General features: G+C 42.3%; 3 protein-coding genes across 4 annotated transcripts in view; all 3 read right to left on the bottom strand.

Annotated features, from left to right (window-relative positions):
* Positions 1–19,907: 19,907 nt before the first annotated feature.
* ACADS (acyl-CoA dehydrogenase short chain) lies at positions 19,908–45,968 on the bottom strand. Its single transcript, XM_073673549.1, has 10 exons — positions 45,811–45,968; positions 45,592–45,740; positions 43,575–43,724; positions 42,963–43,074; positions 36,425–36,576; positions 28,096–28,266; positions 27,889–28,026; positions 27,714–27,809; positions 27,580–27,636; positions 19,908–20,747 (listed from the first exon to the last, which is right to left on the bottom strand). Exons 1-10 carry the CDS (start codon positions 45,857–45,859, stop codon positions 20,595–20,597), a joined length of 1,227 nt encoding a protein of 408 aa, XP_073529650.1. The 5' UTR covers positions 45,860–45,968; the 3' UTR covers positions 19,908–20,594.
* Positions 45,969–46,071: 103 nt separating this feature from the next.
* Positions 46,072–59,520, bottom strand: UNC119B (unc-119 lipid binding chaperone B). 2 transcript variants are annotated; one of them, XM_073673553.1, is made up of 5 exons: positions 59,240–59,519; positions 59,058–59,168; positions 56,639–56,747; positions 49,901–50,073; positions 46,072–49,440 (listed from the first exon to the last, which is right to left on the bottom strand). In XM_073673553.1, the coding sequence occupies exons 1-5, from the start codon at positions 59,436–59,438 to the stop codon at positions 49,328–49,330; spliced, it is 705 nt and encodes a 234-aa protein (XP_073529654.1). In that variant the 5' UTR covers positions 59,439–59,519; the 3' UTR covers positions 46,072–49,327. The 2 variants fall into 2 exon arrangements, with proteins under 2 accessions (XP_073529654.1, XP_073529657.1); XM_073673556.1 differs by lacking the exon at positions 59,058–59,168 and having other exon boundaries at positions 59,240–59,520.
* Positions 59,521–70,472: 10,952 nt separating this feature from the next.
* MLEC (malectin) overlaps positions 70,473–72,089 on the bottom strand; it is a 12,698-nt gene continuing 11,081 nt past the window's right edge. Inside the window, exon 5 of the mRNA XM_073673542.1 lies at positions 70,473–72,089. This exon is cut by the window's right edge and continues 1,601 nt beyond it. The gene's annotated coding sequence lies outside the window, so the exon portion shown is untranslated.

Raw genomic sequence — 72,089 nt, 5'->3', positions numbered from 1 at the left:
CGCTTTATTCGACTTTTTGTTTTGCGGTATGATGATAAAGCATCGTTTTTTGCCTCTTTTTTTTTTTTTTTTGGGTGTTCACTAGAGGGGTTAACTATTGGGGCAGTTTTATAGGTCAGGTCGTTCCGGAAAAGGTGATACCAAATGTGTACTTTTTTTGTTGATTTTTTTTCAGATAAATATTTATTTATGGTTACAATATATTTTTATTTATTTATTTTTTATTATTATTTTTTTTTTATTTCTTTTGTTAATATTTTTACAAAAATGTTTTCACTTTTTTTTTTTTTTTTTTTTTTTTTTTCTTCACTTTTTCTTACTTTTCTACTTTGTCCCACGATGGGACTTTCACTTTTTGCAGGCTGCTCGCTTGTATAGTATAGGAATGCAGGAGCACTGACAGTCAAATTTGTTAGATCATGAACTGAGCATGATCTAGAAAGTTTGCTAGCTCTTGTAACCCAGATGTAATCATGATGATATCGGGTCACCATAGCAACGAACGGATGATGTCGCGGGGGCGCCGATCTAAGGGCAGAGGGGGCTTCCTCCCTCGGTCTGCTCTCTAAATGCTGCAATCGATTTTGATCACAGCATTTGGTGGGTTACAGCACCGCTCCTGGCACTGAGTGCCAGGTGTCAGCTTTCAGAATCAGCTGACACCTGGCGGTGATTGCGTGCAAACAGTCTCTGTGTGCGCAAAATCACCTAGACGTATATCTACATGTCCAAGGTCGGTAAGTACCTACTCGACCTAGACATATGGATACGTCGAAGGTACAAGAAGGGGTTAAACTTAGAACTTGAAAATGGTTCAGAGGACATGAATGTCTTCTGGATTGTCAGAGCAAGTTCTTAACACAATTCTATATTCCAGGAGACCATTGACTGTTAACGTGCACAGGAGGATTTAACGAATTTCTAGATGGTGTAAAAAATATCTCTCTTCCCTTTTGTCAAATGTTCTGAATTGTAAAGTGCCACAGAATATGTTGCTGCCGGTTCTCTGCGATCTCTCATGCCATTATTAAGAAAGCCAACAAAGTAACATAAATCTAGCATTTCAGCATTTTACCCTCTGGAAGGAATACCTGTTCCTCTTTGGTCGCGAGCTTATCCAATGCCCTATGGTTCTTGGGCCGAAGTTGCATTATTTTCTCTGGATCATATCTGCAGAGCTGCTACATGGTCATTTCTCATCTCTGTGAATTTTTCCACTACTGTAGTGAAAAAATTGATCCAATATCACATGTCTGTAAGTGACAAAAGTATGTGAACCTTTAGGATTTGCAGATAATTTGAAGGTGAAATTAATAATCAATGGGATGACCTATTTTATTTAAACAACAGAGACATTCCAAAATGTAATCTTCACAACACAGGACAGTACATTTCTGAGCACCTCAGACGAAGAAATGTTGATGCTCATCAGGCTAGAAAGGGTTACAAAAATAGAGATTGAACTCCAACAATCCACAGTAAGACAGTCTGTGTACAAATGGAGGCAATTCAAGACCATTATTACCCTCCACAGTAGGGATCGCCACCAACAGAGATCACTACAAAAGCAAGGTGAGGCCTCAAAGGAACACAAGGTAACCTCTAAGCCACACATGTCAAACTCTGGCCCGTGGACTAAATCTGGCCATCAAGGTGATTATATTTGGCCCTGGATGATGCCGGGGACTATATGGGGCCATTATACTGTATGGAGGACTACATGGGGCCATTATACTGTATGGAGGACTATGTGGGGCCCATTATACTGTATGGAGGACTACATGGGGCCATTATACTGTATGGAGGACTATATGGGGCCCATTATACCGTATGGAGGACTATGTGGCTCTATTAATTAAAATGTACTTTGTTTGTGTGACCCGCCCTATAAGTTTGTTTCCATATGAAAAAGTTTATCATTATATTTGTTGATAAGGAAAAACTTCCTCAATTGTAGACATTTTTTTAATAAATATCAAGGGTGGCCCCCGACTTTGTCAAAGTTAATTATTTTGGCCCTCTGTGTATTTGAGTTTGACATCCCTGCTCTAAGCAAATAAATGCCTCTCTAACATTAGCTAATGTTAAAGTTTATGAGTAGACCATTAGGAAGACACTGAACAACAATGCTGTGCATGGCAGGATTGCCACTGCTCTCCAAAAGAACATTGCTGCCCATCTGCAGTTTGCTAAAGATCACCTGGACAATCCAGGTTATTCGAACAATATTTTTTTGGACATGGTAAAACCAAAATAGAGATTTTTTTGTTACAATAAGCAATGTTATGTTTGAATAAATAAAAACCTCTGTATTGCGTCATAAAAACCTCTGTGAAACACGGTGGTGATAGTATCATAGTTTGGGACTGTTTTGCTGCATCTGGTCCAGGATGGCTTCCCATCAATGATGGAACAATTAATTCTGAATTTTATCAGCAAATTTTAAAGAAAAATGTTAGGGCATCTGTCTGTTGGCTAAAATTCCAAAACGATGTTCACGACGACTTGATTGCTGGAAAGATTTAAATGCAGTTATTCCCCAAGGGATTCACACCAGACACTGAAAGCAAAGGTTCATATACTTTTGCCACTCACAGATATGTGATAGTAAATAATTTACCTCATTAAAAAACAATTACAAACTGTAACTACTGCAGTCTAAGAAGTATTCAACTCCTTCAGGACTAGCATCTTTAGTATTTAGCAGAACTCCCTCCAGCTGTTATGACCTGCTACAAACGTGATTCATAGCCAAGAACCAACTTCTAGCAGCGTTCCTGATTAATCTTAGCCCATCCCTCAAGGTCAGTGGCCTCCAGTTCACTAATATTTTTGAGTTTGTGTGTTGCAACTACCTTATTTAAATCTCACCAAATATAGCAGTAATACAGCTAACATTTCATAAATTCAATGTTTGCATACATCTTATCACTTACAGAGTGCGGTAGAGTTCTTTTATTTGTATATCATAGCAGCTTGCACCCGTTCACATTTGCTTTATTCTGCTCGGAGGTGCTGGTCAGTTTTTTGTAGTTATATTATTGGAGGTGGTGACTGCCTCCGTAATTGACTGAGCACTCCTCCAATCAGGCTAAGGCTGTATTTAATCAGTGCTGGATCCACCTGCCCTTTAAATTTGTATGCTTTTTCCCCAGGACAGGTATGTTTGATGAATATTAGTTAGGGTCCATCAAAGATGGGTGTAACTTGTGTTAGTTGGTGGGCTCTCATAAACTGGCCAATTTGTGCACTGAGTACCTTAATTTTATAAGTATATAATATATTGCAGTCATGCAGTCCACATTTCATATATTCAATGGTTACATCCATCTTAGCGCTTACAGAGGCAGCTTTATTGTTTTGTTTGTACTTTATTCAAATCCCACCAAGGTTTTCTATGAGGTTCTAGTCTGGCGACTTTGACGGGCACTCAAGAATATTCCAGGACTTTTCCTGAAACCAAATTTGGTGTGATCATTGTCACTTTGGAAGGTCCATTGATGCCCAAGCTTATGCTTCCTCACTCAAGGCCTGACATTTTTATCTTAGGATTTCCCAATACTTAATTGAATCCATCTTGCTCTCCACAAGCTGCAGGTTTCCATTGTCAGAGGAAGCAAAGCAGCCACAGAGCATCACCAAGCCAATGCCATGCTTCACTATAGGCAGGGTGTTTTTTTACACATATATTCTTTCTCCTACAGACATACTGCTGATCCAAAGGCCCGAAAAGTTCCATTTTTGTTTTTCAGTTGTTCCACAAAACATAATTCCAAAACTGCTATTGCTTAGTTATATGGTTTTGAGCATATTGGAGATGACTTTCCTGGTGCTCCTAGGTCAGTATAGGTATACGTCTTGTAGTTAGGACATGGATCCCTTCAATGTTTACTGTGCAAATTACTGCACAAATTAAAACCTCACTGCTTGCTGCCACCAAATCTTGCTGCAAGTTTGTTGAAGTCACTTAAGGGTTTTTGACCACCTACCTTCTCAGGAATCTGGTGTAACTGGTGGAAGACGGTGACGGCTTCAGCTTACTGCCACGTCCAGGTATTGCAGCCATTGTTCATTTAACTTTGAATTTGTGAACTCTGCTTCCCACTGTATTTCAAAAAACATGATAACAATGTAATAAAGACAGATAATATAGGTGAGACCATCTTATAGCAATCCAAAGAAGGTACAAGAAATAGCTAGTGGCATTAATGCAATAGATGACATAGCAGCATGACAATCCTATGTAGTGCATGATAACAATGTAATAAAGACATAATATAGGTGAGACCATCTTATAGCAATCCAAAGAAGGTACAAGAAATAGCTAGTGGCATTAATGCAATAGATGACATAGCAGCATGACAATCCTATGTAGTGCATGATAACAATGTAATAAAGACATAATATAGGTGAGACCATCTTATAGCAATCCAAAGAAGGTACAAGAAATAGCTAGTGGCATTAATGCAATAGATGACATAGCAGCATGACAATCCTATTTAGTGCATCTTGATCACCGTGCACTGTGTCTCTCTATGTGGTGTTAGAAATCATGAATAAGAACATATGGGAAAAAATAAAACATAGAAAGCAATCGATTGTCATAAACTCATAGTGAGAGCAAAAATATCAAATAGATATTACTTGAAATGCCCACGCGTGTTTCGCCAAGGCTTCTTCAATGGGGCAATGTGTCTCTTATAAAGGATTCTATTCGGGGGATGAATAATTATGTAAATGCAGTAGTCAATAAAAGCGTCAGCATGTGGTGAATTTAGAAAAACAGTCATATTAGTTGTGTTTGGCTACTTTATTGCAAACACCAGGAAGTTTGAAAATGTTGCTAATAAACCTAATTTGCATAGGGGGGTTGAATACAGGGGCAGACATATCATTGGTACAACCTGCGTGGCTACATTGGAGCTCAAGAGGTAAGGGGGCCCATTTTAATCTTTAAAGGTGGAATTGTTCATTATGAGGAGTTACTGAGATGCACAGGCGGCCCTCTCATGACTGAGTTCTCCAGTGGTTGAATAACTTTTATTGCAATTGTAGTTGTTCTTCTATAAACCCAATAACGTTTTTTTTTTTTTTTTTTTTAAAAAGCCAGAACTTAGTTGTGACAGGGGGTGTCCAACCGATTAGGCTATGTTCATACGTTTTTTGCTCAGTTTTTTTTTTTATGCAAATTTTAAGCTGTGTTCTACAGTACCAGCAAAGGTTTTGAGATTTCAGAAATCTCATGCACACACATTGTTTTTTTTGCCTGACTGATTTGGAAAAATGCTGCGTTTTTGCAATCTGCAGCATGTCACTTCTTTCAGCGTTTTTTCAGCAAAAAACGCATGTATCAGGTTTTGCTGCATTTTTGGTGCAAAAACCTGAGGAAGTTGAATTATGTTTTTTTATGCACTAAACTTTATCAGCATGCATAAAAGACAAATGTACCTGACAAAAATGCAGCAAAAAACCCCGCAGAAAATATGCAGCAAAAACGTAGCAAAATCTGTTTTGTAAGCAGCTTCTTTACTGCCAAGAGAGCAGGTTTTACCTTCAGCAAAAACACAACGTGTGAACACAGACTTAAGGTGGTGTCTGTCAGTATTCTAGACAAAGAAAATGTTTAAGCCGAGGCTTAAAGGGGTATTCCCAGCTCCAAGATCCTATCCCAATATGTATTAGGTGTAATAATAATATTAGCAAATACCTCCAATCAGAAATGTAGGAAGGGGTAAACACTTTTTCACACCACTGTACCACCAATTAGAAATGTAGTATAGTTTCTCTGATTCACTATGTCTCTTTACTCATGTGCAGGCATCGCAGGACCTTAGGTATCCAAAAAAGTGATTGCCCCCTAAACCTAATAACTAGTGATGGGCGAGCACTAAAATGCTCGGGTGCTCGGGTCGAGCACATTGGAATACTCGGGTGCTCGACCCAAGCAACGAGCCCAATGTAAGTCTATGGGAAACTCGAGCATTTTTCAGGTGGCTCCCCCCGGCAGTCTGCAAGGGCCTAAAAATTGCCCAAATAGATGGGAACAGTACTCAAATGACATGGGGAAAACCCCTGAAAGCATTTCGGACTCCCAGGTTACTGCTGTCAACAATGCTGTCAGAGATATTACGCCACTTTTACGGACTCACAATAAAACATACAAAAACAAAATCAAAATGGATTTTCCAGGCAAGTATGTTAAGGAACATCCTTTTCAGGGTAATGACTTGTATATAAGGCAAAATAAATATACAAAAACAAAAACACTCCTCAACACCTTGGGCTATGTTCACAAGTAGCGTTTTTTATGTGTTTTTGTACTTTTGCATTGCTTTCAACCGTGACAAATGCATTCACCGGGAAATGTCACTTTACAACCTTATCTGGCCATGTGGTGTGTGAGACATGATCAGACACATCCTGTTTCATTTATGAAGGAGGGACTCTGAAAGTCACAAAGCCTATTTTTATAGGGCCATCAGGCGGCCTTTACTATTCTTAAAGGGTCAGCAATCGTCCCTCGCTATTCTTAGAGAGTCATCAGCCGACTATGCTTTGTTGTTCCCATTACTAAAGAGTGGGTCTCCTATACTGTTATTGCGTATGCAGTGAGTGGCAGGTCTGCTCAAAATTTGGATGCACACCAAAACCCCTTTGAAAATTTGGACGCACCCCAATACCACTTTGAAAAGACTTACAGGAGGGCCTCCTGAAAACAATTATTAGGAAGTGGGTCTCCCATAGTGATGGCCTATGCAGAGAATGCAAGAGTTGCCAAAAATTTGGAGGGACTCCAATGCCCCTTGGAAGAGACGTAGAGGGCCTCATGAAAAAATGTTCCCATTACATAGTGTTGGCCTATGCAGTGAATGCAAGGGCTGCCAAAAATTGGGAGGCACTCCAATACACCTTGGAAAAGAAGTGGAGGAGGGCCTCATAAAAAATGTTCCCATTAGAAAGGAGCGGGTCTCCTATACTTGTAATGCCCAATCCAGCCCTTGTTCATTTTTATAAAAGTCAGCTTGTCAGCATTTTCAGTTGACAGACGGATGCGCTTATCAGTTATAATTCCACCAGCTCTGATAAAACGCTAGCGGCAGGGCAGGCCAGGACGTCCAAGGCGTAGAGAGCCAGTTCATTCCATGTGTACAGCTTGGATACCCAATAATTATAAGGCACAGAGGGAATCACGGAGGATGTTGGTATGGTCAGCAAGGTACTCCCTCAGCATCTTCCCAAACTTTGCACTCCTTGTGAGAGTACCCCGCGGCTCAGGGCCTGTGCGATGGGAGGGGCTGAGAAAACTCTCCCAGAACTTTGACAATGTCCCCCTGCCTCTGCTGGATTGGAGTTGTCTCTCTCGCCTGTACTCCTTGGTTGTCCAACGAAATGTGACCTCTGCCGCCAGTGTTTTCAGATGGGAATTTTTTTAATAGTTCCGCAACAAGGCCCTTCTGGTACTGCCCCAGGTTTTGAAGACCTGTCCGCCTCAGGAATAAGAGATATAAAGTTCTCCTTGTAGCGTGGGTCTAGAAGTGTCACCAACCAGTAATGACTGTCACCCAAAATTTTGAGAACGCGAGGGTCACGGGAAAGGCAGCGTAACATTAACTCAGCCATACGTGCCAGGCTGCTAACAGGCAACACTTCCGTGTCCTCACCAAGAGGATGACTGACCATGCTCTCCTCCTCCTCCCTGTCCTCAGGCCATCCATGCTGAACAGATGGTATGACAGTTGTGCAGGTAGTACCGTCTATTGCGCATGAAACTAGCTCCTGTTCTTCCTCCTCCTCCTCTTCCTCATTGTCACCCAATCCACGTTGGGATGAGATGAGGCTGAGCTGTGTGTAATCGCCCTGTATGGTTCCTTGCTCCATCTCATCGTGCTCCGCCTGCAATACATCATCTTTAATCGTGAGCAGAGAGCGTTTCAGAAGACAGAGAAGCGGGATGGTGACGCTAATTATGGCGTCATCGTCGCTCACCAACTTGGTGAAGTCCTCAAAGTTTTGGAGGATGGTACATATGTCTGACATCCATGTCCACTCCTGAGGTCTTATGTGTGGAGTCAGAACTGAATACCGACGGCCTTGTTGATGCTGGTAGTCAACAACTGCCCTCTTCTGCTAACAAATCCTTCTCAACATCTGCAGTTCCAACGCATGGAGACATCACACACCAGTCGGTGAGCCGGAAGCTGCAAACGCTGCTGAAATACGGCAAGGGCGGCAGAAGCTGTAGCTGACTTTCTAAAATTGGCACACAGGCTGCGTACTTTGACAAGCAGATCCGGCAGCTCTGGGTTGGTTTTGAGAAACCGCTGAACCATGAGGTTAAGCACATGGGCCAGGCATGGTACATGTGTGAGCTCGCCTCGCCTCAGAGCCGCCACCAGGTTCCGGCCATTGTCACACACGACCATGCCTGGCTGTAGGGTCAGCAGTGTCAAGCACAGATCTGACTGCTCTTTCAGAGCTGTCCACAACTCTTCAGCATTGTGCGATTTGTCACCTAAGCATATTAGCTACAACACAGCCTGTTGCTGCTTGGCCGAGGCAGTGCTGCAGTGCTTCCAGCTTGTGCCTGATGTGGTAATTTCGAAGAAGGAGGAGGCTGAGGTGCAGGAGCTGTAGACTGTGGGAGCAACCCTGATTGACCTAGGGTCCGCAATCCTCGGCATTGGGAGGATGGGTTCCGTCCCAAGGTCCGACTGGGTCCCGGCTTCCACTATTTTAACCCATTGTTCCATCAGCGAGATGTACCATCCCTGCCCACAAGCACTTGTCCATGTGTCCGTGGTTAGGTGGACTTTCCCAGTAACTGCATTGTTGAGGGCACGGCTAATGTTGTGGGATACGTGCTTATGTAATGCAGGGACGGCACACCGGGAGGGACGGCCGCCGCCATCAGGTTGCGGAAACGAGCCTAAAAGGCAACATTTCGAGCGCAAGCAGTCACAAAATGTGGGAATTTAGTAGTGTGGCCTGTGGGGCGTTGGCTGCGTATTTGCGCTTGCATTCCAAGGACTGTGGTATGAACAACTGAATGCTGCGCTGGGACAAGTGCTTGCTGATGGTACTAGTTGAGAGTGTGCAACGACAGGGGATTGGCTTGCATGCACAACAGCGGAAGAAGCAGTGGTGTCACCCGCAGACACTATTCCTGGACCCTGGGGTTTGGCCCACAAAGTCGGGTGCTTTGCTGCCATGTGCCTGATCATGCTGGTGGTGGTCAGGCTGGTAGTTTTGCTACCCCTGCTGATGCTGGCTTGGCAGGTGGTGCAAATGGCATTTTTGGGGTTATCGGCAGAGTCTTTAAAAAATAACCAAACTCGTTAAGACCTAACAGTTGTACTGGCAACTTCCGTCGTGTTGATGTTTCGGGGAACGCTTGCCCGCCTTCTGTCTGCAGCCACCACACTGCTTCTTCGTGCCTGTTGGGGTGCTCTGCCTCCCTCCCCCTGTGTTCTGCTGTCCTCGCTCTGCATGTCCTCCTGCCAGGTTGGGTCAGTTACTATATCATCCACCACCTTGTCTTCCACTTCCGCACCCTGGTCCTCCTCCTGACTTTCTGGCAATTGTGTCTCATCATCGTCCACCTCTTGTGACACTTTCCCACAGACGCCTTCGTATGACCTTGGCTGCTCAAATATTTGGGCATTGCTACATGTGATCTCCTCTTGTCCCACTTCAAGTGGACCAGGCGAGAGGCCCGAATCTATAAATGGAAAAGTGAACAGCTCTTCGGAGAGTCCAAATGTGGGATCAGTTGTCTCTGGGCACTCGGCATGGTGGGAGGAAGGAGGATCAGGGTGAGGAATATGCGGTCCAGACTCACGGCTACTGAGACTTGACCGTGTGGAAGACAGGGTGGTGGTGGTGGTGGCTAAGTGACTGGAAGCATTATCTGCTATCCAACCAGTAACCTTTTCACACTTCTCTGTGTTCAATAGTGGTGTTCTGCGGTCCCCTATTAATTGGGACAGGAAGGTCGAGCGAGAAGATGTGGGTGTTTGTTGTGGCACAATTTCAGCTTGCCCACGGCCTCGGCCTCTGCATGCACCATCACCATCACGTCCAGTTCCCCGTCCCATGTGCTTTGCCCATTTTAAAAGGAGGACAATATCTTCCGCACTCACTACAAATGGATGAATTTGGAGCGAACGTATATGTGATCTGTGTGACGGACAAACCAGTTTTAAATACCTGGCCTGTAGGTAACTATTTTTAACAGCAAACTGGTGTCAATAAGTTCGCTGACACACTGAAACAAAATTTTAGTGGAGGCCAGAAATGGCAGTATTTTCAGAGCAATTATATGTGATCCGTGTGACGAACAAACCACAGTTTTAAATAGCTTGCCTGTAGGTAACTATTTTTAACAGCACCGACCTCGTGTCCATAAGTTCACTGACACAATGCAACAAACTTTCAATGAAGGCCAGAAATGGCAGTATTTTCAGAGCAATTATATGTGATCCATATGACGGACAAACCACAGTTTAAAATAGCTGGATTTTTAGCGCTGTAATATGGAAAGGACGTGGATGTATTCTGCAGTGCCAACAAGCAAGTGGCGCAGAAAAATGGTGTTCTCTGGATTGCTCTTTAAACAAATAATCAGGATTAAGATAAAAAAAAAAAAAAAAAAAATTATTCCTGGCCCCTGATACCTGGGCCTATTTCTACAAATATCTATAAAAATACCAGCAGACAGAACTGGAATGGACCCTCTTGCTATGTGCAATGCAGTCTGCTGTATACCCGGCTTGCCTGCCTAGCACTGATATCTCTGCAGGTTAGTTGAGATGGATATGTGTAGAGAATCTTGTAGAATACCTACACTAACTAATTAACAACTGAATCTCTCCCTAGCTCAGCAGCAGCTCTCCCTACACTGCCTGATTGCGGAGTAGACTGTGACGAGCATGGCGGCACCAGGTCTGAAATAGACCTGATGACGCTGTGCGGCCAGCCAATCACTGAAATGCCATAACCAACATGGCTGCGGCATTACAGTGTGTGGCAGACAATCCCAGAATGTTGACTGGCGCTCTAAAGAGCGCCAAACATGCAGGGAGGGGACCCGAGCTTTTGCCGAGCAACCCCGGAAATACTCAGCGAGCGCGAGCATCTCGAGCAGTGAGATGCTCGGGCGAGCACCGAGCAGTAGCGAGCATGCTCGCTCATCACTATTAATAGCTGGTTGGGCCACCCTTAGCAGCAACAATCAAGCGCTAAGCTGTGATCCCCTGCTGTAATGTCTGTATACTCTTTTGCTTCTTCCCCTGCCCAGAAACTGTGGTATGATCAGACCGTGTTCCATACACGTTCATATATACAGTCATTACACGGGAACATTTATAAGATTATCTCAACACAGGAACATTTTATTTAAACAAACCAAATTGTGGAAGTTATTATTATTCCAAGATCTATTGATTAAAATGAACTTTCATTTGTGGGACAACCCCTTTAAGCCATTCAGAGGTGGACTTGTTGGTGTGTTTTGGATCATTGTCCTGTTGCATAACCCAAGTGCATTTCATCTTGTGGTTACAAACAGATGGCCGGACATTCTCCTTCAAGATTTTTTGTTAGACAGCAGAATTCATGGTTCCATTTACCACAGAAAGTCTTCCAAGTCCTGAAGCAGCAAAACAGCCCCAGATCATCACACTACCACCACATTTTACTATTGGTATGATGCTCCTTTTCTGAAATGCTATGTTACTTCTACGTTAGATGTAATGGGACATACAACTTCCAAAAAGTTAAACTTTTGTCTTGTCAGTCCACAGAGTATTCTCCCAAAAGTCTTGGCGATCAACAAGATGTTTTCTGGCAAAACTGAGAAGAGCCTTTATGTTCTTTTTGCTCAGCAGTGGTTTTTGTCTTGAAACTCTGCCATGCATGCCACTTTTGCCCAGTCTCTTTCTTATGGTGGAGTCATGAACATTGCTCTTAACTGAGGCCTGCAGTTCTTTGGATGTTGTTGTGGGGTCTTTTGTGGCCTACTGGATGAGTCGTCGCTGTGCTCGTGGGGTAATTTTGGTTGGCCAGCCACTCCTGGGAAAGTTCACCACTGTTCCATGTTTTCGCCATTTGTAGATAATGGCTGTCACTGTAGTTCGCTGGAGTCCCAAACCTTTAGAAATGGCTTTATAACCTTTTCCAGACTGATAGATCTCAATTACTTTGTTTCTCATTTGTTCCTGAATTGCTTTGGATCATAGCATGATGTTTAGCTTTTCAGGATATTTTGGTCTTCTTCTCTTTGTCAGGCAGGTGTGGCAGTAATCAGGCTTGTGTTTGGCTGGGGAAATTGAGCTCAACTTCCAAAAGATGTGATAAACCACAGCTAATTTTTGTTTTAAGGGGGGGAAGGGCAATCACTTTTTGACACAGGGTCCTGTAGGTTTGGATTTATTTTTCTCTTAAAGGGGTTGTCCAGTACTTTATATTACCCCCCCCCCCCATTTATTCCCCCGGGGCCCCTCAGGATTTTTGTAATTACCTTACGTTGCAGATAATGCCTGTGAGCGGTGCTATCATTGGCCGCTCACAGGCATCACGTGACCCCCAGCTGCAGCCGGCCCTGACATCCGCTGATGTCACGACAAGTGCTGGCAGCAGCTGGGGGTCTTTGTCTTCCGCGTTCCAGGTGGATGCTGGGTGTGACGCGGGGGGGGGTAACCCCGCCCACAACCCAGCAGCCACCGCGGGGACCCCAGCGCTGAGTCACGCCTCACTTGTCGGGGTCAGCGCGGGGTCACGTGATGCCTGTGAGCGGCCACCGATAGCGCCGCTCACAGGTATTATCTGCAACGTAAGGTAATTACAAAAAGTCTTTGGGGCCCTGGGGGGATACATTGGGGGGTAATATGAAGTACTGTACAACTTCTTTAACAATAAAGACCTTTATTTAAAAACTGCATTTTGTGTTTACTTGTGTTATCTTTGTCTAATATTTAAATTTTCAGATCACAAAACAAATTTAAGTGTGACAAACATGCAAAAGAATAAGAAATCAGGAAGGGAGCAAACACTTTTTCACACTACTGTATTTGCTATTATTATTATTATTACTACATCTACTACATATTGTAATAGGATCTTGGAGATGCAAATACCCCTTTAAATATGCCTGGGGAATAGTCTCCCACCTCAAGAAGATGAGCCACGGGCTGGTTCTTCTTTTTCTCCCAGGACAGCCTTTTATGCACCCATCTATTGAGACTTAGGTTGACAGCATGGAAATTGACAGGTTCCTTCTGATATTCCACTGATAAATATACTTAATCAGTCCAGAGATCAGGTGACTAAGAAAATCTCAACCAGGATGAAGAGAATCTTCACAGCTTGGCATTTCTCACATTGTCAAGAAAGTCTGTAAGATGTCCTTTGCCAGATAAAGGAAGCCATTTGTCTTGCTTATACCTCCTCTGATTTTCCTGTGACTTAAGGGATCAAGGCCCACTCAGTGACATCTGTGACCAAATCTGTAGTAGAACGCTCCCCTGTTACTTAAACCTGTCGCTAATGCCACAGTATGTTGTATTACTCCAAATACTTTTATTAGACACTACAGAATTCCAAACAGGTCCTCGGATGAAATAACCTTTGGGAGGTCGATTCGGAGAACAGCAGATATTATCCCTTCCTGGAGGATCTGCTTGCTACATCCCCATATGTTTGTGGTGCTGTAAGGGAGGTTATGACTTAGAATGTAAATCTGCTTTCACTTAGTCCCATAAGCAGTACAAGGCTCCCTCGCATATAATGTATTAATGTCAGTAGGCTGTTAATAAAAAATTTACAAGGGTCTTATATAGGATTATGCTTAATTAAAAGTTCCATTAGTCCTATCAGCTTCCAGAGCTGAGAAATCCCCATATGTTTGTGTGGCTGAGATGACTATGGGAAATACATTTACATTCTAAATAACTTTTACACCCCTTGATCTTTTCCTTCAAAAGCAAGATTCTGCAGAAATGATAATGCTTTGGGCTATATTTGACTCAGATCTGTCCTTCGCTCCCCACATCCGATCACTCGCTCATTTCACCTACACCTCAAAAACATCTCTAGAATTCGACCTTTTCATACCTTTGACTAGGCAAAAACATTTACTATTGCTCTTATTCATCCTTGTCTCGATTATTGCAACTCTCTACTAATCAGTCTCCCTCTTACGAAACTCTCCCCTCTCTAATCGGTCCTGAATGCCTCTACCCTGTGCCAGTTACTGAACTGGTTGCCCATCCGCTACAGAGTTCAATATAAACTTAGCACTCTCACCCACAAAATGCTCCATGGTTCTGCACCACCCTACATCTCCTCCCTCATATCTATCACCCTACATCTCCTCCCTCATATCTATCACCCTACATCTCCTCCCTCATATCTATCACCCTACCCGTGCCCTCTGTTCTGCTAATGACCTAAGACTAACATTCTCCATAATCCAGACCTCCCACTCCCATCTCCAAGACTTCTCGAATGCTGCGCCAATTCTTTAGAATGCATTACTCAGGACAATACGATTAATTTGCAATATCCACAGTTATAAGCGTGCCCTAAAAACGCATTTCGTTAGACTGGCCTATCGCCTCACCTCACTTATCTAACGGTCTCTGTTTTGCAAATGCAAAATTTTCTTCAAAATCAGGCCCCTCGTAGCATCTGTTCACACACCCTCCATGCATGTAATAGCCTTCTGTGTTCTGTACTGTACACATTCTGGCTGTTGATAGGGTATTCACATAACGTTGCATGAACCTATTTATTATATTGATGGTTGACCATACAATACAAGCACTTTTTACCATTTACCTTTCGTGTCTCCCCTATTCCTCATAGATTGTAGCTTGCGAGCAGGGTCCTCACTCCTCTTGGTATCTGTTGAATTATGTGTTTACTTTGTTATGTCATTATTGTCTGTACAAGTCCCCTCTTGTAAAAAAATTATTATTAGTGAGGGGGATATATGTTAGAGGACGAAATCTGCTGAAAAGCACAAAGTTAAGACGCATTCTTCAAATTTGGCAAGCGTACACATGGTGTTGAACATCTGGTCGGCGAAGGTATCCTCTGGAGTTTGTATGTCCCCCACCTCACAGATTTGTCAACACAGTAAGTCTGCCTTAGGGTATGTGCACACGATGCAGAAATGCTCAGGATTTTTTCCTGAGCGTTTCTGCATCTCTCTGGCAGGAAAAAACGCATGCGGATTGTACATGCGGTTTCCTGCCAGGGATATGCGGAAATGAAGCGGTCTTCACTTTCATTTCCACATGCGGGTTGACAAGCGCTTCCCAAGCGATTTTAGCATCACTTGGAAAGTGCTTGTCAACTTCACACTATATAAATCCATGCAACCGGCATGGATTTATATAGTGTGTGAATGTCAAAAAATAAAAAATAAATCTATACGTTACCCTCTAATGGCCCCCGGTGTCCTGCTTCATCGGTCCCGGCTGCCGGCAGTGAAGACTGTAGGACCTTCCGACGTCAGCGTCACGTGACCCGTCACATGACTCTGACGTCAGCGAAGGTCCTTCATTCAACCGCGAAGTGCGCGGGAAGCCGGCAGGACGCAGCGCGGGCCGTCAGAAGGTGAGAATAATATGTATTTTTTATTTTATTCTTTTTTTTTTTAATGGTACCTGGGTCTGGATGCGAGTCCTCTCATCCACACCCGGGTACCATCCGCACATTAGACTGCATGAAAAGCGCATCAACATATACAGTGATGCGGATTCCATGCGGTCTAATGCAAGTCAATGGCGGCAAAAGAGCAGCGTTTCCGCAAAATTAATTGACATGCTGCGGATTTTTGACCGCAGCGTTTACGCTGCGGAAAAATCCGCATCATGGGCACAGTACATGCGGATTTCCATTGGGGAACATTGCTGCCCTTCTACCATGCGTTTTTCATGCTTTTCCGCGGCGTTTACGCAACTGCAAAAACGCCGCGGAAACGCACGAAAAACGCATCGTGTGAACTCAGCCTTACATTGGTGCTCTGCTTCAGTAATTTCTGGAAAAGCATGCCTTGGATCTTGTTCCTCCCACACAGCAAAGGTTACTGTGAGGCTGCTCACAGCCGCAAGAACAACATGCAGCCTGGCATTCTCGTGTTGAAAAAGTACTCCTGGGACTTTGGAGAAATGACCGTACCACTGGTTCCACAATCAAATCCATGTACCGTTGAGCTGCTAGTGTACCTAAAATGAAGACTAAAGGGGCCTCACTGCCATACATTATGCAGCACAACATAATCCACTGAGTAGGACCATGCGACATTCCCTTGTGAAGGCCTGTTCATGGCATTGCCTTCTTGGTATTGTCAGATTCGAAGAATAGCGCTTAGTGATCCATTGTGAACTGAAATGAGATGTTAAATACCAAGTCTAAGGCATCAAACAGCATCTACACAAAACGTCAGAAGGCATTTGCACAACATAAGGCTGCTAGCTAGATGTCCAGTTTCAGGTGTTGAATTGACCTCATGCCACCACGGTTCAAATGATATCATGGTTCAGAGGGGAGGCTGGAATTGTAGCTCTATCCAGCGATTAGTCCTGCTTTTGTTTTGGGTGCAATGCTAGCTGGATACCATATGGTCAACGCCATGAAGAGCCTTCACGAATGAATGTGTACCAGGAGCCGACTTTTAACTCAACGACGCCAGGCCAAGTTGCACATGCAACTGTGAGCAACCTGCATTGTCTAAACATGCTACCATGGTCTGCAGAATCTCCAAACTTGTCTGCTATCAACCATATCTGGGACATCATTGGTTGGCAGTTGCAAAGGGAACTGCCAGCAGCAAATTTTGATGATTTGCCCAAGTGCATTCAGAGTTACAGAAAATTCTTACGACAACCATTATTAACTTCAATACTTACAGTTATATGAAAAAGTTTGGGCACCCCTATTAATCTTAAGCTTAATGTTTTATAAAAATTGGTGTTTTTGCAACAGCTATTTCAGTTTGATATATGTAATAACTGTTGGACACAGTAATGTTTCTGCCTTGAAATGAGGTTTATTGTACTAACAGAAAATGTGCAATCGGCATTCAAACAAAATTTGACAGGTGCATAAGTATGGGCACCTCACCAGAAAAGTGACATTAATATTTAGTAGATCCTCCTTTAGCCAAAATAACAGCCTCTAGTCGCTTCCTGTAGCTTTTAATGAGTTCCTGGATCCTGGATGAAGGTATTTTTGACCATTCCTCTTTACAAAACAATTCCAGTTCAGTTAAGTTTGATGGTCGCCGAGCATGGACAGCCCTCTTCAAATGATCCCACAGATGTTCAATGATATTCAGGTCTGGGGACTGGGATGGCCATTCCAGAGCATTGTAATTGTTCCTCTGCATGAATGCCTGAGTAGATTTGGAGCGGTGTTTTGGATCATTGTCTTGCTGAAAGATCCATCCCCTGCGTAACTTCAACTTGATCACTGATTCTTAAACATTATTGTCAAGAATCTGCTGATACTGAGTGGAATCCATGCGTCCCTCAACTTTAACAAGATTCCCGGTGCCGGCATTGGCCACACAGCCCCAAAGCATGATGGAACCTCCACCAAATTTTACTGTGGATAGCAAGTGTTTTTCTTGGAATGCTGTGGTTTTTTGCCGCCATGCATAACGCCTTTTTGTATGACCAAACAACTCAATCTTGGTTCCATCAGTCCACAGGACCTTCTTCCAAAAAGAAATTGGCTTCTCCAAATGTGCTTTTGCATACCTCAGCCGACTCTGTTTGTGGCGTGCTTGCAGAAACTGCTTCTTTCGCATCACTCTCCCATACAGCTTCTCCTTGTGCAAAGTGCGTTGTATAGTTGACCGATGCACAGTGACATCATCTGCAGCAAGTTGATGCTGCAGCTCTCTGGAGGTGGTCTGAGGATTGTCCTTGACTGATCTCACCATTCTTCTTCTCTGCCTTTCTGATGTTTTTCTTGGCCTGCCACTTCTGGCCTTAACAAGAACTGTCCCTGTGTTCTTCCATTTCCTTACTATGTTCCTCACAGTGGAAACTGACAGGTTAAATCTCTGAGACAGCTTTTTGTATCCTTCCCCTGAACAACTATGTTGAATAATCTTTGTTTTCAGATCATTTGACAGTTGTTTTGAGGAGCCAATGATGCCACTCTTCAGAGGAGATTCAAACAGGAGAACAACTTGCAAGTGGCCACTTTAAGTAGCTTTTCTCATGATTGCATATACCTGGCTATGAAGTTCAAAGCTCAATGAGGTTACAAAACCAAAAAAAGTGCTTTAGTAAGTCAGTAAAAAGTAGGTAGGAGTATTTAAAACAAGAAAATGATAAGGGCGCCCATACTTATGCACCTGTCAAATTTTGTTTGAATGCAGATTGCACATTTTCTGTTAGTACAATAAACCTCATTTCAAGGCAGAAACATTACTGTGTCCAACAGTTATTACATATATCAAACTGAAATAGCTGTTGCAAAAACACCAATTTTTATAAAACATTAAGCTTAAGATTAATAGGGGTGCCCAAACTTTTTCATATAACTGTACATGCCAATTTGAGCAAGTGTGTGTACTTCTGCATGTGGCACGCCTTGATACTGGATAAATCGAGATGTTTTGAAAATTTTGTTTTCATTTTTTCATAATTTACAATTCATTAACGTGTCTATTGATCCTGTGATTTTCATAATTCCATTATTCTTCCTCATTGGTGTTGCGATTTCAATGTTGAGGAGTGTGAATACAACAAATGGTGACACTGAAAAATAAAAAATACAACTGTGCTAAAAGAAAAAAAGGGAAAAAAAACCTTTTGTATATAAGATTTGGTGGAAATAAAATAAAAACAGACTGTTACTCCCCATGTGTCCTGCATTGGCCCTCTGCCACTGTCCCAGTATCTTGTTTAGCGACAGGGCAGACTTCACGTTGATAGCACTGCAGCAAATTACAGTGCTCAGCAGTTGTGCCCATGTAGATGGTACAAGCCACTGAAAGGCTGCAGCAGTGTTGGCATGATATCAGGACTGTAGACAAACAATAGAGACTGGGGCAGCAGGACCCAGTGCTGGACACAAAGTGTAATAGTCAGTTTTGCTTTATAATTACAGAAGCTTATGCCCAAATGTTTTCTGAAAGGGTTAACCCATTTACTGGTTTGAGTGCACAGTACGTTAACCATAAAGGAGCAGTACAGTGAATGAGGTGCAGAAATTTAAAAAAAACAAAACAAAACGTATTTTAAAATGTACTTGTAGTTTCAGTTGACTTTTCGGAATAACCTCTAATGTGTGTGTATATTAGGAACAACACTTCTGACAATTCCCCTCTGCAGGCTCGTTATCTAATATTTAATTGTACCTGAGCTGGTTGGTGGAGACTAGCTGCTATGAGGTCTTTCATGCACAGTACACATAGACATGAGGGATTCCAGCTCTCCTGTGTTTGTATAGCACATTGTTTAGAAGCAGTAAAAGCATGAAAGACATTATACAGCAGTACTCAGCAGTGTAGCTGTAAATCCAGCTCTAGGGCGAGACTAAGTTGTAATAGGATCTGTCTGTTACTGCCTTATCACTTCTCAAGGAGCTAGTCTCTCCCGTATTACTCTTAAAAGATATATTACAAAGTTTCTTAAATTTGCTTGTACTAATGATTTATGCAAAGTAAGATGAAACTTTGTACAACACTGAAAAATTCTGCCAGGTGTGAACTTAAGGCTTTTTTTTTTCCAGTAATCCAGGTTTGTGACATGTCAAGCCTGAGAATGAAGTTGTTTCTTTGCTTACCATTAGGGGTCCCACCAGTGAGAAACCTCCTTTTCATGCTATAAATGTTATTGGCAAAAACTTTACATTTATGCTCACTTAAAAGGCTGAAAAATCCCACATGCATATGCAATTCCATTTTATTAAAAAGTCAACATTGTTCTCAAAATGTTGAAGTGTGTGGCTAAGAAACAAAATTCAAATTTTAATTTGCTAAAAGAACGTATTTGTCATACATATGGCCCTCCGAAAACTATGGCTACAAGACAGAATGCTTTTGGGTAACCAAACCTATGCTCCATATGTAGCACATAAATAAACAGAGCCAGAATTTGGGGGATATCTGGAGTTTAGACTTAATATTTAAATGCATAACAAAATTTATTTTTTTGTTTGTTTCTGCTCAGGGTGGTCAAATGTACATTTTTATTTTTTTGGAGTTTTTAAACTAAAGTTGGAAGCTGATCCAGAAGAAAGGGGAAGTGTAAAGTCCTTACATTACATTTTCTATTCCTTTTCAATCCACTTCTTGCTTTAGCTAAAAATAACAAAAAAAACACCATTGGATGTTTGCAGCCATTTTAGTCATTGCCTTGTTCTCGCTGATTTGTTTTCCTAAAGTAGTGCAATTAGTATGGTAGGGAGTCTCTGTACAATTCTGGTAATAAAACCTTATAGTATAGCATTTTATATCACTGAATAAGCACGATGATGGATGGCTTTGTTGGAAATATTAAAATTTCAAGAAATTTGGTGGTTGTCCAAGATTTAAGACATTTTGGTAAGTTTTTATTTTCTTCTCTGGTGATTTATTGCTGATATTCTTTAAGCAGTTGGTTGGCGATTACCAGTCTTTGGATCTCACTGGTCCCTTCGTAGATTTCAGTGATTCGTGCATCTCTGTAATGACGTTCAGCAGGCATCTCTGTCACATACCCCATGCCACCAAGAATCTGAATGGCCTGGAAAGATCAATAAATACAAAATCTGAGTTGAGCAGTGAGAAAGTCTGAATAATTTCATGGAAAATGCATGACAATTCAAACTATTTGCTTAAGTTATAAGAAAAATATATTTCATGGTTAAAAAAAGACAGGTTTTTAACTACTTATTAATTTTTTTTAGGCTTAATATTGGAGCATTGATACCATAAGTTATACACTATGTTATGGTTTTCCAGGATCATAATACTGATGGGATATCCTACCTAGACGATGAAAGGGATGTGGCACTCATGTTCTTGCAATGGTAAATTGTTTCATCTAACTGTGCTCTCTAGTACTTGCCTTGCCCTTCCAGACCCAAGAACTTGGTCACTTCCATATGGTTCATATCCTGTGTGCTGATGTATCATTCCATCAGATATTATTATTAGTGGACTCATTCATTGTTATTTGTATGATTGCTGTTCTAATTTTATTTTGGTTCTTTGTAGTATCAGGATTCAAGAAAAGGGGTTGTGGAGATGGTAAGCCAAGGCTCTAACTGACTTCTATATTTCCACACTCGGACTCCTTCATAAAGAGCCAATAATTAGTAGTTTTAGTAGTAACAAATTACTGTAATAAATCGGAAAATGCCTTTAAGAAAAAATGTGACTCAAAACCAATTAAAAAATAGTTTATTGATATTAGTGCACAAAAAGACAAGAGATTTAAAATGAGTCACATGAGTGACGGCATCGCCGAAGGGAAGGACATCACTAGAACTGAAAATTTAAATGCATGATAACTCTAAAAAAAAGATGAAGTGATAAATAGATAAAAGTAAGTGCATGGGTATTCCGGGCAGTAATAAATCCGATAACTGCATGTGCAAAAAATATAAAAAATCTAACCCAGCAAAAAAGTCAGCAGGTGTATAAATCACCACCATTTGGATGTAACAAATTGTGTAAAACATAATGAGCCCAATTAGGTAAAAGTATACACACCCATAATTAATTATGACCCTGTGGATGGAGCCATCCCCGACTCACGTTTCGGTTATACTAGTGTTTCCCAGACTCCAAGCCTCACAGCCCCCAACACATCATGTTTTCAGGATTTCCTTAGTATTGCACTGGTGAGAGAACCTGTGGCAATTGCTGATACCTTGATAATAATTCCATCGCCTGTGCAATACTAAGGAAACCCACGATCTCTTTGGGGCCGTGAGGACTAAAGTCTAAAAAACACCAGGTTATGCCTTTGTCAGGAAATGTAACCGAAATGCACCCTTCACCCCACTGACTATGGTGTGAGGCTGGAGCGAATGCCATCCCAGAAGGAAGATTGATTATGGGTGTGTCTACTTTGTCCTAATTGGGCACATTATTTTTTACATGAGTTGTTACATCCAACATCAGGTTAGTCATTTGTTAAAGGGAACCTGTCAGGTCCCCATGTCCTCCAACCCAGCAGCATTCACATGCATATGACTAAACTCCCTGCCTAGTCAGCCCTGTAAAATGTTACTCAGTTAAATCAATGTTTTAAAAAAGCATTTATAAGGTCTGTTTTTATTATGCTAATTAGAGCTTTGACTAGTCAATAGGGTGTTACTTTCCGCAGAGTAGTCAGCCATCTTTTCATGTTATCATGTACCTGTGGGCGTAATAACATAATTTGCATGAGCCGATATCATCGCCAGCTCCTGCAAATCTCAAGTATCATTTTGGCAGCGTCACTGCGCCTTTGTAGCTGGGTGTACGCTTAAAGGCTTCAGAGGCGCACTGCGCATGATCGGAAGTTCAGAAGATGGCTTTTTTAAACATTGATTTAACTGTATAACACTATACAGTGTTTGTTAGACAGGGAGTTTACTAGTGCATAGGGGAAATCTGCTGAGTTGGAGGCCATGGAGGACCTGACAGGTTCCCTTTAACATTTATACACCTGCTCACTTTTTCACTGAGTGAGGCTGTGTACCCACGATGCGTTTTTCAAGCGTTTACGCTGCGGAATTTCCGCAGCGTAAATGCTTGGGAAACATTCCCCCATGGTCTCCAATGCAATTCCGCACTTTCAATGCCCATGCTGCGTATTTTTCCGCAGCGTTTATGCTGCGCTCAAAAATATGCAGCATGTCCATTAATTTTGCGGACATGCAGCGTAATCGCCGCCATTGACTTGCATTAGAACGCGCCAATTCCGCAAGACTGCATCTGTACTTGCGTAATTGGCGCGTTCTAATGTGCGGATGGTACCTGGGTCTGGAGAAGAGGAGACTCTCATCCAGACCCGGGTACCATAGAACCTGTAAAAAAAAAAAAAAAAAAAGAATTTAAAATAAAAAATAAAGTTTATACTCACCTTCCGATGTCCTCCCGGTGTTTTGTCCACGCCGTCCGGTCTCTTGCAATGCTCGCGCTGTTGTGAAGGACCTGCCATGACGTCACCGAGTCATGTGACCCATCACATGACTCAATGACGTCACCGCAGGTCCTTCACAACAGCGCGAGCATTGCAAGAGACTGGACGCAGCAGAGTTGACACCGGGAAGACACCGGAAGGTGAGTATAATTTTTTTTTTTTTTTACCATTCTTATTCTTTTTTTTTTAACTATTACTTGGTCACACTATATAAATCCATGCAGGTTGCATGGATTTATATAGTGTGACCAACTTGTCAAGCACTTTTCCAAGTGATGCTCAAAATCACTTGGAAAACTGCTTGAAAAAACTCATGCGAAAACGCTGAAAAAACGCATGTAAATCTGCATGCGTTTTTTTCTAACAGAGAGAGGCGAAAACGCTCTGCATCAAATCTGCTACGTGGGCACATAGCCTTAGACTTCAGATGAACTGCATGTGCAAAATATCAGATTGATTTATTGCTGCCTGGCATATACATACATGTACTTTATCAATTCATCTGGCATCTTTTTATTATCATATATTTTATATATTTGTAATCACATAATTGACCTTCCCTTCAGTGAGGCAGTCACTCATTTTTAAATTTCTTGTCTTTTAGTATATTAATATTTTTTTTTAATTGTACTGGATTTGCATGGTTTACCCGTTTTTATTTCCTTGTAGGTTTTTCTTATTTGCGTTGGTCATATACATTATTTTCCATGTATGAGGTAATAACTCTGGAACGCTTCAACGGATCCCACAGATTCTGAGACTGTTTTTTCGTGACATATTTCACAGTTTTCAAACTTTTAATTTTTACGCCCTTAATTCAGAGAGTTATGTCACACAAAATAGTTAACAAATAACATTTCCCCCATGTCTGCTTTACATCAGCACAATTTTTGAAGCAATTTTTTTGTTAGGAAGTTAAGAGTTAAAAGTTGACCAGCGATTTCTCATTTTCCAATAAAATTTACAAAACCTTTTTTGTTAGGGACCACATCACATTTGAAGTGACTGAGGGGTCTATGTGACAGAAAATACCCAAAAGTGACACCATTCTAAAAACTGCACCCTTGAAGGTGCTCCCAACCAAGAGGTTTATTAACCCTTCAGGTGCTTCATAGGAACTGAAGCAATGTGGAAGAAAAAATGAACATTTAACTTTTTTCACAAAAATGTTACTTTACACCCATTTTTTTTTATTTTTACAAGGGTATCAGGAGAAAATGGACCCCAATATTTGTTCTGCAATTTCTCTCGAGTACGCCGATATACATATGTTGAGAAAAGCCACTGTTCGGGCACACGGTAAAGCTCGCAAGGGAAGGAGCGCCATTTGACTTTTTGAATGCAAAATTTACTGGAATCTATAGCGGAAGGAAGACATGTCGCGTTTAGAGAATCCCCTAATGTGCCTAAACAGTAGAAACCCCCACAAGTGACCCCATTTTGTAAACTAGACCCCTCAAGGAACTTATCTTGGATGTCTGGTGAGCTCTTAAACCTCCAGGTGCTTCACAGATGCCTATGAGGTAGAACCAAAAATCACATTTTTCCCTCAAAAATTTTCTTTCAGCCCCAAGTTTTTTATTTTCACAAGGGTAACAGGAGAAAATGGATCCCAAAATTAGTTGTGCAATTTCTCCTGAGTGCGCCTATACCCCATGTGTGGGGGAAAAGTACTTTTGAGGCACAGTGCAAATCTCAGAAGGTAGAAGCGCCATATTGGAGTTCAGAGTCTGCTGGAATGGTTTGAGGGTGCCATGTTACATTGGCAGAGCCCCTGAGGTGCCAGAACAGCAGAACCCCCCCCCCCCCGTAAGTAACATCATTTTACAAACTACACCTCTCAATGAATTCACTGACAGCTGTCAGCATTGAATTGTTAGTGGCTTTACACATAGTGACAGTTCAAAGTCATGACGGGCATAGCACGTCATGACGAGGGAACTGACACCCGCTTATGACATGCTAGGTCCGTTATTGGTCGTAAAGGGGTTAAATACTATTGTCCGACTTGCAGTGTCACTTTGCTATGTTGTCAATTTTGACAATGTAGTAAAATGTTAACATTGCTGTTTTTTGATAATTAGCACCCTTGATTGATTGATAAAACCATAAAATACATTTATGGTATTAACATTTCTGAACAAGTCTAAATTCATGTTAAAGTTAATAATTTGATAAACCAGCATTAATAACAAATGATATACATTTTAAAGCTGGAGTGGGTATATTATTACCAACTCCACCTTGAATTAGCTCCCCCTCCACGAAAGGTGGAGGGGGGGGATGAGTTCTAACACCTATCATGGTGCTTACTCCTTTTGTATGCTTATAATTTTTTTTTCATATATAGTTGCTACCTGTGTACTTTAATAAAAGCAGTTATTATTCGAGGCTGACCTGGATCTTTATACATATTGTTGGTGTCAGGACACAGTCGGGAGATCCTGCCTGATCACGAACCAGCACCCAGCCGTCCTCCAATTGTCAAGACAAGTATGCAATTGGCTGACCATTGATGGATGAGGCCATGACTGCTTTCACTACTAGGCCGGATAGTAGGGAGCTCACAGTGAGAGTGTAGTATGTACACATCCGATTCCAACACATGGATTATATATATTCCGGTACGATCACTGCCAAGCTTCCCAATAACCCACAAAAAAAAAAAAAAAAAGCTCCCACCACCAATCATTTATACAGGCCGATTGGTCACCAGACAGGTAGCATATGACTTCAGGGGTGCGGTTTACAGAGCAAGAGAAACAGAGCTATTACATTTTATATCTTTAATCTGGAAAAGTGGGCATTGTTTACAAAAAATATACAAAGATGTTACGAAATGGGAACAAAACAATACGGTATATACAATCACATTCCATAAAAGGGATAACAAAATAAAAAGTGCTAAACCTGTGTCACGAAAATGGCTCAGAGCTTAGCGGAGGGAAGCACTCAGAGCAACTCCTTAGAGCAACAGACAGAACCACAGAGCACTGCGTCTTTCAGAACTGACAAATGACAAAAACCCAAACTCTGATTTTTATTAGATCAAGATTATGCCCACATTCCTCCCCTTGCTAAGTTCTTATGGAGGCGGGTCATAGGATGTACTAGGTCTTTAAAAGATTGAGATCCACAACTTTCAGGTCCTCTTTGCCCCTGGAGGTCCCAGGCTGGAGATATTGTTGTCATGTTTCCTATTTCACCATTTTACTTTTCTATAGGGTTGAAACATGGCACGGATAGCATCAGCCATCTGACAGATATTAAAGTTGAAGGTGTTAGGTCGGCCTTACAGTGATGTAAGTAGATGAGTCATGTTCACCACTTTGCCGAAAATATATCTTCCTTAAATATTGGATCGATGAAAACCCCAATATTCATCACTGACCACTGGCTCCAGAGGGTCTCAATAAATTCCATTGAATAGAGCAAGCCCCTGCCTCGGGAAATGTAATTATCCACCTCTGAATATACGAATCCTAGACTCGGTGGCTGGCTCTCAGCAGAAAATACACTGTAATTACCTGTTCACTACAGAAGGTCCTACTTCAATGGAGGTATTTTGAATGCACCATTAACATGTCGTACTCTAGGTAGCAATAATATAGTACTATACGTCACTCTGAGACTTGCGGTGCCCGAGTAGAAATCCAGTCCGTAACATAAATAGAAAAAAACTCAGCACTCAGGGGTTGGTTGAGCAGTAGAATAGTGAAAATATTTTATTCATACAATCCAATTGAACAATACATTTGATGTTTCAGTACTAAGTTCCGGACCTTCAGCTATTGCACATGCGACTGTTATCGCGGTCCCTCTGCGCCACACTTCCTGGGAATTCTCCATCTACAGCAATCTGTTGCTTTCTGATGAAGGTCCGAAACATCAATTATATTGTGCAATTGGATTGTCTGAATAAAATATTTTCACTATTCTACTGCTCAACCTCTGAGTGCCGAATTTTTATTTACTTATGGTACTCTAGGTAGCAGCTATGCTGGGTATTGCAGCGTTGTTACATTGAAACATATGCGACAATGATGCAGTACCCATCACAGCCTCCAAACACAGAAAATGCTATGTAAATATTAAAGAGGCTGCAGGACTTGCATTAATAGGCCATCAATATATTTTGATCCCAACATTCCTGTATAAACTGACTGCCTGTATTCTTTGCTCATACATAAGTATACGTATCATTGCTTATTGTGGCTGTATAGGACGGATGGTCTCGGTATTCTATACATGTGCTGGGTGGAGTAGTCACTTAATAAATGCTCTTATGATGTTAGTTAAAAAAAAAATGGATACTTATTTCTATATCCAAATATATCCACAATTTCCACATTACAATCTCTTCCCTTGAGACGGAATATCTGGTGCACGCTCTATCCTCTGGATCTTGTATGTTATGAGCAGCTGAAACCTTTACACATACCTGGTGTGATATCTTTGTAGCAGCCTCAGATGCTGCTAGTTTCGCCATTGCAGCTTCCTAGTAAAATAAAATATGTTATAACAAGGCAGGATAAGCTAGTGTGCTGTACAAACTTCTAGATGGAGGACATTAACCTTGGTAAAAGGCTTCTTGTTATCCTTCAGCATTGCAGCTCTCCAAGTCAGGAGCCTTGCACTTTCCAGTGCTAGAGCCATGTCCGCCAGCTTAAACTGAGAGGTGGAGATAAACAGATGAAAAAAATGGACAGCAACAAAGCTCATACATCAAGTAGCTATTTCGATTCTGTACCTGAATAGCTTGCAACTTGGTAATTGGTGATCCAAATGCAAACCTTTTCTCTGCATAGTCTACAGCACAGTCCAGAGCGGCCTGAGCAATGCCAAGAGCCTGAGCTGCAATGCTAATCCTCCCAGCATCTAAAGTTTGCTGAAAGAAAAGAATAGGTTAGAACAAATATAAAACTTAATAAGTGAATACACAAAGAATACTTTTTACCATAGCAATTTTGAAGCCCATTCCAGTCTGTCCTAGGAGATTCTCACGTGGTATGCGGCAGTCTTCAAAGATCAAATTGGCAGTGGAAGATGCTCGGATTCCCAACTTATCCTCTTTCTTGCCAAGAGAAAGGCCCGGGGTTGGCATTTCAACCAAAAAAGCACTAATACCCTGTAAACGTACAAAATATGTCTAAGACTACATGTATAAGTAAATACCCAAAGTATAAACAGTTCATTAGTGCAGGGTCTCAAACACGCGGCCCCCCCATGACCCTGAGCTCCCAAAGCAATCGCATCCAGCGAGTCAGGGGACCGGATGCCAGTGCTTGTTTTCAGCTGACTGTGCATCAGAGGACGCAAATTCAATTGAATTGTATCACGGCACAGAGACTAGCTCTGTGCAGCACAATATATATACCAGCCACCGTCCAATCAGAAGCCAGGATGGGCACAAGACTAAAAAATGATACCAAGATGAGGGAAATTGCTTCAAGATGGGACCAAGATGGGGACATTACTACAAGAAAGGGAGTACGATGGGTGAAATTACTATAAGATGGGGACAAGGATGGAGACATTGCTACAAGATGGGACCAGGATGGGCACATTACTACAAGAAGGGCATCAAAATGGGGGAAATTACTACAAGATGGGACCAGGATTGGGGAATTATTACAAGAAGGGGAGTAGGATTGGTATATTAGTACAAAAAGGGGACCAGAATGGGGGAAATTACTACAAGTTGGGACAAGGATGAGGGCATTAATAAAAGAAGGAGACTAGGATGAGGCACATGACTACCAACAAGAAGGGGACTAGGATGGGGAACACTACTACAAGATGGGACCAGGAAGGAGACTTTCAAAATAAAACTATTTTGTCACGAAAAATTATGTTTTATGCAAAAATTGAAGCAAAAAACAAAGCTTGTACATAACACACGTGATAACATTAAAAAAAAAAAACAGGCAAAAAATTGTATAATCAAGAAGTTACATAGAACTAAAATTATCATCTTGTCCCGCAAAGAACACCGTATTCTGCCAGGTAAACCCACTCATACTGATGGGAATGATTCTCTGGGAATAGGGATAGGAAAAAATGAATAAAGAAAAGGTTGTTATGCATAGATTCCTAAATACCTTTAATAAGCAAATCACACTTGTTTTATCTATACAGGTAATCAGTATAGTATACAAAAATGGCCACCATATTGTTATAATGAAAGAAACCTGTCCAGAATGTGCATAGGATAGGTGCCTATGTGCATGTGCAGTAGGAAGTTGGGCTCCCAGTCGATATTCTGCTGTAATACTTAATACACCAGGAGTGCTGACGATAACATGAAGCTATACACTGCTGTCCATCAGGCTGCGGTGACCGGGAGATAGCTGGCAGTATGTCCAGGTCACAGCACTGGAGCCTCCTACTGCACATGCTCACAAACATCAGTTCTATTACGGGTATGTGCGTTTTGGACGCAGTTCACCTGTGCTGCATTCTACGATACAAGGACAGTGGATGGGATTTATAGAAATCCCATGCCCACTGTGCTTCTCTTTAAGAAAATACGCTGCGTCCAAAATGCTGCTATTTCTTGATCGTGGGCACATAGAAACCTTTCCTAGACTGTAAGGTTATCAGTCACAAGACAGCAGTCATTTAATGTATTACAGTGATTACCTTCCTAGACAACTAGACAAAAGGAATTATTTGCTTCAAGTGTAACCATTGTTTACAAGTTTATTTCATAAATCAATAGTGTACATGAAAATAAGCAACTGTGTAATATATCGTATGGCTATGTGCCCACAATGCAGAAATGCTCAGGATTTTTTCCTGAGCGTTTCTGCATCTCCCTGGCAGAAAAAAATGCATGCGGATTGTACATGTGGATTATACATGCGGATTGTACATGCGTTTCTCTGCCAGGGACATGCGGATGTGAAGCGTTCTTCACATGCATTTCCGCATGCGGGTTGACAAGCGCTTTCCAAATGATTTTAGCATCACTTGGAAAGTGCTTGACAACTAGGTCACACTATATAAATCCATGCAAATGGCATGAATTTATATAGTGCGACCCGAGAGAATGTAAAAAAATAAAAAAATAAATCTATAAATCTATACTTACCTTCCGATGGCACCCGGTGTCTTGTTTCCCTCAGTCCCGGCTGCCGGCAGCGCTACACTGAAGGACCTGCCGATGTCAGCGTCGCGTGAACCGTCACATGACTATGACGTCAGCGCAGGTCCTTCAGTACATCGCGAACTGTCGGCATGCGAGGAGGAGCGCAGCGCGGGCCGCCAGAAGGTAAGTATATATTTATTTTTTATTTTATTCTTTTTTTTTTTTTTTTTTTTTACAGTTTTCTATTGTACCCAGGTCCGGAGGAGCGTCTCCTCTCCTCTAGACCTGGGTACCATCCGCACATTAGAGCGCATGGAATGCGCATCTACATATACAGTGATGCGTAATCCATGCGATCTAATGCACGTCAATGGCGGCGAAAAATCAGTGCTTCCGCAAAATAATTGGTAGTGCTGCGTTTTTTTCCGCAATGATAATCCGCAGCGGAAATCTCAGCACATGCGGATTATCATTGGGGAACATGGCAGGCCTTCTACCATGCGTTTTTTAAGCATTTCTGCCACTGCGGGAACGCTTAAAAAACGCATCGTGGGCACACAGCCCATCAGAGAAATCTGCTTCTTTCTCTGACAATATTGATCAGTCACTATCAAAATTTTCCATTCTGAGGTAAAATCTGTATTCAATGAAGACCGTCTCTCCCATTACTGAGATAGGAGATGGCAGCTGCTACTGGTGAGATTCTGTGTAGAAAGGAGGAGATAGAGGCAGATCTCCTTCCTCCCATCTACATAGAATCTCACCAGTAGCAGCTGCCATCTCCTATCTCAGTAATGGGAGAGTCTGTCTTCAATGAATACAGATTTTACCTCAGAATGGAAAATTTTGATAGTGACTGATCAATATTGTCAGAGAAAGAAGCAGATTTCTCTGATACGATATATTACACAGTTGCTTATTTTCATGTACACTATTGATTTCTGAAATAAAAATTAAAACAACGGTTACTCTTTAACCCCTTAAGCCCCGAGGGTGGTTTGCACGTTAATGACCAGGCCAATTTTTACAACTCTGACCACTGTCACTTTATGAGGTAATAACTCTGGAACGCTTCAACGGATCCCCCTGATTCTGAGATGTTTTTTTCATGACATATTGTACTTCATGATTGTGGTAAAATTTCTTCTATATCACTTGCGTTTATTTGTGAAAAAAACGGAAATTTGGCAAAAATTTTGCAATTTTCAAAATTTGAATTTTTATGCCTTTAAATTCGAGAGATATGTCACACAAAAGAGTTAATAAATAACATTTCCCACATGTCTACTTTACATCAGCACAATTTTGGAACCCAAATTTTTTTTTGTTAGGGAGCTATAAGGGTTAAAAGTTGACCAGCGATTTCTAATTTTTCCCCCATTTTTTTTAGGGACCACATCACATTTGAAGTCACTTTGAGAGGTCTTTATGACAGAAAATACCCAAAAGTGACACCATTCTAAAAACTGCATCCCTCAAGGTGCTCAAAACCACATTCAAGAACTTTATTAACCCTTCAGGTGCTTCACAGGAATTTTTTGAATGTGGAAGAAAAAAATGAACATTTAACTTTTTTCACAAAAATGTTACTTTAGACCCAATTTTTTTTATTTTCACAGGGGTAACAAGAAAAAATGGACCCCAAAATTTGTTGTGCAATTTCCCCTGGGCACGCAGATACCCAATATGTGAGGAAAAAACACTGTTTGGGCGGGGCTCGGAAGGGAAGGAGCACCATTTGACTTTTTGATTGTAAAATTTGCTTGAATAATTAGCGGACGCCATGTTGTGTTTGGAGAGCCCCTGTGTGCCCAAACATTGGAGCTCCCCACAAGTGACCCCATTTTGGAAACTAGACCCCCCCAAGGCACCTATCTAGATGCATGGTGAGCACTTGGAACCCCCAGGTGCTTCACAAATTGATTCATAAAAATGAAAAAGAGAAAAAAAAAACACTTCTTCATTTTTATGAATCAATTTGTGAAGCACCTGGGGGTTCCAAGTGCTCACTATGCATCTAGATAGGTGCCTTGGGGGGTCTACTTTCCAAAATGGGGTCACTTGTGGGGGAGCTCCAATGTTTGGGCACACAGGGACTCTTCAAATGCAACATGGTATCCGCTAACAAATTGTCGGCTCAAATTGTTAGCGGACACCATGTTGCGTTTGGAGAGCCCGTGATGTGCCTAAACAGTGGAGCTCCCCCACAAGTGACCCCATTTTGGAAACTATACCCCTCAAGGATTTTATTAAGGTGTATAGTGAACATTTTGAACCCAGAGGTACGACACAGAGTTTGTTTACATTAGGTCATCATATTGAATAAGTTGTCATTAGTCTTGAGCGCAAGTGCTCGCTACTTGAGTTTGCATCGGGTATTCAGGTATGCACCATGTACAGCGTGTGCTCGAGTGACATGCTCGAGTCCCTGCTCCGCATGTTTCACGGTTATTAGACACCCAAAAAAAAACATGCAGGGATCGCTCGTGCATGGCAGGCAATCCCTGTAAAGTTTTTTTGGCCGCGAAGCCTATGGGGCAGAGATTCGAGCATGTCACTCAAATACCCACGATACTCAATGCATACCAGAGCACCCGATGCAAACTCAAGTAGCGAGCACTTGCGCTCAACACTAGTCGCCATATTGTCATCTTTTTTTCTTTTGAAAAAAATCCCAACCCTAGCACAACCCTAACCCTAGCACAACCCTAACCCTAGCACAACCCTAACCCCAGCCCAATCCTCACCCAAGAGTTTATTTTTGACGCCGTTCCTCGTGTGGTATAAGTGATTAGACGACTTTATTCTTCGGGTCGATGTGATTACAGCAATACCATAATCATATGGGGTTTTTATGACTGACAGCTGTCACACACTAAAAGACGCATTTTTTGTAAAATCTAGTTTTTGCATCGCCATATTTTGAGAGCTATAATTTTTCCAGATTTTGGCAGACAGTCATGTGACGGCTCGTTTTTTGCGGGATGAGTTGACGTGGTTATTGGTGCCATTTTCAGGCACGTGACATTTTTTGATCGCTTTCTATTCCGATTTTTGGGAGGCAGAATAAACAAAAACCAACAATTCAGGAATTGTGTTTTTTTTTTATTTTGTTCCACGTGTGGTAAAATTGATCAGGTAGCTTTATTCTTCGGGTCAGTACATTTACAGCGGTACCACATTTATATCGGTTTTCTATGTTTTGCACTTTTACATAATAAAAGCAATTTTATAGAAAAAAATATTTTTTAGCATAGCTTTATTCTGAGAGCTATAACTTTTATTTTTCGGCTGATGGAGCTGTATGTTGGCTTGTTTTTTGCGGGACGAGATGACGTTTTCAGCGGTACCATTCTTATTTATATTTGTCTTTTTGATCGCGTGTTATTCCATTTTTTGTTTGGCGGTATGGTGATAAAGCATTGTTTTTTGCTTCGTTTTTTTTTTTTTTTTTTACCGTGTTCACTGAAGGGTTTAACTAGTGGGACAGTTTTATAGGTCAGGTTGTTCCGGACGCGGCGATACCAAATATGTGTACTTTTATTGTTTATTTTTTATAATAATATTTATTGATGGGTACATTATATTTTTATTTTTGGTGGATTATTTTTTTTTTTTTTCCACTTTCTGGGTGTTTTTACACTTTTTTACTCTGTCCCACTCTGAGACTTTCATTTTTTTTTCTATGATCGCCTGCATGGCACAGGAATGCAGCACCATCCCTGTGTCATGCAGGCTGTCAGCGCTGGACGGGGAGAAGATTGTTTGGAGATGCACTGCGCATGTCCAAACAATCTTCCTGCTGCCTGGTGATCCGGATGTTGTCATAACGACATTGGGTCGTCATGGCAACACCCGGGAAGCCTTTGCAGACAGCGCTGGAAGCCGGAAGAGGAGGTGAGTATCTGCGATCACCTCCCCTTGCCCCCGCAATGCTGCGATCGACTTCGATCGCAGCATCGCGGGGGTTAATGTGCTGGGAGCGGTGCAGGGCCGCTCCCTGCACATTGTCACAGCTGACACCCGATACTATCAGCTGACACCCGGCGTCGATCGCGCCCGCACATCCTGTGTGCGGGCGCGATCGCCATGACGTACTAATACGGGTCTGGTTCTTAAGTCCCAGGGCACAGACGCGTATTAGTACGTCAGATGTTGTTAAGTGGTTAACCCCTTTACCCCCGAGGGTGGTTTGCACGTTAATGACCAGGCCAATTTTTACAATTCTGACCACTGTCACTTTATGAGGTAATTACTCTGGAACGCTTCAGCGGATCCCACTGATTCTGAGATTATTTTTTCATGACATATTGTACTTCATGATAGTGGTAAAATTTCTTCGATATCACTTGCGTTTATTGGTGAAAAAAATGCAAATTTGGCGAAAATTTCGCAATTTTCATGCCCTTAAATCAGAGAGTTATGTCACACAAAAAAGTTGATAACATTTCCCACGTCTACTTTACAGCAGCACAATTTTGGAACCAACATTTTTTTTTTGTTAGGAAGTTGTAAGGGTTAAAAGTTGACCAGTGATTTCTAATTTTTCCAACAAAATTTACAAAACCTCTTTTTTTTTTTTTTTCTTTAGGGACCACATCACATTTGAAGTGACTTTGAGGGGCCTTTATGACAGAAAATACCCAAAAAGTGACACCATTCTAAAAACTGCACCCCTCAAGGTGCTCAAAACCACATTCAGGAAGTTTATTAAACCTTCAGGTGCTTTACAGGAGTTTTTGAAATGTGGAAGGAAAAAATGAACATTTTTTTTTTTTCACAAAAATGTTACTTTAGACCCTTTTTTTTTTCATTTTCGCAATGGTAACAGGAAAAAATGGACCCTAAAATTTGTTTTGCAGTTTCTCCTGAGCATGCAGATACCCCATATGTGGGGAAAAACCACTGTTTGGGTGCATGGCCGGGTTTGGAAGGGAAGGAGTGCGATTTGACTTTGTGAATATAAAATTTGCTTGATTAAATAGCGGACGCCATGTTGCGTTTTGGGAGCCCCTGATGTGCCTAAACAGGGGAAACCCCCCACAAGTGACCCCCATTTTGGAAACTACACCCCTCAAGGATTTTATCAAGGGGTATAGTGAACATTGTGAAACCAGAAGTACGTCCCAGAATTTGATAACACTAGGTCACCATATTGAATAAGTTGTCATTAGTCTTGAGAGCAAGTGCTCGCTTACTTGAGTTTGTATCGGGTACTCTGGTATGCACCATGTATCACGGGTGCTCAAGTGACATGCTCGAGTCCCCACCCGCATGTTTCACGGTTATTAGACACCCAAAGAAAAGCATGCGGGGATCGATCGTACATGGCAGGCAATCCCCGCAAGTTTTTTTTTGGCTGTATAACAGCTGCAAAACATATGGGGCGGAGACTCGAGCATGTCACTCACTTGTACTCAACACTAGTCACCATATCGTTGTCATTTTTTTTCTTTACTTTTGAAAAAATCCAAACCCTAGCCCAAGCCCAATCCCAATCCTAACCCAACCCTACCCCATCCCTAGCCCAAACCCCGACCCTAGTTTTTGCATCGCCATATTTTGAGAGCTATAAATTTTCATGTAAATTTTTCATGTTCAGAGTCATGTAAGGGCTTGTTTTTTTGCGTGACAAGTTGACGTTTTTATTGGTACCATTTTCGGGCACGTGACATTTTTTGATCGCTTTCGATTCTGATTTTTTGGGAGCCAGTGCATACTCTGTGCATACCCGAGCACCCGATGCAAACTCAAGTAGCGAGCACTCAACACTAGTCGCCATATCGTTGTCATTTTTTTTTTCTTTACTTTTGAAAAAATCCAAACCCTACCCCCAACCCTACCTTCAACCCTAGCCCCAGCCCCAACTCTAGCCCTAACCCCAACCCAAGCCCTAACCCAGCCCTACCCCTAGAACAGAGATTTATAGGACATTTCATAACTTTCCCAAATTCTTATGAAAACTTACAGCACATCCTCCATTATACTACTGTACCAATTTATTACTGTTGGCGAGTCGGATTTTTATGGGTGTTTCTTTTTAGTAAAGCTACATCTGTACTCAATATACAATATATTTTTGCTAATTTTGTCAGAAGTAATATCAACCTAATGCCTCGCAATCAAGCAAAACATTACAATAGAAGGTGTAATATCAGTATAACACAAGTCTTATTATTTTATACAGGGCACTCACCTTGTGTTTCATGGACTTATCTGTTGTAGCAAAAACAACAACTGCAGAGGCATCCCATGCATTCGTAATCCAGGATTTTGTTCCATTCAGAACCCACTCATCCCCAACCAGCCTGGCAACTGTACTTGCAGCCCCTGCATCACTGCCATTACCTAAAAATGACAAGAACAGTATTTTAGCTCCAAAGCACAATGCCGATTGTTAATCAATTGGTACTCTCTCGTGTTTGCATGTATACCTTTATGTTATACCTTATGTATTCAGTTGCTTAGGTTATATTTTTATGCCAGTGTAATGCTCATGTTTCACCACGGTTGATGTGCAGGTAAATATTACCCATAGCTCCTTGGTATTGGTAGCAGTATGGCCTTAATAGAGGTGATAACTTAGTTCAGAAGTATTTGTGCAGTGACAACATTTTCATGATTTAGCCCCTGTACACCAACCAGTACAATGGATTCAAATCATCAAGATGTGGTATTTCCAATCCATTCACTAATTTATTGGAAAAACTGTACAGACAGAGGAAGTTTATTTCATATTCTGTGAGACTGTCCCCTTATCCAATACACAAGGACAAACATCTCTCTCTGCTCAGACCTCATGTAAGTACCACTAACTCCTAATCCAGCAGTGGCGTTACTCTTGTTTGGTATACTTGCCGCCTCCAAACTCTAGATATATTGTCTACTAATGAATTATGGCTCAAAAATAATAGCCATAACTAGACATTGGAAAAACAACTACTAAAACCCCCTACAGCTTTGGAGATAATGTCAATACTTCAGTTAAAGGAGAAAGAATGCTTGCATTAAAAAATAAGAAATTCCAACTCTTTGGAGGGTTTGCAGCACTATATTCTACTGAAAGGACATAATCCCCATTTTTTTTTTTAAATTCGTTTATTAAAAAGCAATAATAATAAAAAAAAAAGTACACGTTTTGTATATAACCAATATAACGTATACACACGCATCATAATAATTATAAGAAAACAGCAAGTTTGTATAAACTTCAATTCCACAAATCCATATTCTTTCGCGAGGCTTATGGAACAATTGAGGAGTAATTAAAAGACTCATTATACAGATTTATATATGTTTGGTTAAACATAACTCAGAATGATACAATACATCCAACCAGGGCTGTGGAGTCAGTAAGCCAAGCCTGCGACCCCTCAATTTCCCTTACACCGACTCAGACTCCACGACTCCGAAATATATTGCTTATATTTAAGTGAAAAATTTATGATACAATAACCAAGATATATAGATAGAGGGATGGATAGCTAGATAGAGGGATGGGTAGCTAGATAGAGGGATGGATAGCTAGATAGAGGGATGGATAGCTAGATAGAGGGATGGATAGCTAGATAGAGGGATGGATAGCTAGATAGAGGGATGGATAGCTAGATAGAGGGATGGATAGAGTGTGATAGACAGATGACAGCTAAAGACAGCAAATAGTACATCGCACATATAGTTCACACACATTGTACAGAGAGCAGCACATAATAATCACCTACAATGTTAGCATTAGTTACCTTCCTGTGACAGAGATGAGCAGTAGTGCTTTCACTTTCTCCAACTCGGGGCCCAGGAATCGGATCCTGTGCAGGGCAGGCACCCCTCCCCCTCCTCTCTCTGGTGAAGACGGCAGAAGACAGGACAGAGGAGGGGAGATTGCCCCCTGCAGTCTGGAGCCAGTGCAGGACGGGAGCACTGCAGCATACAAGTGAGTTTTGATAGGTGCGTCCCCCTGCTTCTGGGGGACGCACCCCTGCTTCTGGGGGAGGGGGGGGGGGGGGGGCAGCTCCCCCCCTGCCCCTCGCTGGCTACGGCCATGATTCACACACGGCGTTTTTGCGGATCCGTTTTTTGCAGTAAAATGCAGTGTCTCTGGGCATCCCAGCAAAGTCAATGGGTTTCAAGATATGACATTCAGACACATCGTTTTGTGAGGATCCGTTTTTGGGCTCAAAAACAGATCCTCACAAAGGATGAGCATGTCAGTTTGTTCGGCGTTTTTCTAATCTACTTTTGCTATTGAAAACATTATCTATGAGCTCAAACACCTTTCAGGTGATGCAGTTTTTTAAAAAGCTGATCTGCTTTTGCAGCTGAAAAACGTATCCTCAAAAAACGCAGCAAAAAAGCTGTGTGTGAATGTAGCCTTAGATCAGGAATAGAACAGCCATTTATAGGACATTTCATAACTTTCCCAAATTCCTATGAAAAAATATTCCCCACAAGCTGCATTGATCTACTGCATCCAATTTATTATATATTTTAGGAGTTGGAGTCGGTCCATTTTATACCAACTCTGACTCCACAGCCCTGCATCCAACATAACTATCATATTCTTAAAGAACGGAAAAACTAAGACTACCCTGCTGCCAAGAGCGATTTTGACATTGTTAATAAAATTATGATACTATCAAGTGTGAGTCAATGTATTCTTTACTACAGCTATTATAATGGTACCGGACCATTATCAATGTGTTGCTATAGTAAGGTGAGATGAGTTCCACACATCCCAAATCTTATTGAATTTCCCCAAGCAGCCTCTATTCTGATAGATTGTCTGCTCGTAAGGTATAATTGAGTTTACCAGCTATATCCAAGCTTGAAGAGATGGATGTAAATTACCCATCTAGCGTAGGGCCAATATTTTCCTAGCTAAGAAAAACGTCTCCCACAGGAAAATTTTAACATGATATCACCATATCTCTTCATCTAGAACACCAAATAAGCATACTAATGGATTAAGAGGAACAGGAGTTAAAGTTTGGGCACAAATAAGTCTTCAAAATGGACAATGAGCCCAAGAATACTTCCAAGTTTAGACTTATTAAACATGTATGATATAAGATTGCTGTGGCCCCTACTGATCTTAAAAACAAAAGGAGCAGAAGAGATCAGCCACTGGTCTCCAATTACACAAATACTGAAGAAAGACTCCATACAAAGTATCGAAAGACAACAGCAGCAAAGTAAGCGATTTTGCTCTTTCCTTTCAGCAATCGACAGGGTCTTTGCACCTGGATCCCCAACTTCTGACTAGTCCCTACAGTCAAAAGTCTTTGTTTTTTTAAACTGTGGTTACCTTGTACATGAACCTGAGCCCTCTTAGCTTTCCTCCATTTCGACTTTTTAAGAAAATCAGTCAAACAGGTGTTGAAAACTTACAATAATGCTTGAAAATTTGTGAACACTTCAGAATTTTCCATATTTCTGCATAAGTTTGACCTAAAACTACATCAGATTTTCACACAAGTCCTTAAAGCAGATAAAAGAAGACCAAATGAAACAACAGTCAAAAATATTAGGCTGACTTTTTTATTGAGGAAAATTATACAATATCATGTCTTTCAGTGACAAGGGGAAGAAGGTGGACCCAGGGAACTATAGGCCGGTGAGTCTGACTTCTATACCAGGAAAGATCTTTGAACAAATTATTAAACATCATGTATGTAAGTACCTGGATAAGAATGAAGTGATTAACCAGAGTCAGCATGGGTTTGTAACTAACAAGTCATGTCAGACTAACTTAATTTCCTTCTATGACAGAATCACTGACTGGGTGGATCAGGGAAATGCTGTAGATATAGTATATCTTGACTTCAGCAAAGCATTTGACAAAGTATCTCACACCATCCTTATTGAAAAAATGACCAAGTATGCAACGGACCAGGCAACTGTTAGGTGGATTCATAACTGGCTTAGTGATCGGACTCAAAGGGTGGTTGTAAATGGCTTCACATCCAGCTGGATGAATGTCTCAAGTGGGATACCACAGGGCTCTGTCCTGGGACCTGTATTGTTCAACATCTTCATCAATGATTTAGATGAAGGAATTGAGGGTAAACTGATTAAATTTGCTGATGACACAAAGCTAGGAGGGATATCTAATACTAGAGAAGAGAGAGAGAGGATTCAAAAAGACCTAAATAAACTGGAGCAGTGGGCAGCAACCAACAGAATGGTTTTTAACAGGGAAAAATGCAAAGTACTACATCTGGGCAATAAAAATGAAAAAAGCATATACAGAATGGGAGGAATAGAGCTAAGCAACAGTACATGTGAAAAAGACTTAGGTATACTAATAGATCATAGACTGAACATGAGTCAACAGTGTGATGCAGCAGCAAAAAAGGCAAATACAATTCTGGGATGTATTAACAGAAGCATACAGTCTAGATCACGTGAAGTCATTATCGGTCTTTACTCCTCTTTGGTCAGACCTCATCTGGAATACTGTGTACAGTTTTGGGCACCACATTTTAAAAAAGACATAGACAAACTGGAACAAGTTCAGAGAAGAGCGACCAGAATGGTGACTGGTCTGCAAACCATGTCCTATGAGGAACGGTTGCAGGATTTGGGAATGTTTAGCTTGCAAAAAAGAAGACTGAGAGGAGACTTAATAGCTGTCTACAAATATGTCAAGGGCTGTCACATTGTAGAAGGATCATCTTTATTCTCATTTGCACAGGGAAAGACTAGAAGCAACGGGATGAAACTAAATGGGAGGAGACACAGATTAGATATTAGAAAAAACTTTTTGACAGTTAGGGTGATTAATGAGTGGAACAGGCTGCCACGAGAGGTGGTGAGTTCCCCTTCAATGGACGTCTTCAAACAGAGGCTGGACAGACATCTGTCTGAGATGATTTAGTGAATCCTGCTTTGAGCAGGGGGTTGGACCAGATGACCCAGGAGGTCCCTTCCAACTCTACCATTCTATGATTCTATGAACAGTATGAGAGCCTTTTTAGGATTAGTAGATAATTTCAAGGTGAAATTAAAAGTCTGATGTCTTAAATCAATGGGATGACATTTAGGGGTAACTGGGTGGCCTGATTTTATTTAAAAATTTAAAGAACAGGGATCTATCAAAGTTTGGTCTTCACAACACTTTGTGGAAGTACATCACGGCACAAACAAAGGAGATTTATGAGACCTTCGGAAGAGATGTTCACACTCATTGAGCTGGAAATGGTTACAAAATCTCTAAACAGTTTGGACTCCACCAATACACAGTCAGACAGATTGTGTACAAATGGATGAAATTCAAGACCATTATTAACACTTAAAGAGTGTTTGACATACCAAGAGCACTCCAATAGAAAGGTTTATAATAGACTACGAGGTCATAAAGGAACCCAAGGCAGCCTCTAAGCATCTAAAGGCCTTGTTCAGATTTGCTGAAGTTACGCTATGTGCCCACGTAGCAGATTTGATGCAGAGCGTTTTTGCCTCTCTCTGGCAGAAAAAAACGCATGCAGATTTACATGTTTATTTTTAACTTTTTTATTTCTTTTTTTCACCGCGTGGTAGCCGGGATGAAGAGGAGTTGTAGTCTCATCTTCATCCCGGGTACCACACGCACCGAGATTACGCTGCAAATTCGCGGCCATTGAATTTAATTGAAACGCAGCAAATCAACATATACCTTCGGGTTTGCTGCGTTTCAGTGTTCCTCAATGGCGCGCAAATTAGCGCATCATGTGCACAGCACATCTGAATTCACATTGCTTTGCATGGCAGACTGTTTTACAAGCGTTTTCGCAGCCGTAAAAAAGCCGCAAAAACGCTACGTGGGCACTTAACCTTAATGTTCATGAATCCAACATCAGGAGGACACTGAACAACAATTGTGTGCATAACTGGGCTGCAAGGAATAAGCCACTGATCTAAAGTTCACACAGATAAGCCAGAAGGTTGTTGAAACAATGTTTTGTGGACAAATGAGACCAAAATAGAGATATTTGGTTTAAATGACATGTGTTATGTTGGGAGAAATAATAACATTGCATTACAGCAAACAAACCTCTTACCATCTGTGAAACACGACGGTGACAGTATCATGGTTTGGGCATGTTTTGCTGCATCTAGGCCAGGACAACTTGCCATCATTGATGACACAATGAATTATGAATTTTATCAACAAATTCTAAAGGAAAATGTCAGGACATCTGTTTTTGAAGTGAATCTCAAAAAAACGTGGGTCATGCAGCAAGACAACAACCTAAAGCACACAAGTCAGTCCACAAAAGATGATTAAAGAAGAATATAGTAAAAGTTTTAGAATGGGCAAATCAAAGTCCAGACCTTAAAACTGTACAAATTTGGTGGAAGGACCTGAAGCGAGCAGTCCATAGGAGAAAAGCCACCAAAATAACAGTTGTTTAGCCAAAATTCCTCCAAGCCAATGTGCAGGAGACTAATCAACATTTATCTGAAACGTTTATATGCAGTTACTGCTGTGCAAGGAGGCAACACCAGATACTGAAAACAAAGGTTCACATACTTTTGCCACTCACAGACATGTGATATTGGATCATATTCCTTAATAAGAAAAATAAAAAGTCTAATATTTTTTCTACATTTGTTTGATTTGGTGGTTCTCTATTTACTTTTTAGGACTTTTGTGAAAATCTGATGTAGTTTGAGCTCAACTGTATACAGAAATATGGAAATCTCTGAAGGGTTCCCAAAATTTCAAGCACAGCCTTATTCATAAGCACTTTACAAACCTGGTTCACTTAGTGCAAAGCAGCCGATCTTGTCCCCGCTACAAAATGGAGTAAGCCACTTCTTTTTCTGCTCTTCAGAGCAGTTTTTGAAGATTGGACCTAAATAAAGGGACTACAAAAAGCTACAGATGATAAATATATTACGACTAGGTAGCACTGTTTCACAAACATGGAGCACATTGAATAAAGCAAAACACCCATCAGTCAGAGTAGATTGTCATGTGGGTGTTTTGTCTGTAAAACCAAATATGTAGTTAAAAAAAAATAATAAAGTCGCAAATTTTGGTCCATGACATGTACACAATAATTTGTACATTTTCTCCACCGCTCACACACGCCACACTCTAATAAGTGGATGGAGCTTAGTGTCAGGAGCTGTCATACACAGCCCAACGAGTGTAGAACTTCCCCAGCCTGGGGCTGGCACAGATCTGTTTTTTTCTGGCACACACAACAAGCGATCTGCCCCATTTATTAAAAGGCTCAGGCTCTTAATAAATCAGATGCATTCTACACCAGAGTGCTATTTATTAGGACTGGTCTGAATAAATCTCCCCCATTATCTCCTATTTACTGGCACAAAGTCCGCACTGTAAAATCTTTCTATCTCACATTGTTGACACTCATGACGACTCCGGTGGATGCACAGCCACGACTTATTTCTTCTTCTGCAATAGAATAAGCCAAGCAGTCAAGTCCAGCTCCACCTAGATCTTCTGGGACCTCCACTGACAGTAATCCCATCTGTCCCATCTTCTGAACCTGCAGAGAGAATTTCAATGTACCAAAAATTAAACACATCACTAGTCCATGCAAGCCCTTGGTTATTGCTGCCTCTAGGAGCGTTGGAGAACAATGTGGCAGCCACTACAATTCCAACAGAGGTTTCAACCATCATTCATTATCTTATGCAATAATATGAATATGCAAAGGATTATCCTGCATCTCTCAGACTTAACAGGTCTTTTGCACAGGTCCTATTGTAGTTTATAAGACCGATACTTACAGCAAAGTACATAAGGCCTGATGGATATCTGTCAACTGGCTGTCACTTCCCGATGCAGAAGCGAGAGGTGCTGGATAACCCCATTCAGCCGGCAGCCTCCTGATTTTTCCCCAAAGGCAGATATTGGCATATATGAGGACTGGACATATTGGATTTGAACTTTCCAAATCCCTAGTCCTCCCAGGAGAAGAATTTCTACCAGGAGGCGGGCATACTTGGCCAAGCTGAGCGATCGCAGACATTGGGGAGTTGAGAGACAGTTACCAGCGGCACAACTTTTAGGATATGTCCCCAAGGGACTAAAGAATCAAATGTGCCTGGAACTACAAGCAATTCAGTGCGAAAGCACAACTAATTCCACATATTCTGTGTATTTTTCATGGAAATCAACCCCTCCCCCACTGCTATTTACATGCAATACTGCACCACTCTGAAATAAACCCAGTTTGCGCCAACTAAAGATAGTTTGTTTGGGGAGGACAAGTTCTCATGTTTTCTCATTTTGGCAGAAAAACTCTCTATTTCCAATATATGAGTTCAGGTAGCTCTTATAGGGTAGTTACAGAAGTAAGCTAAATTCTAGATTCACTCTAGATCCACAGGGAATCCACCTGAGCTACAGAAGTAAGCTAAATCCTAGATTCACACTAGATCCACAGGGAATCCACCTGAGCTACAGAAGTAAGCTAAATCCTAGACTCACACTAGATCCACAGGGAATCCACCCGAGCTACAGAAGTAAGCTAAATCCTAGACTCACACTAGATCCACAGGGAATCCACCTGAGCTACAGAAGTAAGCTAAATCCTAGATTCACACTAGATCCACAGGGAATCCACCTGAGCTACAGAAGTAAGCCAAATCCTAGATTCACTCTAGATCCACAGGGAATCCGCCTCAGCTACTGAAGTGAGCCTAGGATTTAGCTTACTCTAGATCCACAGGGAATCCGCCTGAGCTACTGAAGTAAGCTAAATCCTAGGCTCACTCTAGATCCACAGGGAATCCGCCTGAGCTGCAGAAGAAAGCCAAATCCTAGATTCACTCTAGATCCACAGGGAATCCGCCTGAGCTGCAGAAGAAAGCCAAATCCTAGATTCACTCTAGATCCACAGGGAATCCGCCTGAGCTACAGAAGTAAGCTAAATCCTAGATTCACTCTAGATCCACAGGGAATCCGCCTGAGCTACAGAAGTAAGCTAAATCCTAGATTCACTCTAGATCCACAGGGAATCCACCAGCACCACATAAAAAAAAATAATAAATAAAAGTTCTAGATCTACATTAGATCCACAAGGAATCAGCCTGGGCTACACAAGAAAGTGAAGTCCTAGAGTTACACCAGATCAGCAAGGAAAGTGAAGTCCCAGATCGCCACCATCTCCCCTCAGCAGCGATGCCTACATATGTAATGTGCTGACAGGTTAACAGGCTGGTAAAGGAATTTACAGAAATGGGCAGAGCTTGGAATGGTGCTGGCATGTCCACGCTGGCACTTGTAGTTCTACCGCCGCTAAGAAGTGTGAGGAGGACAGGTGATTGGTGGAAACTACCCAGAAGCCAGTGCTCAGGACGCAGCGGTCAGTGGGTGAAAGGGCAGCAGCAGCCCCGCATTGCAGTCACCTGTTCCCTCGGGTACCGGTGCTCTCGGTCCAGCTGGGCAGCTATGGGCTGGAGCTCCTTCTCGGCGAATTCCCTGCATGTGTCCCGCAGCATGCGGTGAGTGTCCGGCAGCTCCGCAGTCTGGTATACGGTGTGCAAGCCCCGGGGAGCTGTGGGGAAACAGAGGTCAGCGGGCGGCCAGAGGACACAGCGGGGTCACTTCTCCCAGTCTCCGCTCACCAGTGTGCGGCCGCCATGCTCTGCACAACACTGAAATCCCACGTAACATGTTTGCCCGGCTCTCCCTGCAAAGCGTCTGCACCAGCCGTACCCAGGCTCCGCCCCTCCTCCACCGACGTCCCACAAGGCTCCTCCCACCCACACGTAGCGTAACCCAATCACGTGATGCATATAACCACATTCCGGGAGACTCGACTTCTGGGCACTCGGTTGCTCAGGTCTGGTCACTTTAATAAACTTAAAACTCATTTTAGTTTCTCTCAAAATTACTTTATTTCTTACAGAAAAATACAAGTTCTTGTAAATCTACTGAAATTGTGGAAGTATCAGCACGAGTTACAAATGCACGTTGCAGGGCTTCAGTTAAAGGCACAGTGACCTCATATTATTTGCTTCCACCGATTCCGTACTTTTGGCGGCTTCTTTTTTTGCGCCTACAGTGGTCGGTGCTGTGGGGGCCATAGCTTTGTAGGGATTCCAGCAGGTGACCCCTGCCGTGGTGCTCATGAGCTTCCCTGGATCCAGATCTCAGCTCAGGACTCCCAATGTCACCCATGTAAGGTCAGCCACAGTGCCCTCCCCTTGGACCAGACGCTGCATAGCGAAGACATTATCACCCCCAACAAGACTGGGAGCAGCAGGTAAAGGTGTGAACGACAAAAATACAGAACTACACAGAAATAATCCTTATTCAAGACAAATACAATGGGACAATACAAAAATAGTTTCACCACTTATTGAGTGTTCTTATGTTAAGTGTATATTTTACACTTTTTTTTTTCATATCACAAGGTTTTAAAAAAAAGAATGTTGCTATTCTCACACTGACCACTAGGGCTATTTTAGACTCCTAGTTCCTGTTTTTTTTCCCCCTCTAGGAAATTTACCCGTACATTAGCAGCAACACTAACTAGTGAATGTGTAAAAAAAAAGTCATCATGAAAGGTGGGGGAGCAGTATCAGCTGTGAGATTGTGTATTGTGAGAGGGAACCTGTCGGCAGGTTTTTGCTTGTCCATCTGGGAGCAGCATCATATAGGGGCAGAGTTCCTGATTCCAGTGATGTATCACTTACTGGTTTGCTTGCCTTCATTTGATAAAACCACTGCTTTATCTTCTAAAAATCTAGCAGTTCTCTGAATGTTTAGCTCTGTATTATCCCACCCCCACCACTGATTGCCACCTTTCTGCCTGTGGACAGGGCACAGGGAAAGCTGCCAATCATTGGTGGGGAACACACAGAACTCATGAAACCGGATCACTTCCTGGCATCGGGTTTACTAGTTCTCTAGTGATAATTTTATCAACAAGAGATTATGATTATATCAAAACTACAGCAAGCAGCCTAGTAAGTGACATCACTGCAGTCAGGGTCTCTGCCACTATATCAGGCTGCTCTCAGATTAAGTTATAAAAACCTGGTGACAGAATCCCTTTAATGGTGGATCCTGTGTTATCACCTGTGTATAGAGGCATTTCCTGCCATTGTAATTCTGTCTCTGATGATTATGAGACAACTATAAAGTCTTCTGTGCAGAACAGGAAGAATGAGTCCAAAATATCCCCAGGGGCCAGTGTCAAAACCGCAAGATTTCAATTTTTTTTTTAATTAATACAAATTATGAAATGAAAAAAATAAATTGAAAAATACATAACAAAAACCTTATTCAAACAATTGGTTATTTTCTAAACAAAATAACATTATATGTACCTGTCCCAAAGTCATAAATAAAAGGACATTTTAGATAAAGATTAAACTACTCATTTAGAGTTTATGAATATAATCCAGTAGATCCCAGGATTAGCAGCATCAGCTGCCGGCATCTACTAATATCCCGTGGATAAGCATTTAACACTCAATTGTAATTTGCATTTCTAAAAGCCATGGCACAGAGCAATAACGTTTTCAAGTCCAGATCGTTTGTAACAACTTAAATCACAAATATCCCTTCAATTATCCTATGACATTGCTTGTGCAAAAAAGAGCAAGCTCAGATAGCGGCTAGCCAGTAGGAAATAAGGTAATGAGCTAATAACAGACAAATTGATCATTTTTATAAAAAGCGTTAAACAGGTGATTGCTAACACTCCATTATACAGCTCTAAGGGCGCGTGGAGACAACCGTATTTTCGGTACTAGTGCGATCTGACAAAACATCTGATCACACTCGGACCACTATTATTCTATGGGACTGTGCACATGTCGGATTTCATCCTCGGACAGACGAAAAAAAAAAAAAAATTGCAGCATGCATGATTTGCATCTGATATTCAGATCACACTTGGCCATGCAGGTCACGGAGTCCATGCAAAACATCAGACCGCACTTGGATGACATCAGAGTGGGTACGATTTTCACAGACTGAGAATGGAGATAAAAAAAAATTTCCCCTCACATCTGAAAAAATTTGGGGAGTAAAAATCCGTATGTATTTTACATCGCTTTTTTTCCTTCCAAGGCTCTGGTTTTTGCTGCAGAATAATCTGCTGCAAATACTCAAGGTGTGCACATACCCTAAGAGTTGTATAGCGAAAAAGCCTAGCACTCATTACGTCACATGTTATGGAAGCACCCTCCATTTCAGAAGTTGTGATCAGTTGGAGTCAATTAAAATGTGGGGTTCTGACAAGTACGGGCCATAGACCACATAGTTCCCTTTTACACCAGTAGGCTTTTTTAATGTTAAAGTTACACATCATGGGTGCTTATTAAAATTCATAAACACATTAACAAGGACTGGTATGGACCCAATATCAGTACCTGTCCACTACAATCCTCAACCCGGCCTTAGTCTGTACAAATGGAAGACATGTATCTGTCCTGGCCTCCACTCCCTTGGTAGCAGGTAGACCCAATACCTGGTATTTGGATAATAAATTATTGCTTATAGTTTTATTGCAACAAACATATATAAAAGGCCTTTAAAAAAAAACAAAAAAACTATCAAGAATGAAAATTGCTATGGAAATGGGACCTTAGTGGCCCATCGTTAGAGGAAGAAGGACTAATTATACATAATGGCATGTTTGTGGGGGTTTTTTTTTAGCAGATGCTACTGAAGTTGCCTGGGCCACACAAGAAACAAGATGCATTAGACATTTTACTAAACTTGATTTCAGAAATATATAAAAAGTGTTATAATGCTCTGTGCACTTTAAAAACAGATCCTAAAAAAGGGGAAAAGGAGGTTGTGGTATTGCACAAACCAAGAACCAAAATTATGGACACCTCTTAAGATTTCAAATATGTACATTCTGTTCTCCTACTGCTTCCTTCACAGTGCAAAAGCCCAATAAAGGACGATCGCACGGATATTATAAAAATAAATTAATATCTTTTGTACAAAGTCTTCAGTTCTGTATTACAGCACAATATAAAAGGGGGAAAAAAAAAAGAATAAAAATACAATGTCCATAATGTGTCGAGCACAGGATTGACCTCAAATATATCCCCTAATCCTCTGCTCTTGTCAAGGAATGTTCTGTCTCAAAACAGATCAGTCCAAGGAAGGATAGCCCTACTGGCCACCATTGTAGGCATAATCTGCTTTATTGTGCATGATGAGCTTGTTATCCACGAAGTAGAAACTATCAGATCTGGTCTCATACGGGTTATCAATCATCAAGCGAACTGTGGGGAGAGAAAATAAAAGTTATATTGATTTTTTTCAATAATATTTTGCAATCTATCGTTATACTGCTGTATAATTGAAAGCTAAAACATAAACAACTATGTACTTTAAAATGTTAGCCAATGCGAAAAAAAATATTAAAAATCTCCATTCACATATCTGATATGCGTTTGGGTAACACTTCAGGAGCAATTACCAATGTATACTATTCCCCCACCACATTTTTTGTGGGGGTAGGGGTGAGAGGGAGTCCTGATGCGGGAATGACCCTTTTAAGGGCTTCAACTTTTTTTTTTCCCCTTCTAAAACTTACTGCCAAGAATGGCTACACATATGTAGCAAGTATGGAAGTAGAGGAGAAAAATCAGCCCTGCAAACCATTCTACCATATAACTGTCAGAACAGCAGCTCTCAACATTGATTTCTAGATTAAACTAATTTTAATATAAAAACACTTACTCAGTTCTTCTGAAAGTTGTGGGAATTCATACATGTGTTCACATGTGTTACTGCTGTTTGGAATGCAAAAGCCAAAGTCAAAATCAAAGCTTTTAAGTATGCGATCGCGGAAATAATGTCTCTCAATCATTCGGAAACTCTTCACCGGTTTATCTCCTACAGTAAACTCGACTCTAAAAAAAACAAATAAAATAAACCATTCAGCAAAACCTGTACAAAAGCATTATTTTAGCAAAACTAATTACTGAAGGCAGTTTATTAATTTACTACTTGGTGCCCAAAACCACAACCAATTAGGCTCCAATTAACCCCTTTACCCCCAAGGATGGTTTGCAGGTTAATGACCAGGCCAATTTTTTCAATTCTGACCACTGTCACTTTATGAGGTAATTACTCTGGAACGCTTCAACGGATCCCCTTGATTCTGAGATTGTTTTTTCGTGACATATTGTACTTCATGATTGTGGTAAAATTTCTTCGATATCACTAGCGTTTATTTGTGAAAAAAACGGAAATTAGGCGAAAATTTCGCAATTTTCAAACTTTGAAATTTTATGCCCTTAAATCAGAGAGATATGTCACACAAAATAGTTAATAAATAACATTTCCCACATGTCTACTTTACATCAGCACAATTTTGGAACCAAAATGTTTTTTTTTGTTATGGAGCTATAAGGGTTAAAAGTTGACCAGCGATTTCTCATTTTTACAACAAAATTTACAAAACCTTTTTTTTTCTTTTTTTTTAGGGACCACATCACATTTGAAGTGACTTTGAGGCGCCTTTATGACAGAAAATACCCAAAAGTGACACCATTCTAAAAACTGCACCCCTCAAGGTGCTCAAAACCACAAGACGTTTATTAACCCTTCAGGTGCTTCACAGGAATTTTTGGAATGTGGAAGAAAAAAAAATGAACATTTTTTTTTTCCACAAAAATGTTACTTTAGACCCCAATTTTTTTTATTTTCGCAAGGGTATCAATAAAAAACTAACCCCAAAATTTGTTGTGCAATTCCTCCGGAGCACGCTGATACCCCATATGTAGGGGAAAACCACTGTTTGGGCGCACGGCAGGGTTCGGAAGGGAAGGAGCACCATTTGACTTTTTGAATGCAAAATTTGCTGAAATAATTAGCGGACGCCATGTTGCGTTTGGGGAGCCCCTGATGTGCCTAAACAGTGGAAACCCCCCACAAGTGACACCATTTTGGAAACTAGACTCCCCAGGGAACTTATCTAGATGTGTGGTGAGCACCCTGAACCCCCAGGTGCTTATAACATTGAACTGTAAAAATAAAATTTTCACATTTTTCCAACAAAAACGTTTTTCACCCTCCAATTTTGCATTTTGATAAGGGTAACAGGAGAAATTGCACCATGCAATTTGTTGTGCAATTTTTCCTGAGTAAGCAGATACCCCATATGTGGGGGAAAACCACTGTTTGGGCGCACGGCAGGGTTCGGAAGGGAAGGAGCGCCATTTGACTATTTGAATGTAAAATTTGCTTGAATAATTAGCGGACGCCATGTGGCGTTTGGAGAGCACTGATACGCCTAAACAGTGGAAACTATACCCCTCAAGGATTTTATCAAGGAGTATAGTGAACATTTTGAACTCAGAGGTAAACACAGAATTTGATAACACTAGGTCATCATATTGAATAAGTTGTCATTAGTCTTGAGTGCAAGTGCTCGCTACTTGAGTTTGTATCGGGTACTCTGGTATGCACCAAGTATCGTTGGTGCTCAAGTCCCCGCCCACATGTTTCACGGTTATTAAGACACCCCCAAAAAAAACAAGCGGGAATTGCTTGTACATGGCAGGCAATCCCCGCGAGGTATTTTTGGCTGTATAACAGCTGCAAAAAATATGGGGCGGAGACTCGAGCATGTCACTCGAGCACCTGCGATACTAAGTGCATACCCGAGCACCCGATGCAAATTCAAGTAGCGAGCACTTGCGCTCAACACTAGTCGCCATATCGTCATTTTTTTTTCTTTACTTATGAAAAAAATCACAACCCCAACGCTAACCCTAGAGTTTATTTTTTTACGCCGTGCCTTGTGCGGTATAACTGATAAGATTACTTTATTCTTCGGGTCGGTGCGATTAAAGATTCATATCAGGTTTTTATGACTGACAGCTGTCACACACTAAAAAACCCTTTTTTTTTTTTTGCAAAGACTAGTTTTAGAGCTATAATTTTTCTATATTTCGGCTGACAGTCATGTGACGGCTTGTTTTTTGCAGGACAAGTTGACATTTTTATTGGTACCATTTTCGGGCACGTGACATTTTTTGATCGCTTTTTATTCCGATTTTTGGGAGGCAAAATAAACAAACCAACAATGAAGGAATTGTTTTTTGGGTTTTTTTTTTTTTTTGCCGTTCCGCATGTGGTAAAATTGATAAGGTAGCTTTATTCTTCGGGTCAGTACGTTTACAGCGGTACCACATTTATATTGTTGTTTTTTTAGGTTTTGGCGCTTTTACATAATAAAAACTATTTTATAGAAAAAAAAATTGTTTTTGCCAGGGCTGTGGAGTCAGTGTCCATTTTGGTTGAGTCTGAGTCGGTAGAAAATGGACCGACTCCTAAAATATATAAATAAATTGGGTACAGAAGTTCAATGCAGTTTGTGGGGAATATTTTTTCATAAGAATTTGGGAAAGTTATGAAATGTCCTATAAATGTCTGTCCTATTCCTGATCTAGGGGTCTAGACTTTTAGCTGAGATGAATATGTGCTACAGTAAATTCATCACTTAAACATGAGCCATGTATGAGGGAGTCGGAGTCATGGAAATTGAGGAGTCCGAGTCGTCGGTTTGGCTTACCGACTCCACAGCCCTGGTTTTTGCATCGCTTTATTCTGAGAGCTATAACTTTTTTATTTTTCGGCTCATGGAGCTGTATGGCACATTGTTTTTTGCGGGACAAGATGATTTTTTCAGTGGTACCATTTTTATTTACATTCGTCATTTTGATCGCGTTTTATTCCATTTTTTTGTTTGGCGGTATGATAAAGCATCGTTTTTTGCGTTGCTTTTTATTTTATTTTTTACCGTGTTCACTAAAGGGGTTAACTAGTGGGACAGCTTTATAGGTCAGCTCGTTCCAGACGCGGCAATACCAAATGTGTACTTTTATTGGTTTATTTTTTTTCATAAGATTATTTATGGTTACTATATATATTTTTTGGATTATTTTTTCTTCATTTTATTTTCTTTTAACATTTTTACAATTTTTTTTTTTTTTTTTCCACTTTGTCATTTTTCTTACTTTTACACATTGTCCCACTATGGGACTTTCACTTTTTACATTCTGATCGGCTGTATAGCACAGGAATGCAGAACCATCCCTGAGCTATGCAGCCTGTCAGCACTGCACAGGGAGAAGTTACTTTGGTCACGCACTGCGCATGATCAAAGTAACTTCTTGCCTCCTGGTGACCCGGATGTTGTCATGATGACATCGGGTCACAATGACAACATCCGGGACTGGACTCAGACTCTGCAGAGGAGGCAAGTATCGGCGCTTACCTCCCCCTTTTCTGCGATCGATTTAGATCGCAGCATTTTGGGGGTTAATGTGCAGGGAGCGATACGGGATCGCTCCCTGCACATAGCACCGGGTGTCAGCTGTGACAATCAGCTGACACCTGGCAGCAATCGGGTCCGCACAGCCTGTGTGCGAGCAAAATCGCCAGGGCGTACTAATACGCATCTGGCCTATAAGGCCCAGGGCACAGATACATATTAGTACGCCTTGGGCCGGAAAGGGGTTTTCCCACAAACTAAGTTAATTTTAATCAATAGATCTTGGAATAATAATAAGTTCCACAATTGGATGTGTTTAAAAAAAAAATGTTCCTGTGCTGAGATAATCCTATAAATGTGCCCCTGCTGTGTACTGTGTAATGGCTGTGTCTGACCGTACAGGAACATGGTTTGATCATACCACATCTCCTGGGCAGGGGGGGGGGGCAAAAGAGTATACAGACATTACAGCAGGGGATCACAGTGACATGTTTTGCCTCACAAAAATAATCAGCTGCGCGAGATGGCTACTCTTAGTAAGCACCTGTACACACCAGTTTTCTGTTTTAGATGTGACGGTCAGTTTTTTTTGTTTCTATCCTTCGCATAGGTCATCCATGTCTGATCAGCAAGGGTGCCGGGTGTCGGACCCCGGCCAATCAGCTGTTCTTAAGTGTCGGCAACCGCCGGCAGTAAGTACTCATTTACTGAGCTGCTTTGTCCATTTGTAATGGCTGGGGCTTGGTACTGCACATCCGCCTCCTATTCAAATCAATAGGAGACGGATGTGTAGTACCCTGCGGCCGCCACTAAAAGTAGACGGAGCAGCTCAGCAAGTAAGTACTTACGGCCGGTGGACATTGATGACCTATCCTAAGGATAGGCCATCAATGTAAAAGTAGTTGACAACCTCTTTAAATGACCTGTACTATACACAGCTATTGTGTAACTGAGGACTGTCAGTAAAGGTTGGCAGCTCTTAAACTTCCACAGCCAGGCTTTGCACTAGCCACTCCGTCTAGCGGGTCCAAGGGGAACCATGGCCTTCACCCTATAACCCTTATATAGGGATCTGAACTTGGTCAGGGCCCTCTATTTTGTGGCCAATGGAGCCCGCTGGCAGAGAATAGTCAGACTACTGGGTAAGAACCAAGAGGCCAAAGGTCAGGAACACAATTGAGAGGCAGTTGGGTAGTAACAACACAAACCGAGGTCAAGGACATGAATCAAACTAGCTGAGCAAGAGCAGAATAACAGGCATGAAGACCCAACAACTACTTGTAGCTTACAGTTAGGCTGGTTTCACACGTCCGTATATTTCCAGCACCAAAGATATCAGTGTCCCATGTGTGTCACACGTGTTGCAACCATGTGCCGCATCAGGATCACACGTACCGGCGTTTGGGAATTCACAGTTAGCGCTGTTCCCAAGCGCCGGGTGCTTGGGAATCATTGTTCCAGCGAGCTGGGCCCTGCACTGAGCAGGGCTCAGAGTGACAGGACACCGCTCCTGAGCTCAGCCAAGCTCGCTGGAGCGGCTCATTCTCATACAGCGGAGGACCTCTCCGGACAGGTGAGTATAAGGATTTTATTACTTTATTATTATTATTTTCACACAGAGACACTGCAGGAGAAGATACTACTACTCCCAACATTGTCTCTTGCTTGTGCTGATCACAGCATGAGCAAGGAACAATGAGGGCAGCGTTCAGCACCCGGTGCTTGGGAACAACGCTAACTGTACATTGTTTCCCAGGCGCCGGTACGTGTCACAATGACACATGGGTGTCATCCGTGAGTGTTCAGCGTGAGACATTTTGCGGACTGTGCATCTGCAAAAAAAATGACATGTCAGTGTGTGGAGCACATGGACACGCGGTCCGTTGAAACACACTGACATGTGCACAGACCCATATATTTCAATGGGTCTGCATGTGTGTCTCCTGTATGTGTGGAAACTGTCACCACATGTACCAGACACACTGATGTGTGAAAGAGGCCTTATAAATAGAACGTGGCCCCACCCAATGCTCATAGAAGGAGGCCAATTACTACAGATAACCAGCACCCTGCAGCAAGACAGACACTCTGGGTGGATCCACAAGTCCCAGCCACAGTAATGTAACACAACCACAACTGCATCACCCAATGCCTCTACTCCAGGGCAACCCATTCTAACATTGCACACAAAGCACTACCACATTTTGGGTGGCTAAGTGATTCAACTAAGATTTGCCCCAATTTTAAAGCCGTAGCCCAAACTTCTGAACTACACACGACATATTTATTAATACTAGCAAGAAGTGCACATAAAAGGGAGCAGTCAGAGTCTCTGAAATCACAGATTAAATAAGAGGATAATTTCGGACTACAGTCTACTAATACAGTCTACTAATGTGACCTTAATAGCAGCAAGGAAATAGATAGCAAGTAAACTCTATCCAAAGTGACAATGGAGCTCCCGCTGTAATTCTACTCTATGTTTTATTAAAACAGATTATTTCCAACAGTTAGGGAGAAACATTCAAAATTATACATTACTTTATTATGAGGTTATAATGTGGGTGACAATTATAAAATAGTTGCTGTTAAAGCCGGGGCAATTCATAGGCTTAAGAACAATGACTACCCTATGGTAAAAGAAATGCAGACACAGATAACGGATCTAGCTGTATACTCTTACCATAAAGTTCTCAATTGCTGGATGCTGAAATTGCTTTAGACTGAATAAGTTAAGCACCCATTAAATAAATGACTCCTCTGCCCTATTACATATTGACCATATACTTTATATGGTGTGCCGATTTTTTTATTTTAATTTTTTTTTTTGGGGAGTGGTGCGAGGGCAACGGAATGACTTCAACTAAACAGATGAGGTATTATAGGGTCTCTTTAAATAGGGCATGCATGAGGCAGTAACGTCTACAACCTTTTCAAATCCTAGTTTGTCTTTTTTCAATTGCAATCTATAGTGGGCAGGTAAATTCTTGTGGGAAAATAGAATAAAGCCGGGGGTTCAGCTCCTGGCAGAACAACAGACTGACAAATAGTCTAACAGCATCAGGATCCTCCCATACACATTATGTGTGCCGCTATATATCCAATGTGTATGAGCCGCTTACAAAAAAAATGGAGACCTGGTATATAAAGGAGCCTGAAACCAGCTTTAGGAAGGATTTCACTGGAATACTCACGTAGCTCCTACTTTCCGAAGTCTAAGAAATGCTGGTGTGAACTGATATCTGACAAACCGACCAGCGCTGCTATCCACCTGTCCTGCTTCTTCATCCTCGTCTTCTTGTTCTATTACAAAGAAAAACACAAGATACACATATTTAGAAATTTATTCTGACTATAAAAAACATCCAGAGACCCCATGTGAGAGACGTGACAATGGCTCTTATGGGTGTTTTGTTAGAGGAACACTAAACAGTAGAAAGGCGTCCATCACACACAAAAAACAAACCGCAATCCTTTTAGAACACAATTCTAGCTGTCCCAGACATTCCTGCTTTTCACATGGCTGTGCTGTATATTGGACCACAAACAGGCAATAATAAAAATTGATCTCATAAGTATTAATAAATGAGTTGCCCAATAATGGGAGGTATGTGGGTGCAGTTGTACAGACTGTGAAACAATTGTCCTTTGTTTAAAAAGATTTGTTTTTTGGGGTAAGTCTTCCTTCATGTGCGTTTTGTGGTCAGTAACTATACAGAAATACCAGACGTGATCAGCCTGCATCCACCATTAATCAGAGGCAGTGGTGGAGCCTAAAGAGAGGGAACAGAACTGAAAGCTGTATATGTCTACAGCTCATCCTTTTAGGATCCATTTCATTCGGACTTTCAAAACCTGCAAAATGATCTGAGATGCAGAATTGGGCTTGGCTTTGTGCAGCCATGATGTACTATATCAGCAATCTACATACAATTCCTTATAGTAAATAGTCAACTGCATGTCACCCTGCAAAACGGGCTGTTCGTTACCAGTGCTTCCAAGTTACCAGTGCTTTCACATGGGGATGATCTCTGCTGCTCTGAATGTGGCAAACTTTGTTGTGGAAATTTTTAGATTTTCCCCTTTGCATAGACAAGAATGTAACCCATGAGAAAAATCTGCAGCATAAATTTACATGCTGTGGATATCAAATCTGCAGCCCCAATCAATTTGTTATCCACAAGCTGCTTCTGTGATACACAGTTAATTTTCCACCTGAAAAATAATATGTATCCATCTTGTGTGAACATGCCCTTAAATCGTTGTCTGTAAAGAGAAATATTTAAAGGGGATGTTCAGAACTTATAGACTGATGACATATCCTAAGTATAGGTTATTAATGTCAGATCGGTGGGGGTCTGACACTCCCACTAATCAGCTATATGACGCTACCAATGACAGCCAGATGTAATGAGAGTATGGAGCATCACAGCACTGTACACTGTGCAATAGCCATTCTTGGATACTGCAGATCGGCTCCTATTCACTTAAATAAATGCTGATCTGCAGGCCCCCCTCCTCCCCCCAGAACCACTAGACCATGTACAGTACTGTTCTGCTCCATACACTGTTCACACCCAGCCACTGTGGGGACCTGTAAACAGCTGATAGGCGAGGTTACCAGGTGTTGGCATTGCACCATTCTGAGAAGCTACCATATATACTCGTGTATATGCCGACTTTTTCAGCACATTCCCCCCTTAGCTTATACTCGAGTCTATACTTACATTCGGGGTGGGGATGAGCAGCGGTGGAAGAGCAGGGCACAGGCAGAAGCAGGCTGCTGCAGCGATCACATATGCCCGCTACTAAAGGGAATAAATATTAACTCCTCTCCACACCCATTGGAGTGGAGATCAGTGAATATTCATTCTCCTTAATAGGACACACTGTCAATCACAGGCACGGCTCAGCGATCCTCTGTACCCCCTAGATTAGAGTATGAATATTCACTCTTCTCCACCCCCATGCACACAGGATCGCTGAGCAGCAGCAGGAGCCACGCCTGCGGCTGACAGTGTGCGCTATTAAGGAGAATGAATATTGTAATTTTGTAAAAATATCTTGATTATTCAGTATCAAGTGGCTTACAGCGATTTGGTGGTAAAACCGGGGGTACGCAATTTCTAGTGTCCTAGGAGCTATTTATCAACACGACAACACCAGATTGTGTTGCTGTGAGCAGCCAGTATGGCTAAACATGATACCGTGGCCTGCAGCGTCTCCAGTCGAGCGCATCTGGGATGTTGTAGTTCAGCAATTGCAAAGAGCTGCCAGCAGCGGATCTTGATGATTTGTTCAAGTGCATTCAGTTTGGTAGAACATTCCTCAAACGACCATTAATAACATCATTGATAGAAGCCAAAGTGTGTAAATCTGTGTGTGGCGCTCATACTTGATACTGAATAAATTGTGATCATTTGCATCTGATTACCAGGTCTATCGCCGCTGTGACTTCCATAATGCATTGGCTTTTCCTTATTGGTGTTGGACTCTCAATGTGGAGACGAGTATGGCGGCATTGTGATGCCAGACCTGTACGGCAGTGCTAGACCATGGGCACACATAGGTGCCCCATCACACAGGTGGCAGGCAGCGGGTGCCAGTCACTACCTGGGCACGGCTTGGAGATCTCGAACAGCACGGTGCCAGTCTCCAGGTCCCGGATCTTGAAGCGGGTGAAGTCGATGCCATAGACGTTCTCGTCGGGTTTACACAGATAATCTAATGACGAGACAAAGACCAATGAGAGGAGCCGTTACTGAGGAGTGCGCCCCCCGCCAGCACCAACTTACTGTCTGTGACTCTGCTCAGGCCCAGGACGTGCTCCGGTCTCAGCTCCTTCAGGCCCAGCAGCTCGTGCTCGGTGACTGGAGTCACGGCCCGGTGGTCGGAGTCGCTGACTTCCCGGCCCTGCACCCTCCGCGCTTTCAGCCGGTTGATCACTCCGCCTCCTGCTTTTTTACGTTCTGCCTCTCGGTTCGACCCGCTCATTTCTACAACAAGATGGCGGCTGCCACCTCCGCTAGTGCCGTAACTATGGAGAGTAGGCGGGTCCCATGGTTACCAAGCAATATCGGTGACGTAACCGCACGGGGCGTGTTTCTAGAGGTGCTTACACCAATGAGCTTGCAGGGTTACAGTGGAGCGTGCTGTGAGAGGACGGCGCCGAGTCCTGGTCCCGCTCTGGGGCCGCGGCTTTGTTCTTAGTGGTGGCCTCTTCTCCCCGAGGGCCGTAGGGCAGCTCCCCCATCACTTGCAGACTAGTCCTTCTGCCCCTGCTGGTGGCCACTTGTTATATGCACAGGACTGGTCCCATCAATGTAACCTCAGGCCATCTTCTCCAGGGAGTGTAACAGAATGGAGGGGGTCTCTGCCTCTACTCAGGTATCAGTCATCTGACTCTGCAGCCAATCACTGATCGCAGCGGTCATGTGCAGTACCTGCAAAGGTCACCAGTGAGGCCAGTGATTGGATGCAGTGGTCAGGTGACTGATGGATAGCTCCTGGAGCATAGAGAGATATACAACCTTGGGGCCAAGGCTGTGTAATACTGGCAAATCCTTGTAATTTGGCATGTGCACAGGGCGGCTGTGTAGCTTGAGCCAACTATTTTCTATGGCTAGGTCCTGTAATGCATAATGAAAAAACCTGACCAGCACCTCCTAAGTGTGAACTGGTGCCAGCTGCAGTAACTGCATAATATACAAGAAAGCACAGCAGCACACTTTAAGGGCCAAGATCCATGAAAACATTGAATCTAAACTGTATTAAAGAGGTTGTCCACCACTATAGAACATGCCCCCATTGACGTAAAAGGTGGAAATAAGATTTTTAGCAAATACCTTGCACTTGCCTGCGAGTGGCAATATTGCTGACCGCTCACTAGGCATCATGTGACGCGGCTGCAGCTGGCTCCAACATCCGCTGATGTCACGTCGGGTGTGACCCTGTGACGCGCTCCCCCTGATTGATTGGCTGTGGGTGGGGTTGCCCTGCACGTCACAGCCCAGAATCCACCGCGCGCTTTCCCTCTCCTGCATTCATTGGGAAAGTGTGCAGGGGATGCTGGGTGTAATACCGTTTACATCGATGGGGGGCATGTTCTATAGTAGTAGACAACCTCTTTAATGCCAGCAAGATATACAGGTTCATCTCACTAACTTAGAATATCATCAAAAAGTTAATTTATTTCAGTTCTTCAATTCAAAAAGTGAAACTCATATATTATATAGAGTAATTATAAACAGAGTGATCTATTTCAAGTGTTTATTTCTGTTAATGTTGATGATTATGGCTTACAGCCAATGAAAACACAAAAGTCATTATCTCAGTAAATTAGAATAATTAACAAAAAACACCTGCAAAGTAGGCTCCACAATCATGGGAAAGACTGTTGACTTGACAGATGTCCAGAAGGCAGTCATTGACAAACTCCACAAGGTCCCAGAGTTCCAATTTTCATTTGGAAATCAAGGTCCCAGCGTCTGGAGGAAGAGTGGAGAGGCCACAATCCAAGCTGCTTGAGGTCTAGTGTGAAGTTTCCACAATCAGTGATGGTTTGGGGAGCCATGTCATCTGCTGGTGTAGGTCCACTGTGTTTTATCAAGACCAAAGTCAGCACAACCGTCTGCCCAGAAATTTGAGAGCACTTCATGCTTCCCTCTGCCTACAAGCTTTTTGGAGATGGAAGTTTCATTCTCCAGCAGGACTTGGCACCTGTCCACACTGCCAAAGGTATCAATACCTGGTTTAAAAACAACAGTATCACTTGATTGGCCAGCAAACTCGCTGACCTTAACCCCATAGATTCTATTGTCAAGAGGAAGATGAGAGACCAGAACCAACAATGCAGACGAGCTGAAGGCTGCTATCAAAGCAACCTGGGCTTCCATAACACCTCAGCAGTGCCACAGGCTGATCGCCTCCATGCCACGCCGCATTGATGCAGTAATTGATGCAAAAAGAGCCCCGACCAAGTATTGAGTGCATTTACTGAACATACATTTCAGTAGGCCAACATTTCGGATTTTAACCCCTTAATGGCCTAGGGCGTTTTAGTACGCCCCAGGCCATCACCCCCAGTTCAGCGGGGGATCCAGCGCTGAGCCCACACTGAACCGGGCACATGTCAGCTGATTTTTACAGCTGACATGTGCCCGCAACAGCCGCAGATGTAATCGCGATCCACGTGTTAACCAGTTAAATGCCGCTGTCAATCTCTCTGCTGTGCTTTTTTTGTATATTATGTATATATTATAAAAATAATCTGTTTAGTATTGTTTTTGTACATTTAGGCTGCGTGCCCACTATGCGTTTTTCAAGCATTTTTGCCGTGGAATTTCCGCAGCGAAAACGCTTCATAATACGTGCCCCATGGTCCCCAATGATAATCCGCATGTGCTATGCACATGCTGTGGAAATTTCCACTGCGGAAAAATACGCAGCATGTCCATTAATTTTGCGGACACGCAGCGTAATTGCTGCCATTGAATCACTTAATATCCGCATGACTACATGTGCACATGTCTGGAGAAGAGGAGACTCTTCTCCAGACCCGGGTACCATAAGTACCTATAAATAAAAAGAATTTAAAATAAAAAAAAACAAAACATTATACCTCCTGATGGCCCCCTGTCTCCATAGCGATGCGTCCTCACTCTCCGGCAGCTCGCGATGGTCTAAAAGGACCTGCCATGACGTCATTTAGTCATGTGACGGGTCACGTGACCACTGACGTCGGCGGTCGCGTGACCTGTCACATGACTAAATGAGGTCATGGAAGGTCCTTTTAGACCATCGCGAGCCGCCGGGGAGACCGGAGAAGGAGACCGGGGGCCATCAGAAGGTAAGTATAATTTTTTTTATTTTTTACCATTTTTATTCTTTTTTTAACTAACTTGGTCACACTATATAAAATCCATGCCAGTTGCATGGATTTATATAGTGTGACCAAGTTGTCAAGCACTTTCCAAGTGATGCTAAAATCGCTTGATAACCCGCATGCGGAAATGCATGCAAAAACGCTTGACAAATGCTTCTATCTGGCTGGAGAAATGCATGTAAAATCCGCATGCGTTTTTCCTGCCAGGGAGAAGCGAAAAAAATCTGCAGCATTTCTGCATCGTGGGCACTTAGCCTTAAATAGCTTCCCTTGGCTGGTGTCCACAGTTTGGGACCCGGTCCTTTGTCTGCCCGTATTCACACAGAGGTCAACTTTGACACATGCTAAGGTTTTTAATATTCAGTGTAGGACTAGCCTGAACGGGTTCACCTTGTCACGGTGGGAAAGCTTTCATACTATTTTTGATCAAAAACAGTGTTACTAAGAACTCTATTTTATTTAAATGCACTTTTGCTTTTTATTTATTTACAGCAGGGTTTATGTTCATTTTGCTTTTTGTAGGTATTTCTGACTTGCCTACTTTGGACACATCATACCAAGAGAGCAATCACTGGAGAAGGCCATCATGGTCGGAATAATACAAGGAAGACTAGCAATCCAGATGGCTTCATACAATCAAGATAACGTTGCACCCATCTACATTTGCACAAGATTGATCTCCCTACAGAACATTCATCCATCAAGTCGCCATGGCTCGAGATCAAGCTGAAGGCCATTAATAATAATTTGTAAGGCTGTGTGCCCACGATGCAGATTTAATGCGTTTCCGCGGCACCATTTCCACAGCGAAAAAGCATTAAAAAACGCTTTGTAGAAGGTCTACAATGTTCCCCAGTGATAATCCGCATGTGTGCACATGCTGCGGAAATTTCCGCTGAGGAAAAATTCGCAGCACAACCATTTCTTGTGCGTAAATGTTGCGAAATTGCCGCCATTGACTTGTATTGAACCGCGTTAACATCCGCATGTATGCATACGAATGTTATGCGGTTCAATGCGCAGATGGTACCCAGGTCTGGAGAAGAGGAGACTCTCCTCCAGACCCGGGTACCATTAGTAAAAAAAAAAAAAAATTAAAACGTAAAAAAATACTAAAAAAACCCCATTACACTTACCTCTCTGGTGACCCCTGGTCTCCTTCTCCGGTGGTGTCCTCTGTCCTCGGCATTCCGGGGTGTTCTGAAAGGACCGGCAGTCACGTGACCTGTCAGCTGACTAAATGACGTCATCGCAGGTCCTTTCAGAACACCGCGGGATGACGAGGTGTGTGTATGTATGTGTATATATATATATATATATATATATATATATGTACAGTACAGACCAAAAGTTTGGACACACCTTATTTAAAGATTTTTCTGTATTTTCATGACTATGAAAATTGTACATTCACACTGAAGGCATCAAAACTATGAATTAACACATGTGGAATTATATACTTAATAAAAAAGTGTGAAACAACTGAAAATATGTCTTTTATTCTAGGTTCTTCAAAGTAGCCACCTTTTGCTTTGATGACTTCTTTGCACTCTCTTGATGAGCTTCAAGAGGTAGTCACCGGAAAAGGTTTTCACTTCACAGGTGTCAGGTTTAATAAGTGGGATTTCTTGCCTTATAAATGGGGTTGGGACCATCAGTTGTGTTGTGCAGAAGTCAGGTGGATGCACAGCTAATAGGCCTACTGAATAGACTGTTAGCTGCTTTTTTCTTGCCATAATACAAATTCTAAGTAAAGAAAAACAAGTGGCCATCATTACTTTAAGAAATGAAGGTGTCAGTTTGAAAAATTGGGCAAACTTTGAAAGTGTCCCCAAGTGCAGTTGCAAAAACCATCAAGCGCTACAAAGAAACTAGCTCACATAAGGACCGCCCCAGGAAAGGAAGACCAAGAGTCACCTCTGCTTCTGAGGATAAGTTTATCCGAGTCACCAGCCTCAGAAATCGCAGGTTAACAGCAGTTCAGATTAGAGACCAGGTCAATGCCGCACAGAGTTCTAGCAGCAGACACATCTCTACAACAACTGTTAAGAGGAGACTTTGTGCAGCTGTGACGCCTCAAAGCCTTCTGTAAGCCCCTTACCCTGGGAGATGGGGGACTCGGAGTCGGGTCCTGTGATGGAGAGATGGGGTGCAGCCGTGGCCCGGACCCGCTCCGTACCCAGGGCCGTCACATTAAAAAGGATGGTATGGGCTTATCCAGGTTGAGTGGCTGATTTCGACTACGCCACCTGTGGCACCTGGTGAAGGCCACCAGCGCTGCTGCAGTCCGCCGAGGCATGGTGTTATGGCAGCCGACGTTGTTACTACTCCCCACAGGCGGAGCAGGGCCTCAGGGCAGAGGAACAGGATGGAGGGGGTAGTAGTCCAGGAGGTCTGGTGCTGCGTAGTGGGTGTAGTGCAGAATAAAGAGTCTGGAGGCCATAGGGGTGAACTTCCAAGGCTTTACTCACGAAAGAGATCACAGTAGGAAGGCGACTCCCTGCTCCTCGCGGAGTTCTGCGGTCACCAGAGACGAAGGGGTCCGACAACCTCTGAGTAAGTCCAGTGTTAAATCAGGACCCTGCACCAGAGTGTTCCTAGACTTCAGACCGGGTCCTTTCCTGTCTGTGTGTGTAGATATGCCGGGTCTCCCTCTGAACTTCACTCAAAAAAAGGGTACGGGTGGCAGCGCCATTCCTTCCGTTACCCGGTGGGATCCTCAGGGCCTACCGGGCTTTCTTGACCGGGACGTAGAGTAGCGAGGTCAGGTGTCGGGGGCCGGTACCCCTCTTGCAGCCGGAATCCCTCTGAATAGATCAGGTAGGAGAGGACAGGTGGCGTATACTGCTCCGTCTGCATCCTCCCGGGATCCATTTGCGGTGGAGCTACACTCTTAAGCTCCGGGCCTTCTTGGTCATGGTCCTTGACCGGGCTGAGACATACATTATCTGCAGCCTGCCCCTCGACCCAAGGCCAAGGTACGAGGGCTGTGTCTCCATCCGATGCAGGCCCACACAGGATCCGCGTTCAGGGTGGGAGATCACAATCCAAAGACCATGAACCAAGATGGCTGTGTATTAAATATGAATTATTAAGTGTCACTAAAATGTGAGTCCTCCATCCTCACCCACTAAATGGTTCCCCTATCTCTTGGTTCCCCAGTCTCCCGATAACCAGGAGGGCAGCACCTAGTGCATTCTAGCCCCCTCTGGTGGGAGAAGTGTGGTGTTGGATGTGAAGGAAGGGTCCTGACCATCACACTGTTCTTACCTCAGAGGAGGAACACTACACTCCATTAGAGAAGTGTAGCATCCCTGTGGCGGTCGAACCCTCAGGGGCGCCACACAGCAGGCCTTCATGGTAAAATAGCTGCTAGGAAACCACTGCTAAGGACAGGCAACAAGCAGAAGAGACTTGTTTGGGCTAAAGAACACAAGGAACGGACATTAGACCAGTGGAAATCTGTGCTTTGGTCTGATGAGTCCAAATTTGAGATCGTTGGTTCCAACCACCGTGTCTTTGTGCGACGCAGAAAAGGTGAACGGATGGGCTCTACATGCCTGGTTCCCACCGTGAAGCATGGAGGAGGAGGTGTGATGGTGTGGGGGTGCTTTGCTGGTGACACTGTTGGGGATTTATTCAAAATTGAAGGCATACTGAACCAGCATGGCTACCACAGCATCTTGCAGCAGCATGCTATTCCATCCTGTTTGCGTTTAGTTGGACTATCATTTATTTTTCAACAGGACAATGAGCCCAAACACACCTCCAGGCTGTGTAAGGGCTATTTGACCAAGACGGAGAGTGATGGGGTGCTACGCCAGATGACCTCCACAGTCACCAGACCTGAACCCAATCGAGATGGTTTGGGGTGAGCTGGACCGCAGAGTGAAGGCAAAAGGGCCAACAAGTGCTAAGCATCTCTGGGAACTCCTTCAAGATTGTTGCAAGACCATTTCCGGTGACTACCTCTTGAAGCTCATCAAGAGAATGCCAAGAGTGTGCAAAGCAGTCATCAAAGCAAAAGGTGGCTACTTTGAAGAACCTAGAATATAAGACATATTTTCAGTTGTTTCACACTTTTTATTAAGTATATAATTCCACATGTGTTAATTCATAGTTTTGATGCCTTCAGTGTGAATGTACAATTTTCAAAGTCATGAAAATACAGAAAAACCTTTAAATAAGGTGTGTCCAAACTTTTGGTCTGTACTATATATATATATATATATATATATATATATATATATACAGTACAGACCAAAAGTTTGGACACAACTTCTCATTTAAAGATTTTTCTGTATTTTCATGACTTTGAAAATTGTACATTCAAACTGAAGGCATCAAAACTATAAATTAACACATGTGGAATTATATACTTAACAAAAAAAGTGTGAAACAACTGAAAGTATGTCTTATATTCTAGGTTCTTCAAAGTAGCCACCTTTTGCTTTGATGACTGCTTTGAACACTCTTGGCATTCTCTTGATGAGCTTCAAGAGGTAGTCACCGGAAATGGTTTTCACTTCACAGGTGTGCCCTGTCAGGTTTAATAAGTGGGATTTTTTGCCTTATAAATGGGGTTGGGACCATCAGTTGTGTTGTGCATAAGTCAGGTGGATACACAGCTAATAGTCCTACTGAATAGACTGTTAGAATTTGTATTATGGCAAGAAAAAAGCAGCTAAGTAAAGAAAAACGAGTGCCCATCATTACTTTAAGAAATGAAGGTCAGTCAGTCTGAAAAATTGGGCAGACTTTGAAAGTGTCCCCAAGTGCAGTTGCAAAAACCATCAAGCGCTACAAAGAAACTGGCTCACATGAGGACCGCCCCAGGAAAGGAAGACCAAGAGTCACCTCTGCTCCTGAGGATAAGTTTATCCGAGACACCAGCCTCAGAAATCGCAGGTTAACAGCAGCTCAGATTAGAGACCAGGTCAATGCCACACAGAGTTCTAGCAGCAGACACATCTCTACAACAACAGTTAAGAGGAGACTTTGTGCAGCAGGCCTACATAGTAAAATAGCTGCTAGGAAACCACTGCTAAGGACAGGCAACAAGCAGAAGAGACTTGTTTGGGCTAAAGAACACAAGGAATGGACATTAGACCAGTGGAAATCGGTGCTTTGGTCTGATGAGTCCAAATTTGAGATCTTTGGTTCCAACCACCGTGTCTTTGTGCGAAGCAGAAAATGTGAACGGATGGACTCTACATGCCTGGTTCCCACCGTGAAGCATGAAGGAGGAGGTGTGATGGTGTGGGGGTGCTTTGCTGGTGACACTGTTGGGGATTTATTCAAAATTGAAGGCATACTGAACCAGCATGGCTACCACAGCATCTTGCAGCGGCATGCTATTCCATCCGGTTTGCGTTTAGTTGGATCATCATTTATTTTTCAACAGGACAATGACCCCAAACACACCTCCAGGCTGTGTAAGGGCTATTTGACCAAGACGGAGAGTGATGGGGTGCTACGCCAGATGACCTGGCCTCCACAGTCACCAGACCTGAACCCAATCGAGATGGTTTGGGGTGAGCTGGACCGCAGAGTGAAGGCAAAAGGGCCAACAAGTGCTAAGCATCTCTGGGAACTCCTTCAAGATTGTTGGAAGACCATTTCCGGTGACTACCTCTTGAAGCTCATCAAGAGAATGCCAAGAGTGTGCAAAGCAGTCATCAAAGCAAAAGGTGGCTACTTTTAAGAACCTAGAATATAAGACATATTTTCAGTTGTTTCACACTTTTTTGTTAACTATATAATTCCACATGTGTTAATTCATAGTTTTGATGCCTTCAGTGTGAATGTACAATTTTCATAGTCATGAAAATACAGAAAAATCTTTAAATGAGAAGGTGTGTCCAAACTTTTGGTCTGTACTATATATATATGTATATACACACATACATACACATACATACATACACACACACACATTGCTCAAAAAAATAAAGGGAACACTTAAACAACGGAATAACTCCAAGTAAATCAAACTTCTGAGAAATCAAACTGTCCACTTAGGAAGCAACACTGATTGACAATCAATTTCACATGCTGCTGTGCAAATGGAATAGACAATAGATGGAAATCATTGGCAATTATCAAGACACCCTCAATAAAAGAGTGATTCTGCAGGTGGGGACCACAGACCACATCTCAGTACCAATGCTTTCTGGCTGATGTTTTGGTCACTTTTGAATGTTGGTTGTGCTTTCACACTCATGGTAGCATGAGACGGACTCTACAACCCACAGAAGTTGCTCAGGTAGTGCAGCTCACCCAGGATGGCACATCAATGCGAGCTGTGGCAAGAAGGTTTGCTGTGTCTGTCAGCGTAGTGTCCAGAGGCTGGAGGTGCTACCAGGAGACAGGCCAGTACACCAGGAGAGATGGAGAGGGCCGTAGGAAGGCAACAACCCAGCAGCAGGACCGCTACCTCCACCTTTGTGCACGGAGGAACAGGAGGGGCACTGCCAGAGCCCTGCAAAATGACCTCCAGCAGGCCACAAATGTGCACGTGTCTGCACAAACTGTTAGAAACCGACTCCATGAGGGTGGTATGAGGGCCCAACACAGTGCAGGACGCTTTGCATTTGCCACAGACCACCAGGATTGGCAAAGTCGCCACTGGTGCCCTATGCTCTTCACAGATGAAAGCAGGTTCACACTGAGCACGTGACAGAGTCTGGAGACACCGTGGAGAGCAATCTGCTACCTGCAACATCCTTCAGCATGACCAGTTTGGCAGTGGGTCAGTAATGGTGTGGGGGATGGCATTTCTTTGGAGGGCCACACAGCCCTCCATGTGCTTGCCAGTGGTAGCCTGACTGCCATTAGGTACTGAGATGAGATCCTCAGACCCCTTGTGAGACCATATGCTGGTGCGGTTGGCCCTGGTTTCCTCTTAATGCAGGACAATGCCAGACCTCATGTGGCTGGAGTGTGTCAGCAGTTCCTGCAAGATGAAGACATTGAAGCTATGGACTGGCCCGCCCGTTCCCCAGACCTGAATCCGATTGAGCACATCATGTCTCGCTCCATCCACCAACGTCTTGTTGCACCTCAGACTGTCCAGGAGTTGGCGGATGCTTTAGTCCAGGTCTGGGAGGAGATCCCACAGGAGACCATCCGCAACCTCATCAGGAGCATGCCCAGGCGTTGTAGGGAGGTCATACAGGCACGTGGAGGCCGCACACAATACTGAGCCTCATTTTGACTTGTTTTAAGGACATTACATCAAAGTTGGATCAGCCTGTGGTGTGTTTTTCCACTTTAATTATGGGGGTGACTCCAAATCCAGGCCTCCATTGGTTAATAAATTTGATTTCCATTGAGGATTTTTGTGTGATTTTGTTGTCAGCACATTCAACTTTGTACAGAACAAAGTATTCAAGGAGAATATTTCATTCATTCAGATCTAGGATGGGTTATTTGAGTGTTCCCTTTATTACACACACACACACACACACACACACACACACACACACACACACACACACACACACACACACACACACTAGAAGTTTGGTATTGATGTAATCATACTAACCTGGAGAATCATGTTGACGGGTCATTTTAATCAATCAATGGAAGCCATAAATAATACCCCCACCAAGAGGAAAAAAAAAAAAAAAAAGGGGAGGAATTGTGTTTATTCACTGCATGTTTCTATCGCAGGGTAGGGAAGTCGCGCCATTTCAATTTTTGATTCACTTAGCCGAAAACCCAGAATCTGCGCTGCTAGCCATCCTCGGTGACACGGTCCACATCTCAGTATCACACGCAGCCACCACCATGTCTCCACACTGTGATCCTGAACGTCATCCTCCCCCATCTAGGCGATCACAGAAGGAGGGGAAGGAGTGACATCACACATACATTTACTGCAGTCAATGTGAACTAGTAGTCTCAGCAGCTGCTTCCCTATCATTTACAAGCTTTTCATAAATATGAAATCTTTTAAAATAAATTTCTACCATAAAAAGGGATCTTTAAAAAAAATAAAAAGTTAAATGATTTACATTTTTTCAATAGTTGAATTTTTTTTTTTTGGATGACACATTCCCTTTAAAAGCAAGAAAGTGTTAAGCAGATTATTGGCATCACTCTTCAGTTCTTACACAGAAAATCAGCAAAAACACAGAAAAGTATAATATAAACTTTATTTTCTTTATTTTTGTTTATAAACTGGTTGTAATTCCAGATTTCCAGATCAATAAAACAAAACCCCCAAAAAAAGAAACAAAGAAAGGTGGGTTGGCAGTTGAAGAATTTCTGCAGCATCTCCTACTGGTTCAGGAGCGCATGGGGAATACTCCATAAGGACACTCACTCAAGGCATGAAAGCAAACCATACAGCAAGGCAGAGATGCAAATTGGAAAAATATACTGTTCATTAATGATGCATAAAAACTAAGCTATTAAAAATATTTTATGTATTAGTTAACTTTTGACACTTACCATAGCAGATCGATGCAAAGAACCAAGCCAATGTAAGAAACGATGTATATTAAAGTTATACACCAAAGGCTTCTTAATAGTACATTGTGCGGCTAAGTGTCACAGTAGGTATGGCTCCAGAACAGGCCGCATTTTTTTGATAACCCTAATTAAATTGATTAAATCGCTACTGAGCAAGTGGATGACAAATGAAGCTCCCCATCGGCAAGTGACCCATCATGACCCGATCACAGATCAGTGCTGCAGCCTGGACTCCAACTCATATGGCCAAATGTGAAACTAAATCTAACCAAAATTAAAGATTAGCTTATGTGTAGCTACACTAAATTCAACTGTGTAAATGGCAGAATAAGGCTGCAATTTTTTGAATTTGCATACATACCGTAAGCATAAAAAAATGCAAAAAAAAAAAAAAAATTAGAAAGCCACATCCACAATCCTAACAAGGCAAATGGAAACAACAGCAAAAAATTCTGAAGCCTAGAGACTGTACCGTTTTGTTACTTGACAGATACAAATAGAGTTTTAAAAGGTTTACACCCCTGATGCATTGTGAGGAAAGAAATCACAGGCTCCAAAATAACTACGGCTCCAATACCCTGCAGAAAACACCGGTCAGAAAAGAAGGTTTTCCGTCTCCAACATTATCTGAGCACACACAGTACCATCATAAAATTCAAGTATAAAAAAAAAGAAAAAAAACATACCATAGAACTTCAAAGCATGAAATTATTATTGTACCTGAAATGAAAGGATGCACCAAGCAACTATAATTCATGCATATTTCCTGTACTTCAGAATCGGGTGATATAGAAATGTCCTATAAACTAATTTAAAGCAGAATTGCACAGCCGGTGTCCGGGATGTGGCCTAGTACCGCTAATATCTCATCCTCCATACATATAGAATTCTTTCATATGTTCCTGAAGCCACATGACCACAGGTAGTCACAACTATTTTAAATAGGATGGAAAAACTGAGTTGACACCAAGTAAGTCTTCATTTCTGCTGCTAACAGTCAGGACCTGGGACCATTGTGCAAGCGCACCAATTCAACTCAAGCAATACATAAAAGACAGACGGGTGAAGAGAATCCTGGCCGTCATCAGCACCAGAGAAGAACTACATTGGAGTCGAGGTTCTCTGATGAGCTGCTCATCAAGCACTTGCCACTATGACTTACTGGCCAATATGCCATCTTCTCAAAACTGAAAATGCAAACACAAAGTACCATCCTAAATCACAGAATCTTGAACATATTAGCACATCCAGATGCGATATCTGATTTTCCTATGAACAAA

The sequence above is a fragment of the Phyllobates terribilis genome, unplaced genomic scaffold (assembly GCF_046119375.1).
Source record: "Phyllobates terribilis strain yellow unplaced genomic scaffold, ASM4611937v1 Scaffold_1__5_contigs__length_1240528914, whole genome shotgun sequence".
In the NCBI taxonomy this organism is placed as follows: domain Eukaryota; kingdom Metazoa; phylum Chordata; class Amphibia; order Anura; family Dendrobatidae; genus Phyllobates; species Phyllobates terribilis.
The sequence above is the reverse complement of the archived record's forward strand: the minus strand, read 5'-3'. Positions and strand labels throughout refer to the sequence as shown.

Coding starts and splice junctions, on each gene's coding strand:
- UNC119B (XM_073673553.1), bottom strand. CDS start 59,438: ATGAGCGGGTCGAACCGAGAGGCAGAACGTAAAAAAGCAGGAGGCGGA. Junction 56,748..59,057: donor GATCTCCAAGCCGTGCCCAG/GTAGTGACTGGC, acceptor TCTTTGTAATAG/AACAAGAAGACGAGGATGAA. Junction 50,074..56,638: donor CTTCGGAAAGTAGGAGCTAC/GTGAGTATTCCA, acceptor TGTTTTTTTTAG/AGTCGAGTTTACTGTAGGAG.
- ACADS (XM_073673549.1), bottom strand. CDS start 45,859: ATGTTACGTGGGATTTCAGTGTTGTGCAGAGCATGGCGGCCGCACACT. Junction 36,577..42,962: donor CTTTGCACTAAGTGAACCAG/GTTTGTAAAGTG, acceptor TGTCATTTTTAG/GTAATGGCAGTGATGCAGGG. Junction 28,267..36,424: donor ATAAGTCCATGAAACACAAG/GTGAGTGCCCTG, acceptor GTACGTTTACAG/GGTATTAGTGCTTTTTTGGT.